Raw genomic sequence first — 72,089 nt, forward strand, 5'->3', positions numbered from 1 at the left:
GTCGTCATCTCTCTGGTGACTGGTAAGCACTAAGCACTTCTCACTCAATACTTACCGCTGATGTGCATGTTCAGATTTTTTTTAATTTAATTTTTATGATTTATGTTTTATGTTAAAATAGTTAAGATAAAACTAAAATTAATTTTGATTTCAAAAAATTAATTTCTCGCTCTGGTGACTGGTAGATTCCTGCATTGTGTAGCTCTTTTTCTTGTAAAATTCAGTCCATGGAAAATTCAGGGAAGAATATGTTTGTTGGCTCAATTTGTCAGACTTTGTTAGGCTAAAGCTTGTAAAATTGAAGTTGTTTTGGCTTCTTTGATGATTGGTTATATGGAGAAGAAGAAGTGATTTATTCTGATTTTGCAATTGTCATTGAGTAGTGAATGGACTCTTCAAGATTAGAGTGACTTGGTTTATGAAAGGGAATATGATCAAGGTGTTATAATTATGAAGAGAATCAAAGACTGTTCTGTTAAGAACAAAGGCCAGAGTAATAAGTTTAGTGTTAATTATGTTATGAACTTTGTTTATCTATTTTGGTATGTTGCAGTTTTTGGTTGAATAAATTTGGCTGAATTTTGCCTAAAACTTGTGTGATTTTTGTGCAATTTTACTACACTAATTAAACAGCAGAAGTGTAGAACTGATCAACAAATTTTGCTGATAATTCCATTCCATGCATCTTGTAAATTTCTTCCTGTCCATGTTATAAAAACAAAATTCAGTATTTCAGTTATATCTATCTAAAGAAATAAAAGGGTATTGGCAATTCTTTCTTGGTCATTATGATTCACTTTCCTAATCTCTTAATTATAAAAGTTGAGTGATGAATTATCAAATCATATTCACGTAGTTTACTGCTACTGCTACTGTTACCAAATGAATTTTGAATTTAATAAAAGTAATCTCTAAATTATAAATCTAAATAAGCAATTGGACTTCAGTTCTAAGCTTTCCTCGTCGAGTTCCTTATTTTCCTTGTCAAGTCTAGTAAGTTCTTCATGGAGTAATTGGACTTCAGTTCTAAGCTTTGCCACGGATCCTTCGAGCTCTTGGAATGCTTCCTAATAAAATTAACAGTTTTGTTTATAAATTGAAATTCAAGTTTTGGAGATATATATCAATCAAGATAATGTACATTTTTATATTGTATTATGTACCTGTTCATAATTTCTCTTCCTCTAAGCACATTTTCTGCTGGCCTCTCTTACATAGTACCAATTAATTTGCTAATTGTTACATCTTTTGATTTTCAGGTTTAAATTTTGATTTGCAAACTTTTAATGATGATAAAGATGTTGAAAGTGATCAAGAATAAGGGTTAAGATTCTTTTATATCTAATATTGTAATTTCTTTATTATGGTGTTAAGTTTGTAGTGATCTAACACTTTTTTTTTAATTTCAAGTTATTTGAACTAATGACATTGTATGAATTTCATGTTTGTATTTTAATTTATTTATGAATTTTAAATTTTTTGTCTTAATTTAGATATGAATATGTTAAAATTAAAATATTTAATTTTTATAGGGGCGGGTAGGAGTGGGGCGGGTACCCGCAGGGACGGGTTCGGGTACTGCAATTTACTACCCGCGGGTTGTGACGGGGCGGGTAGTATCTGAGTTACGGGACGGTGGGACGGGGTCGGGTCGGGTAAAAACCCGCCCCTACCCGCCCCACTGCCACCCCTATTGATTATTCACCTCTCTAATTGTTGTATTCTTTCCCATACTACTTTCACATGCTAAATGTACAAATGTTTTTAGTAATTAAATCTAAGTAAGTTTGCTCACTTATTAATTGACCTAACAAAAACTATCTACACCACTCTTCGGCTCGATCGTGAAAATCATGTATTTCTCTTCTTCTTTTGTTAACAATGTTGCTGCTTCTAATCTCTTTCATTAAATATATTTTATTATTAATATAAAATAATTTCTATATTTTTTCTATTTCTCTTAAAAAATAGAGGATTTCATAAAAAAAAAAATTAAGTTGAATTGTATTTAAATATAACAAAGAAAAAGAAAAGAAAAAAAAATAGAAATTTTGATTAAAAAATACAAAAAATATTTACAACTGTACAAATTTTTTATGAATGATAAAAGATAATACCACGGAAATTTTAGTTAAGAATAAAATACCAAAATTTTAATTGAATAATACATTTTATATTCAATTGCGTAATTTTTTAGTTGAATAAGACAAAAGAAAAATCGATAAATTTTAGTTTAAAAACAAATATTTTAGTAAAAAAACACAGACATTTATTTTAGTTGAATAATAAATATTATAACTTGAATAACATCGGATTTCTTTGTTTATTATTAATAAATTTCTGTATTTTATTATTATGTTTCTTTTCAAAAGATTGTACTTATCAGCATAAATTTTTTGTATTTATCGTCAATATTTTTTTTCTTTTTTTCCCTTTATTTCTCTTTAAAAAATTATGTTTTTCTTAAAAAAATTTAAGCATTTATCGTCCTAAAATTTTGTATTTCTTTTCAATAAATTTTTATTCAAAAAATTGTATTTACCTTAACAAAATACATATATTTATCACTACAAAATTTTTTTGTTTACTTTTTCTTCCTATATATTTCTATTTAAAAAATTATATTTACCTTAAAAAGAACTTATCTATCATCATAAAATTTTTGTGTTTATATATCATCAATAAATTTATGTTTTTCTTTTTATTTCTCTTTAAAAGGTTATGTCGTGTTTACCTTTAAAAAAGTCCTATATTATTATCATCCATTTTTTGTTTTTTTTTTTTCTCAATGCTTTAAAAAATTTTATGACTTTCCTATTTATAATCATAAGATTTTTATATTTATCGTTAATAAATATTTTTTATTTTTTATTTATTTCTTTTTTTTTTAAAAACTCGTGTTTTTCTTAAAAAAAGCTTAGGTAACAATATATATAATCTATTGGTTATATAAAATACTTTTATATTAATAGTGTACAAATCAATCTCTATGATAATATGATTGTCGATAATACAAAGAATTTGCGCCTAGATCAGAATTTTTAACTAAACATTTTTTCCCCGATAAACTAAACTTATTTAACTTTTATATCTTATTATAACTATATATATTCCGTTTAAATGTGTGAATCCTCAAACCAATTCAACTTTATGTTAATCCATAGTGAGTCTAAATTTATAAAAAGGTGGGCATATACCTGCTACATTTTTAATGAAATCCTTCATGATAACTAATCACATGATGTTGTTTAATTGTGATGATAATTTATAATATCAATAATTAAGAGAATAGATGTTAGTCAAAGATTATGCCGTACACATTCAAAGGTCTCAACACAACATAAAAGGTTTTTTTTTTTTTTTTTTTTTCATGTGTGCTTAAGGCTAACTAAATTGTACATATATAAAGCTGAAAAAGGCTAGGGTATGCAATTTGAACATTTCCAGTATCAATAATAAAAGTGCTTAGATATAACCTAAGCTTTTTAGCTATAATTGAAAAAGCGAAGCTGTGCTAAAGCCTTTTAAATTTGAAATATATATGACACTTAATAAATCATCTTAATTCTTTGGTTATAGATACATGAATACATAAATTTATTATATCTTAATATAAATTGTGTATAAGCGCATATACTATTTGTTCCTTCATAATAAGCCGAGTTTGAGGTATAACTCGTCTTATTTGGGGATTGATTTTTTCTTTGCATGAAATGAAAGAGGTATACGTCGACTTCAAGAGAAACAATAGCAGCAGACACTTACAAAGACACTCTGACATTCAAGTTAGTAAGAATAGAAAATAAATATAATATTACTCAGAGTGAGTAGGGTACTTTTTACGTAGTTAAGATTTTAATTTGTATTTATAGAGTTGTTATACTATAGGCAGTTACTCGGTAGACTTAGTATTACAGAACTGTTGAGAATGTTAATCTGATTTTGTGGTAACTGCTTTTGAACGATATTTGATCTTATACCAAAAAATCCGTTAAAAGGGAAAAACATGTACCTTTGATTTAGTACGTTTTATTTATTTTATTCAAATTTTGATTTATAGGTATAACTGGGTCGGGTTATAACTAACGGATCACAGTCTCCAAATTTGACTTGTGATATTTTTTAATAAGACAAGTTGAATTTTCTACCTATAAATTAAAATCGTAGTAATAGTTGTTGTAACATTCTCACTATCAGAATGTTACGCTTCCGGCTGCGCCACTTTAATAGTTCGGATATTACGACGACTCAAAAATATATTTAATACTAGGATAGGAGCCTGGCTAAAACTTAAAAACTGTATAACCCTTCAAAAGACTTTTAATTGAAAACATAAATACATACTCAAACCATATACAGCACATAACAAGAATATGTATAAATATTTATATATAATATTGACTTACAATAATTTCATAAAACAAATCATATCCCTCTTATAAAAGTGTAAAGATAAAGACAAGGAAAAATATATCTAAAACAATACAATACATCATATAAACGGAAACGAAAATAAACTCTTCGAGACTTATTCGTCTGTATCCTGAAAAGGAAACACCTGTAGGGGAGTGAGAACATCGTCCTCGTTGGTTCTCACTATAGGGTTAAGGAAATGCTATAATAAGATATGTAAAATAAAACTATTTTCAGAGTACAGTGATCGTTGTTCGCCTTATGTATCTTTCTTAAAAACCAAAGGTTTACATCAAAAATAAAAAAATTCCGAAATCCAATTTAAAAGAGAAATCTGTTTATTCTTCAAAATCCAAAACCCTTTGTATTAAATAAGAAAAAACTAAAGACACAAACCAATCACGGCCTCCGTCCCATCACATAATTAATCACGGCCTCAGGCCTAAACAACTCAATCAACATCCAATTCACCACAATCCAATCGATTCCAGTTACAAACACAAGTAGAAAGATTCAAACACAAACAAGGCAGTTACATCAAGTATAGCAATTAGCAGTTAAACATAATTATTCACATAGGCAAACCAATTACAATATGTACACCCAAACAATGCCACATAGATGCATATGATGAATGTCTATCCTATTTTGGCTCGTGATATCACTTGTCGGTTCAAAACGCCAACCCGCCACATCCCCGAGATGTCGCCCTTCTGCCACGATCAAGGTTATAGTGCCATGCTCACAATTTCTAGTGCCCAACACTTTATCTTGCGCCTCGTGAATTATAGTGCCCGACACACTCTTTCGGGTTATAGTGTCCGAGTTCACTCTGGCAGCAGCAAGGTTATGTGAGCGGGAGACTGTCACAGTCCTTACATCTTAATGTAGGCGGGAGATTGTCTCGGCCCCTACGCCGGCACCGCTACCTCCGACAAGCGGGAGACTGCCACAACCCTTGCCAAAGGCGCATAGCGACTTTCCAAATCAATGCATGTCACGTGAGTAGGAGACTGCCACAGCCCTCACATCCAAACGTAGGTGGGAGACTGCCACAGCCCCTACGACGGTGGACAATGCATTTCACAACCACATACTCAAACTCATAATCAATTTCCAATTTCTCAAATAAATTTCTCTTTAAAATCAAAACCCATTCTTTTTGGTAACATTCTCTGAAAACGACAACATCTTCAAAATCATATCAATTATAAATCTCTTCCAAAAGTCATCGAAAATCATTCATTCTAAATCAGGATTTGGTAATAAAATCCCACACCAGAGTCTCAAAACTTTAGGGGAGAACAACCTATCTCAATTCCTTAAATTCATTGAAAACCTTTTAAACCTTAGCTTCTTGATTTGAATAAATAAAATAGAATTTAAACCAAAACTAAGTCACGTATCCAAATATTACGAATCAATTTTAACACCAACTTACTTAAACCAAAACCAAATCATTTAAACCGAAAACAAATGTCAAGTTCATTCTTAAATCTGAAGCATTTCCAAAGGCTCGGAAATTGTTTTAGTTTTGCTAAATCAAAGTTTTTGAGAATACATCAAACTTTTCCTAAAACATCGTCAAGTGAAATTAGTCAATCGAAATTCAAGTTTCTTTTAAATCCACTAAAACTCCTTCAAATCTGCTTACCTAATCAAATTCTAAAACATAAGTATTTTCCACTTCAAATTGACTTTAAGACATAATTCTTTTCTAAAATAAATTACATTCGAAATATAATAATTTTCTTAATAAAATAAGTTCAAACATAATCTATTTATCAGTAATTCAATTCAAAGCATAATTCAGTATTTTTCAAAATAACGTTTCAAACAAAGTCTCGGATTTTATAGAAATTTTGACAGCATCTCCCCTAAAATTTAGACTTTGCCACCCTTTTCGGGTCCCAACCAAACCATTTCCAAATCAAATCAATCCAAAATCAAATTGTCTTCAACAAATCAAACTCATTTCCAAAACTTAAAAAAAAAAGATTTAGCAATCGTCCGTTCAACAAATCCAAACAATAATTCAATCAACCAAACAGTCATAATCATCCAAAAACAGCCAGACAATACATAAGACTTGTACAATCACTAAAAAGTGTATTTCTCACATCAATATCTATTTATAACAATTCCAAATTATAAAATAAACTTTTTAGAAAAATCCCCTACCTAAATTGTCAAAACTCGAAAACTCTAAAACGCGTCACAACTCATTTTTCCTCGGCCCGCAACTGCGGCAACCGCAATCTAAGCTCCAAACCACTTTCCCAACAACCACAACGACTCTAATTACAACGTATAATAACCAGGACTCGACTTGAAATAACAAAACAAAGTAGCTGCGACTCCGAATCGACCCGGCAGTAGCTCTGACAATAACCCCCAAGTGACAGCCGCGAGTAAAAACCCTGGTAACGGCGGCGACAGAGTTCCCGGCGACAGCAACGAGGATTCGGACAGCAGAGGCGGCGTGAAGCTCTGGGGGTTCAGCAACAGCGGCAGTGGCTTCCCGTCTTCTCTTCTGTTTGCGTTCCCTCTCCCTCAGACCAGATTGGCGGCTAACCACCATCAATGGCAATGGAGCACGTGATGGCGGCGGCTGGGCTCGATAACGACGGCGGCGGCGAAGGGGATCGGCGACGACGAAGACGGCACGGACAGCAGCAGCGGCGTGATGCTCTTTGCGATGCCTTCCTCCCTCGCGCGTTTCTGCTTTGGCAGTGGGCTGAATGGCGACGACGCGGGATCCATAGGACGGAGACGCCTCCTTCTCCTCGCGCGGTTCTGGAGGCAGCTCGTGGACGGACCGAACGGTGGCGGCGCAAGGACGGCGGCACGACTCCCTCTCCTCGCGGCTCTGGCGGCGGCAGTGTAACACCCTAACTTTTAGCACCTCATGATCGCACTAAAAGTCCGAGCGCTACTTACCTATATTCCTTTAATTATATACTATGTTAATTTAATATTGAGTTTTCGTGAATACGAATTAAAACTTTAGTTAAGAAATCGGAAAGTTTTCACTTTAATTACTTATTTATATATATATATATATATATATATAGAGACTTATTTCTAGATACTCAAATACAAGTCCTACCCCTCTAAAAATAAAAGACAATAATGGCGAGGGGAAAGCCTAAATCTAAACCAACTACAGAAAATACGGATACATATTTACATTCGCGGCTCCGCGCCAAGGATTTATGAACCTGTTGCTGAAAGAAAAATCTGTAGGGGGTGAGAACGTCATCCTCGCATGTTCTTAGTAGGGAAGTGAATGTTGTAAAAAATACAGAATAAACTACAAATAGTTAATTCATGTCCCAAGACAGTCCTCTCTATTGAACCCTTAAAGTTTTTCCTAAGACTTACTTAAAACCGTTTAAATGTCTTTCTTTAAATTACTTTACTTAAATAAAGTCTCAGACACATTAATAGTGCATCAGCCACAAATTGCATTCCTCAATTCATTACTAAGTTCGCAATATCAACAAAATATCCAATTAAGCACACAAGCAAGTCATCAAGGCAAACAACACAATCACAGAAAAATTAAATAAACAACCACAATCAAATGCAAATACGCAAACAATATGATGCATATCTGTCCTAAGCAGGTCATGAGCTCACGCGTCAGTTGTCTACCCGCAACCCGACGTTACTCGAGGCGAACCCCGAATATGGTTTCTTTACCGTGTTAGTTAGGCACAATTATCATCATGGGTATGCCCGTTAGGATATCTTGGCATCACGGTAGAAACAGGCTATTAATTAGGCAAACATTCCCTCATTAGCAACCTTAGACTATCCGTTAAGTGGGCACTTTCGCATTAGCAATTTGGCACAAAAGCCCATTCAACATACCATATGCTATCAGTTAGGCGGGAACTTCCACATTAGCAGTTTGGTACAAGACCCATTCGACATACACTTTTCATGATTCATTATCCGTTCCAATTATCATTTTCATACATGGCTTCTTATTTTCTTTCTCTTTATTATACCTCCACATCACCAATTACATACACATACCTCTGCATCACCTACATTATTAAATGTATCTCCGCATCACCGCTTAATTACACATACTTCTGCATCACCAAATAATCAATCACTCTTTCCTCCACGTCACCTCATAGGTATACTTTCGGACTCAGCATTAAAACCTTTAATTTCCAAATACCCAAATTTCTTTAACGTTTAATTAAAGAAAAAATCATTTTCTTAATAAATGATCTCAAAACAAAAACGCTTTTCTCCGTAATTCAGAATCATAGCATAATTTATTATTTTCTTAACAAGTCGAAACAAATAATATAGTTTTTAAATTCAACTTTCTTTTAAATAACGCTTTAAACAAGTCTCAGAGTTTTATAAAATTTCTACAGCATTTCCTCTAAAATTCGGGCTTTACCACCCTTCAAGAGTCCCTACCAAACCATCTTTAATTCTCAAAAATCCTTCTTGATAATTTAAACGAATCAAATTCAATACTTTAAATCCATTTTCAATTCTCAAAGATCACTTTCCATTTTAATAAAATTCAGCTCCTTTTTAGTTCTTTTGCTATTGAATCAACCCAATAATTACTAATACATCAAACCAATATTTTCTCAAACTCTTTTCAACGGTTTCAAACCCAAGTCACTCCTTAGTATAAATTTATAATTCAAACTTTGAATACAAAACCCTTTTCTCAATATACGTAAATATGCAACCAGATCTTTTTCAACATAGAATCATTTTCTTAAAATAGGTTTATAAATCGGATTTCCAATAAAAAGATTATTTCTTAATATAAATATATATAAAAATCAAGTTTTCAAAATAAAGAAACTTTTTCGTTTGTTTTTACAAGAATACAGGCAGAACCTCTCCTCAAAACTCGATTTTACCATCCTTATGGGCTCCCTCACTTTCATAACTTCTCGACAGTTTACCAGCCTTCCATCAGCACTTTTCAAACACAAGGTTCTCAATAATCGACATATGATTTCAATCCTAGTAAAATCATTTAATAGTAACACCAAAATCAATTACCATTCACTTTTTCAACCAAAAATTCAATCACAATCACAGCCAATCATCCATAGCAAAGAAATCCAAACTCAATAACATTATAATTACTAACATATTTGCAATTATTTACTATATTTTTGGGTATTCTTAAATTAAAACGGTTAATTTTAAAATAAAACCCCCTACCTGCGTATGGAATCAAAATCAACGAAAGCTCTAGAAAAGTTTTCTGACCGAGCTGCTGAAGAGGAAAGCGTCAGAAATCATCTGTGCCTCTTAGAACTCTAATTGGCCAAACTGAAAGAGAAGAGGAACTACGTCACTGTTAGCTTCCATAAAAAAAAAGTAACACTAACTTGTAGAGGAGGATACGAACACTTTTATCGGATTAAATTTTTTATTAGAGTTATAAATCGCAAGAAATCGAAGCCAGAAGTCTTAATAAAGGTCACGGTTTCCTCAAAAAAAGCTTCGGTCTCTCTCTTTTTCTAAGGCTGGTGAATGAAATGAAAGACAAGGTAAAGATGATGATTAGTGGTGATTAAAGAAAGGGCCGTGTGTCTTAGTTCATTAATGAAGGGCTATGTGTCACAACAAGCTCCCTCTCTTTTTCTTTCTCCAAAGTAATTCGGTCATGCATGAAGATCAAAATAAAATTGATAAATGTTAATGCATGATCAAGGATCATTGGTCATTAAATGAGGAAAGGCATGCATGTGTCATGATTTTATATATAAACTTATGCATAAAAGCCACGTTTTAAAATTTTCTTTCTTTATTCAAGGCTTCGGCCAAATATTCTTTTTGTTTCTTACCAAAACTAAATAATAATAATAATAATAATAATAATAATAATAATAATAATAATAATAATAATAATATAATTTTTTTATCTTTTTTTTTGAATTTTTTATTATTTAATTTTTCAAAATCTCGGGGTGTTATAAGCAGCAGCGCGGCTATCTCTCTCTTCTCCTTCCTCAGTTCTCGCTCTCCCTTATCTGTGCTATACGACGGCGCGGCGGCAGTGACGCCCGCCGGCGCTGTGCTCATTCTCCCCTCCCCTTCTTTCCACAGATCCCTCTCCTTTCTTCCCTTTCTGTTTCTTTTTCTTTCTTATTGCAGTCGTTGCTGCTGCTTAGTGTGTCGTGTGTGTTGAGTGAGGAAGAGTGTGAGTGGAAAAATTAGGGTTAGGGTTTATTTTGGGTGAAAATAGGTATAAGGGTGTTTTGTAATTTTAAATAAAATAGAGATAATATAGTAATTGGAAATAATTTTTAATCCAAGAATAATTATGTATAAAAATACTATTTGTTCATCAATTTTACAAATTATTTTCAATTAAAAGCTTAAATCTAAGAATTAGAGATAATATAATTAATTTTCTTTATTTCCTAAAACATAAGTATTAAATGATAAAATATTAATTATTTAATCCAAATCATATAAAATTCTTATTATTTCATAACTACCAACTTTATAATTTAAAAATAAAAAATAATTCAATAATTATAAAATTGGATAAAAATCTTAATTTATCAAAATTTGCTTTAAATATTCTTTAATAAAATAATTTCTGAAATTAAAGTTACAAATAATAAATAATTGAAATTTGAAATTAGTTTATAATAAACCTTTTCAAAAGTTCTGGGTCTTACAATTGTAGCTTCTAAGCTCAACTTGTTGGATTGAAAAGAAAGAAATAAGAAAAATATTGGTAGTGAAAAAGTTATATTGAAAGATTGTGATGTGAATGATCAAATAGATGAAATTGATAAACAAATAAATAAGTAAATAAATAAATAAATCAAGATAGATAAAAAAAAAATTAGAAATTGAGAGAATTATGTCTATTTATAAATTGGTTATGCAATGAATGATAGCTCCAAACTTAGTTGAGTTATATGTCAATACTTATTTAAAAAATAATTGAATGGCAAGAGTTATTTGATCAATAATACAATTGTATGGAAAATATTTTTTTTCTTGAGAATAACTTTTTATGGCATCTATATAGCATTTGTTTGATGCAATGCAAACTGAAAAGTTTGAAAATATGTATTCGTTGACGGAATTAATTGTATGACGCGAGGATATAATGATAACTTATTTTGAAAAATTTTCTAATTCATAATAATTTATTGATAAATTTCTTGCTCAAAACAATTAATTATTGAATATTGAGTGAATAATAAAGATGTTACAACATAAATAACATATGTTAAAAGTAAACATGTATAAATTATTATAAAATAAATAAATAAAAAGGATGAGCCAATTACCCATATATCAAATAACGATAATTACTAACTGAATTTATTCTCAGATTGATAAAAAAATCAATTTCTTTGGATTGATTAATAGCCAATTTTATTCTCAGATTAATTGATTGATTGATTTTGATATATGAAATAATAGATACATAAATAATATGAAGCAATTCAAGTATATAAAGAAGTATATACTTCATAAGAAGTTATAATGTATTGAAATTTGACATAAAAGATTTATATAAGCAAACTAGATTATGCATATATATGATTTTATCGAGGTAGAAATGACTTAATAATTTAATTTGTTGAGGTCATTTGCCTTTTGTTACATTTTGTCGTTGAGCTAATAAGTTGACCGGACCTCGACTTATATTCATATGTTATAACTCGACCTGAGTTGGTGGAGGAGGATGTGGAGTTTGCTCATTAGACATTATCGAGATCCTAGAAAAAAGAGGAATAATAAGTGGAAAAAAATGTGGATTAATGTTAAGGTCGGTCATCCGTTGATTTTCAGTCCGAAGGGACTCATTAATAGCTAATAGCTCGATTTCGGTGTGAGAAGGATTATTTTGCTTTTCTACCATTGATTATGTCCTGGAAAAAGGAGGTAAAAATAAGGTAAAAGAAATGTTGATGGGATTAGTCTAAAATTTTGATTCAACGGTGGGCGCCAAATGTTCCTGCGTAATAAGCCGAGTTTGAGGTATAGTTCGTTTTATTTAGGGATTGAACTCTTCTTTATTTGAAGTGGAAGAGGTATATGTTAGTTTCAAAAGAAATGGCGACGTCGAACATCTGTAAAGGCACTTCGATGTTCAACTTAATAAGAGTAGAAAATAAGTATGATGTTACTCAAAGTGAGTAGCGTATTTTTTACATAATTAAAATTTTATATTTATAAAATTGTTGTATTATAAACAATTATTCAATAAATCTAGTATTACAAAACTGTTAAAGATGTTAATCTAATTTTGTGGTAATTATTTTTAAATGATATTTGATCTTATTCTTATACTAACAAATCTGTTAAAAAAATATGTACCTTTAATTTAGTATGTTTTATTTTTTTATTTAAGTTTTGATTTATAAATATGATTAGTTTGAATTATAACTAATGAAACACTATTGGTTCATTGGTTGTGCTGAGTCAGTAACAAATGGAGGCACAGCACTTAATAGTATCATCCATAGTTATCAAATTCGGCTTGACCCGGCCGGTTCAACCAAAAATCCGGTTACTCGGTCACCTGGTCGAGCCGAGCCACTCGTCGAACTGGACAAGCAATAGATCCGGTAAAAACCGGTTTGACCCGACCAGTTTTCATTAAAACCGATGACCCGGTCGGTTAATTTAACCTGGTCCGAGTCATTTTTTTTTGTTTAAAATGCCTGAAACGGGGCGTCGTGTCACTCCTCCTGTCCTCCACCCCCTGTTGATTTGCATGAAATGAAAGCATGAACCCTAATGGCTAATGTCCCTAATCTGAATGGAATTGGAACCCCTTAACCCCCAGCCAGCCTTGTGTCTCTTCTCTCTCGAGCTCAACAGTCCATCACTCACGGCGGCTCACGGTGGCTCACGGCGTCACCTTCACTTCGTCACTCACTCGTCGCTCCCCTCACCTCGTCGGTCGTCACACTCAGTCTCTCACGGCCTTACCTCATCGCGCTCTCGGTCTCTCACCTCGTCCCCTCACCTCGGTCGTCGTCGCGGTCCCGTGCACATGCGCTCGCTTCGTCGTCTTCTTGCTTCTCAAGGTCTCTGTCTTGCACCTGGTCTCGATCTCTCCCTTCTCTGCGCTCTTCGTCGTCGGTAGCAGAGGCAACAGATCCCGGTGGGCTGATCTTTATTGTCGTCTTCTTGCTTCGAGCCTTGCCGTCAGCTTCTCCCTAGCCATCAGCTTCTCCTTCGCCATCAACTTCCTTCGTGCAACCCGATTTGGTGAGTTTTCCCTGATCTTTCTGCTTCAATTTTGGTGCTGCATCAATGCACTTTGATTTTGTTGCTGAAAGTAATTTGTTGTTGAAAGTTGAATGTGTTGCTGAAATTTGTTACTGATTATCATGAACCTTGAATTTGTTGTTGACATGCCAAAATAATCACTTAGCTTAAGTTTGTTCATCGCCGAAAATCATTACTGAGTTTATTGAACCTTGAATTTGGTGCTGTTTTGCAGAATAATCACTTAGTTAAGTTTTGCTTCATCTCTCTGCCCAGGTGAGTTTCAGCTTTGGCCTTGTTATTTGATGCTGAATATATCATGAATGTGGTTGTTGCTGAAAGTAAAATTTGTTGCTGGATAACTGAGTTGAGTTGAATTTGTCACTGAACCTTGTTGTTGTGATGCTTAAAAAATGCTAAATCTTTTGTTGGTGTATGTTAAGGGATAAGAGATAAGAGAGTTGGTCACTAACAAAATTAGTTTGGTATAGTTAGTTAGGGTTTGTTATTCTGATCTCTAATCTTTCTCTCTTTTCCAATTCTGTTATAAATGAAGCTCTTGCATCCCTCTAAGAGGTATGTAGAATTGATTCATTGATGAAAGAATAAGATGAAGTTAATTTAGTTTGCTAGTTTGTTGTAGCTCTCTCTTTAAACTCTTCTTTCTTTGTTTCTGATGTAATGCAGTGTTTCTTATGGAAGATATAGATGCAAATCAAAATGAGAAAAATGTTGATCAAGCTCCAAATTTGTCTATGAAGATATAGATGTCGATTTTAAGATTACTTGGACTTGATTTATCGATTGTGTTATCTTTTGCTTTTTCTTATTTATTTAAATGGTGAAAGTATTTTGTACTAGAAACTAATTTATCATCTCTTTTTGCATCATTAGTTATGTCTAAAAATTAATATTTGATTATTATTATGTTTGTAAAGACTTGCATTTTAAGTTTTAAGAATTAATTTTAATTTTATTTATATAATTTGTATTTTTTTTAAATTATGACCGGGTCAACCGGATGAATCAATGATCCATCAGTTGAATCAATTACCCAATCATATAACTAAATTGATTGCCAATTCAATTCTGATAACTATGGTATCATCTTTTAGTTGTGCTGAGTCAGTAACAAATGGAGACACAGCACAATACAATAGTATCATCTTTGTCCATCTATTATTATATATATAAAAACCGTGGTGCGTGGGGACAATGGAAGTTATAATCAAAATGTGAGTTACGTGAATAGATTGTATTCTTCTACTTATTAAGCAGTGTACTGAATTCATAGAGTCGTTAGAATATAAATTTATTTTAATATATTTTTAGTGTAAAATAATTATATATATTTTTTATTATATAATTTTATATTAATAAAAATAATTATTTTTTATATTAATTATGTAAATAATTATTCAAATGAATTAATATAATTATATAATTATATAAAATATTTTAAATTTTTAGTATATTAAAATTAAATTTTTAAATATTAATCTAAAAAAAAGTAATGAAAAACTAGTGCCGTTTATAACAGTATTATGTGGCCCTTTTGGTTACTGACATTCAAGTAGCGTTGAATTTGCAGTGTAAACAAAGACTTTATGACTATCGCAGCTTGCGCTGTCTGCATGCATAGCCCACAGTGATACCTAAACATTAAATTGACAATAATCGTGGAATAAGACTAGTACATTTAAAAAAATTGCGAAGTATTTATCTAAAAAAAATATGTCATAAAGTTATTTAATTAATAATTTAAATTGATAAATAAAAATACATAATATTATATGACATGCATCCATGTAGACGAAGCTACATGTGCATTGACTTGACGAAATTGAATGAAAGACTCGAAAAGATGAGACATATATATCACATATCCAACGCTGACTAGTATTCTTCTTCCAAGTTCGATAATTTTTTCTACCTAAAAACAAACTTGTTTATATTACCGTTATTATTATCACTCCTAGAGATGGCAGAAAAAGTATTAAAAGTTAGAGTACACTACAACAAAAGCAGAAGATAGCGGCAGATTATTAGTGTCTGTTTTGATAGCTGCTACAATTTTCTAATTTAACGGTAATTCTGCCTGCAGTTTTAAGAAAAGCAGCTGTATGATTTAATTTGCAGCAATTTTGAAAAATCCGCCGTTAACCTAACTCTTTTAATCCATTAAGGTTCGGCTTCAACTTGCCCTCTTTCTGTTTCATTCTATTTTTCACTCTCCATGTATCTACTCATTTCTCGACTTTTCTCGCCATCATCCCTGGTCGTTATCTACTTCAACCTTCGTCCCGAACTTTTATGGGTGCTGCTTCTGCCGATGTCAAGCTCTTCTGTTTCGTCTCTTCCTCCGGATTTGCTCGCCATCACGTTCTACGTGTGCGTTGTTCGAATCTGCTGTAGTTGCATGAGCGTCCTGCTTCTGTCTATGTCGCCGCCAGCTTTTCACCGTCACCATCCATCACTGGTTCTGCTCTTTCTTCCTTTCTTTGTTTTTTGGGTATTCGCTTTCTTACTTTGTCTTCTTTTTTTTCTTAGGTCATTGATTTCATTTTTTTCATTGATGGAACAGCAAAACGAGGTGAATTCTTGAAATTTGTCTAATTATACTAGCTAATTGTGTTTGTTGCAAGTCTAATTTTTATTTTACCTAATTGATTTTTGTCTAATTTTACTATGAAATCCATTGCTCCTTGAGCCCCCTAAATCTTGTTAACCCTAACCCTTACTCCATGAGCATCGATTGGCGCTGCTTCTGCTGGTCCTGACCCCGAAGCAATGCTCCCCTGCTTTCTTTCTTCTGCCAAATATGCTCTATCCGTGGTTCGAATTTGCTGCAGTTGCACGAGTTTATATTATCATGGTAATCGTATATTATCAATTGCAATTAAGTCTCTACCTTTTATGGAATACTTTGAGGTACAACACTCTTATGGCCATTTGATTTTGTTTCAGAAGTAAGAACTAACTCAACTAAGTATAAATTTTGTTACTGTTTACTTAGAATGTAATCAATCTTTATGGTTTTGGAATTTGGTTGTTCATTAAGTGTGATATTTCTGACATAGGAGTACAAAAAATATACACCCTAAGATATGGACTATATGAATGAGAATGACTATCTAGTATCTAGTATCTATTAACCTTTGCATTACTATTTGCATCTATATTTTGGTTGCTATTTGACAATAATTGTACACAAGAAAAGGGTGTTTCATATGTTAACTTTGACAATGACGGTAGATAACTAGATATAATGTATTTGTTATTACTTATTAACATATTCCAGAGTTAGTCAGGTTCCATTTGCTAGTGTAGTGTTGCTTGGTCAAAAGAAGTTGTTTCAGATGTTAGGTTGGTAAGAGTTATGCTTTTTAAATGTGAGCATAGTTGTTTTCTTTGTTACATTTAGGAGCCATGTCTGAAGTGTCTAGTAGGAGCAATAGTAAATAGGTAAGACGTGATGATCCATTGTAGTGGCATATCTAAGCCATTGAATTGGATGATAACTTATTGCATTCAAACTTATAACATTTCATAAAATTTGCAGACATGGATTGAAGAATTGATTAACTATTTTTTTCAGTTGACAATTCTTGTTGTCATTTAAATTAATCAATTTTCTGTCCTAAAGTCATGTGGTCTAGTCCTCTCTGCTCCTCGTAAGTCGTATTGTGGATCTCAGTATGTTTTCTTACTATTTGTGTATCCTTAATTTTGATGATCATGCAGTATATGAGTAAGGATTTTATTAGTTTCTCACATCTTGTTTGCACTACAAGATTTTTGTTTATTTGTGGAGGTTTTTTTTCTTATTTGTGGGGGTTTCCAAAACCCCCAAAATTTGAGGTGCCACGAGGTCTTTTGTGGGGGGTTTTTAAAAACCTCCACAATCTATTCAGTGGGGGGTTTTTAGTGTGTTTAGTGGATGTTTTATATTGAACTTTTGTGACAGTTTTAAATCACTTTTGTGGCAGTTTAAAACCCCCACAAATTGACTTTTCAATTTAACACAAATTAACTATTTTGTGAGGTTTTCAAACCTCCATAAACCTTGTAGTTATTTATTTTTAATTTCAAATCATTCATTAATCTCAATTTAAAATCCTAAACATTCATTAATCTCATCTCATTTACATATTCTCAAATTAAAAATTTATTTTTTAATATTAAAATTTAAAAACTAAATCTTTTATAACACAATTCCTCAATATAAGACATAATTCTAAATAGGGTAAAGTATATTTTTTGTCCCTGAAGTTTTACAAAAGTTTCAAAAATACCCCTAAGTTTTATTTTGTTTCAATTTTGTCCCAAAAGTTTTCGATTTGCATCAAATATACCCCTAACGGCTAATTTTTCAAAAAATTTAAGATCAATTCAACAACAATTTCATAAGAACAACCCTCAATACAAGCAAATCAAGCATAATTTTCATGCATTATTGTTAGATTGGTCTTAAATTTTTTTGAAAATTTAGCCGTCGAGGGTATATTTGATGCAAATCGAAAACTTTTGGGACAAAATTGAAACAAAATAAAACTTAGAGATATTTTTGAAACTTTTATTAAACTTTAGGGACAAAAAGTATACTTTACCCTTCTAAATATCCATAACCTTCATTAGCTTCTCCGCCACAACCTTCATTAGCTACTCTTCATATTCAGCAGAGATGCAAATATCCATAACGCAAAAAAGACTGAGCTTTATATGTGTGTATAGGGTATAAATAAAGAAATGCCATATCATTTTTTATAAGTGCAACACAGCATGCTACAGACAAACATTCTAAGAATAGAAAGAATAAAATAAAAGATATACAAAGGAAATGTCTTCTTTCATGAATCAACTTGTATCTTTTATAAGCTGCAACATCAAATTATCCATTCGAGATGCACAAAATTCAAGAAGAAATAAAAGTCTGAAAGGGAACAAATGAAATGATACAAACATGCAAGCATATAGTTTTAATTCAGCATATAGTTTTAATTCAGTAGAATAAGTAAACATATAAACTCTGAATGAAAGTAAACAATAAAGCTAATTTTAGAAAAAAAACAAAAGATTCTATACTTTACAAAGAGCTCTGTATTCCTTCTCAAGGTACTTGATACATGACTTCAAGCAGTATAAATAGCAAGCCCTTACACAGTTCTTTGTCTCTTTATTATAGTGTCCTCTGACAAGTTCATCTCCTCCAATGCCGACGTTACTACCTCTAAAATTGGTCACAATATTCCATCCATAATCTTGTAACGGCCAACCTCGAAAAGAAAGTCCAAGCAGGGTTTGAGCCTCACAATACCCTGAAAGAAATAGTTCAGTGACATCAAAAGGACCAGTTTGAACATAGATGAGCTTCATATCTACCAGTCCACCTATGCCTAAATAATTTAACAAAGATTTATTAATAAGAAAGCAATTCTATATGCAAATTATTGAACCTATTATTGTTCAAACACTAGTCTTTCTAACAGCAACAAAAGCACCAACCTTGTAACACCTCTATATTGAGATGTTCTCTAGCCAAAGGTATCAATGGATTTTCTATGAGTAATTTGCTTCTGGTTCTGCTCCACCATTTCGTCATGCACCCTCTTCTTTGTAGTGCTCATGACAGCATGTGATGCTTGTTGTGAGGATGTGACACAACTTGATTGGGAGCTTGGACTCATGGATAACCTCAGTGATTGTAAAGGGTATTAAGGCAAAAGCTGGACATTATGCCCAAATGACCTGAGAATTGAAAAAGAGAGATTATCTTTACAAGAGAAAAGATTAAAATGAAACTACGATAAGAAAGAGATCGATCAGGTAACTGAATAGGAGAAGAGAGATAGTGTTACCTCATATATCTATGTACAGACATAGTTCTGATGGTCTGCAGTGGCACTATTTCCTTTCTATACACACAGAAAACCACACAGAAAATCTACCAAAACCACACAGAAAAAAATCACCAATCAAACACTATTTTCTTTCTATACATACAAATGCATGCATAATAAATAAAAAGCTTAAAATGTTACCTTTGGTAAAATTTTATACAAATTTTCATTCAAACATATCTCTTGCCAAGTTAGTAGCTACATTATCTTCAATAGCATCGCTATCTAATAAATTGGTAGCTAATTGGATGTACTCATTATTGGGGTCAAATAATTGTTCAAGTTCTTGCTCTTGATATCGCTCATTTTCGTACACTACATCTTCATTTCCTTGACCCATGTCATATATATCCCTTGGCTTGACATGCACAGCAATACTCTACCCTTTATTTACCATATCATCAACATAATACACCATTTGTGCTTGAGATGCTTCAATATAAGGTTCATGTTCTTCACGCTCACCCGTGTGAATTAATCTATCGAAATTGACGTAATTGAAATTCCAATCGTCTTTTTTATAACCTCTGTCTCTAGTAGTGTCAGCCCATTTGCATTTAAAAAGAACAACAGCAAATTGTCCATGGTAGTTAAGCTCAATTATATCTTCTAACTTGCCATAATATGGCAAATTTGCTTGTCTCATATTTCTATCAGCAATACTTGCAATGCAGGGTGTGTTAGAGACTAAGAATACTCCACTATTTTGTGTCTTAAGGCCAAATTCTCTAGTCAAAGTTCGAAATCTATACCCATTGATGTCATAAACAGAAAATCTCCTTGCATTCATCATTGGGCCTCGTGCAAGAAACTTTATATCAGTTGACATTTCGTATGGATTATCTGGATTCACACTCTACGAAGTAAAACAAAAAGTATTAGTCAAGATTATTTAGTTGACTAATCTACAATGTATACTTTATAAAGTATGAATTTTCACTTACCAATGCTTGAAACCAATCAACAAAGTCTTTATTAACTTTCTTTTCTATCTCTGCAGGTGAGAGTCTTCTTCCTTTTGAAGTTCTCCTAATGTGGTCTCTAAAGGCGTTGATATATGGTTTCACATCTTCGCGATTGAAAACCACATAACGATGAGCTTGCAACTTCTCTATTTTAGTTAAATTGAAGTTTGAATGACCTCCATGTGGAGTACCTAACTTGGGCAAGACTGAAGACATTTCATAAGGGGGATCATAACAAAGACGACTAGGCCTGTTAAATCTAGTCTCCATGTCATCAATATACCGAGAACAAAAAGTAAGAGACTCTTCAGCTAAATAACCCTCAGCAATAGAACCTTCTGGATGTGTTTTATTTCGTACAAAGGACTTCAAGTGTCCCAATTCCCTACATAGATGAATTGTTAGTGTACTACAATTTCATCAAATGATTTTTATTTTAAAAAAGGAAAAGCATTATTGTACCTTTCGATGGGATACATGTATCGATAATGGACTGGCCCCCCAAGTTTTGCTTCCTCAACAAGATGGACTGTTAGATGCACCATAACGGTGAAGAATGATGGAGGAAATAACATTTCCAAATGGCAAAGAGTAATCACAATGCGATCTTGGAGCTTATCAAGTTCTGTACGACTTAGACTCTTACCACAAAGAATTCTAAAAAATGAGCAGAACTCAATCAAAACTGAGGTAACTTGGTTTGGTAGCACATTACAGATTGCTAGTGGAAGCAATTGCTCAATCAAAATATGACAGTCATGACTTTTAAGTCCAATGATTTTTTGTTGTGCCTCATCAATACATCGAGATATATTACTTGAGTAACCATCAGGCACCCTAACATTCTTCAAAGTTACAAGAAAGACCTTTTTAGCATCTCGTGTTAGTGAATACAAAGCAAGGTGATATTTTCCATTATCATCTGGCCAAAGATCACGCCTTATCCCCATGTCTTGTAGATCTTTTCGGACATTGAGATTATCTTTTGCTTTAGATTTCTCATTGAGCAAAGTATACAAAATATTATCGCATACATTTTTCTCAATGTGCATAAAGTCAAGGTTATGACGCAACAAGTTGGTTTTCCAATATGGAAGTTCAAAAAAGATGCTTCTCTTTCTCCACTGCATAGTTGCTTGCCTACCTCTTTTTCCTTTCTTGTTCAACTTTTCTTTCTTCCCGAATGTAACATCAAGATTTTCTACTTGTGCCAGAATTTCAGATCCTGATAATTTAGCCGGGAGATCACGTTCTTCTGTGTGTCCATCAAAACGAACTCTACTTAACCTGAATCGATGTTGTCTACCAAGAAAACGTCGATGACCTATATAACACCATTTTTTGCTATGATTAAGATAACAAGGTTTTGCATCAAAATTACAAGTTGGGCAAGCCAAACCAGTATATGTGTTCCATCCGGAGAGCATGCTTAGGCCAGGAAAATCACTAACTGTCCATATAAGAGCTGCATGAATCTTAAACATTTTATGTTCTGATGCATCATAAATTTCCATACCCTCATCCCATAATTCTTTTAACTCTCTGACAAGTGGTTTAAGATATATGTCTATATTATTTCCGAGACTATGCTTGCCAGGTATAACCATTGACAGGATAAAGGAAGTATGTTTCATACACATCCAAGGAGGAAGATTATATGGAATTAGAAATATAGGCCAAATGCTATGAGTAGAACTCATTGATCTATAAGGATTGAAACCATCACTAACAAGTCCTAAGCGAACATTTCTAGGTTGTAATCCAAACTCTCTGTGTGTCAAATCAAAAGTCTTCCATGCCTCACCATCCCTTGGATGCACCATTTTGTCATTTTCTCCCTTCCCTGTTGCATGCCATAACATATGCTCTGCAGTTTTACGACACATGAACAATCTTTGCAACCTTGGTTTCAACGGAAAGTATCTCAAAACCTTGGCAGCTTGCTTTTTCTTCTTCTTCTTCTTAGAATTCCACCTAGAAGCACCACAATGACTGCATGTTTGTTGGATGTTGTTTGGGTCTTCATCCTCGAACAACATACAATCATTGGGGCAAGCATCTATCTTAACATAGTCAAGACTTAGTTTTCGAATTAGTTTCTTTGCCTGATCAAAAGTCGTAGGCAAATTCACACAACTAAAAGCATCCTTCACCAACTCAAGTATCATGGTAATGGCCTTGTCACTTAGTCCACACAAGACTTTAATATGATACAATTTGACTATGAATTCTAGCTTTGTGAAGTCGCTTCCTTCCTGTAGCTTTTGATTGCCTTCCTTGATAAACTCATCAAAGTCTCTACGATTTTCTCTTGGCTCATCGTTTACAAAATCTTCCGTGCCTGAATCCTCACCGCTCTCCTGATCCATATGTATCCCGAAAGCATCATTTACCATGTTATCTAGGGGATGTTCAGTTGCCAATGTCTCGCGCATGACATGTGCACTTGTTGAGAATTCGGTTACTTCTTTCTCGCCATGAAAGTTCCATACAACATAATTCTTAGGGAATGGTTTGTAAAGTAAATGATCTCTAACATCTTTTCGAGCATGCCATTTGTGAAACCCACAACTTGGACACGGACATATTATCTTACTATTCTCAATTGCTCCATGTTGAAATGCAAAATCCAAGAAGTTTTTTAGACCGACTATATATTCATTTGAGTTTCGTGGCTTAGCAATCCAAGATTTATCCATTGTTTCTAGTTAAACTTCAAGTAGAAAAAAAATAATTACTAGACATGTGTACTACCAAAAAATATATATGGGTATGGTGGTGGTGACGATGACGATAATAAAAAAAATGAAGAAAAAGAAAAAAAAAGAAGGAGAAGGAGGAAGAAAAAGAAAAAAAAAAGACGACGAAGTCCTGCAACGTAAACTAAAGGACTTAAATAAACTTAAATATAAAATTATTTGAATGTAACAGAACTCTATTTAATATTTGTTATAAACACTAGCTAGTGTTTTTTCGCCTTATGTCCCAAAACATTTATAAGTGACTTAATATTATTATCACTTTTAATTTTGTCAAAAATACTAATAGAGAATGTATATCTTCTCAGATTGTATTTCTTCTGCGATTTAATTGAAAAAGCATAGTCTTAATTACTCTTACATACATAGCTATGAAAACTTGATGATGATGATGCAAAATAGAAAAGAAAACCATAATATTCTAAATATTTGTGACAATTTCTTTTTATTTTCTATTTATAATTTATTATTTTAAACCTTTTTAAAATTTTTTAACAATATCAATATCGTAGAAATTTAGAACACACAATATTTGCTTAACTCACCACTTTCATTAGTAAGATTTTTATTGAGTCAACGACAATATTAAATAACTTTTAAAGCACTTAAAAAAACAAAACTTTTGGAGATTAATAATTTGATCGGAATAAATATTAAATTATTTTTAATAAATAAATTTTATTAATTTATATATATAAACTTTAAAATATATAAATATAATCTGTATAAATTTATGTATATAAATTATATATTTTTATGTATAAAATTTTTATAAATATAAATATAAATTATTATTATTTAAATATTAAGTAAAAATGATAATATTTTCTAGTTATATAGCATATTATTATAAAAAAAATAATTAGCTTCCTTTGTTTTTCCGTTAAAACCACGTGTAAAAAAAATTCTAACAATTTTTAGGAAGAAAAATTCCTATGCATCCCATCCAGCCATTCGCCGCCTCCATCCCACGCGCCACGCGGGGTCGCTATTTTCTGGTGGGACCCACTTTCTTAGATGTGTATGGCATCTTACTTTCTTGTTTTCTTGTCTCTATTCTATGGGAAATCAAAATTAAAAATAAACTAATAAATAATCAAAGACTTTAATGGTAAAGTCCATTACATCTGAATTTAAATACTTTAAAATAAAAAATTAATAAAATAATAAAATTAATTATTTTTAAATTAAAATAATTAAAATAATTATTTTAATTTAAAAATAATTAATTTTATTATTTTATCACTTTAACACTTTCTTCGATTTTAACAAATTTTAAACCTTGGCTTTTTATGATCCAAAGAACACGTTGGTTGGTGGTGACATTTTCACCAAAGAAAAAACAAAACTTTGTGTCTCATCTAAAACCCAATGCTTATGTAATTGGTGGTGACATCATGGTGCATACGCTCTAATATTTGTGGAAAATATTGTCCCCATCTTTCAACTGTTCAAAGAATTTATTCTTTCTTATATACTATTGTTTATATATATTCCAACTCTCTTAGAATTTTTTTCTAACACATGGAGTTGAATTGAACAATTTTACTACTTGTTAGAATTAAGAGAGAAGATTCTACATACTTTGCCATTAGCTTTCATTGTATTTGGTCCAGAACAATTATTATAGACACTATTGAAGAGTAGCCACGTATATAAAGGAATTGAATTTCTATCATCTTACTCTTCAACTACGTACCCAATTCTTTATATATTTATTATTATTATATCACCTTTTTTGTGGAACATACACAATTACTATTAGAATATATGTTCTTATTATATGATTCATATATAGATAGATCAATTCATCACTGAGTTGTGAGTAATTGAAGGCTGTTCAACTTCAACTTCAACCTACTATATCACAATAATGGATGAAAAGGTAAAACATCTGGGTTCCTTAATTTGGTTTTGCTTCTTATTCATCTTCTTTTTCTTTTTTCTTACAATAATAACAATAAAATTTTATCCCACTATATAGAATCGGCTATATGAATCAAACGATACCATTACGTATATCATGTATCATCAAAATCCTTGGATAATGTAACGGATTATAAGCAAAAGTTTGTTGAGATTATATAGTCCACTATTCCCAATGTACTTTAAACAACATATACAGTTTCTGTTAAGATTATTGTTCTTGTTTTGCTTTTCTGGGTTAATTAATTATGCAGAAGCAAATAATATTAATAATAAACATTAAAACATGAAACTCCTATATATGAATATCATTAAGAAATATGAAAATATACGCAATTAATTAACCATGTTCAATTCATTTAATTTCATTTAGGTGGAAGCTCTTCAAGTGGAATTGCAACGTGTGAAAGAGGAGAATAGTGCTCTAAGATTGATGTTTGAGGTTCTAAGCAACAAATTCAAAAGCCTTCAATCCCAAATTCAAGATATAAACAAGGAATCGGAGCAAATAATAGGCTTCAATAATTCAATGCCTATTGTTGACTCAACAAATTGCAAGAGACCAAGACTACTAGAGTTTCCGACAGCTAAAAGGCCATTGCAAATCTTTGTCAGAATCAACCCCAAGGATGATACTTTGGTTAGTAATTTAGTATACATGCCCCGGTTGTTATTGTTGTTGTTATTGTTGTTGTTGTTAAGTTTAATTTTGATGTAAAATGTTTTACACAATGTACAACAATCACATTCATACTTTTGATGATGTAATATTATGTGATTGGATACACGTATAAAATTGTTTTACTCTAAAAATACATCAAAATTAAATTCATATTAGTTCATTTACTATATCCTACAATTCTACAAAGAAACCTACCTTGCTGACACTTACAAAAATTGATATATTTAGACATATTTTATATTTAGATACATTATTTTTTTGATATACTAATCATTAAAGTAACCGTTATTTGGTGGGTGCAGAGCATTGTTATATCAAATTATTCATTAAAACTCAAGTTTTTACCCTAAAGTTTCACAAGGTTTATTAATAAATTTGGAATTCCCTTTGGTGATATTAGATGATAAGAGATGGATACCAATGGAGGAAGTATGGACAGAAGGTTACCAAAGACAATGTTTCACCAAGAGCCTACTTCAGGTGTTCCATGGCCCCTAGTTGCCCAGCCAAGAAGAAGGTATATAATATAGAAAAGTTTTTAAATGTACTCGAAATACCAATGTTATGATAATCTTAACCGATTTTAGTTAATATATATTATATATATTTTTTATAATTAAGATCAAGGACTAAAATTATTAGAATACCAGTATAGCTGATACACTTGAAATTCTTCTTATAATATAATACATTCAATATCTTACTTGCTAAATTTTATTCAATACTTATTATAATATAAACTTGTTTTTTATACTCTAGTAAGATTATTATACCATCGATCTATGTAGCCAACTCTACTAAGTCAACTTTTTTCTTTTGTTGAAATAATGTTTGGTTGTCTAATTGATTGTTAAACAATTCCCACTAAAATTGGCATATGGTTACTCAAATTAGAGAAGTATAATCAAACAAGAATGAAGATTTAGCTTCTGCAAACAATTATGAAGTGTAATTAATATGGATTTTTTCCCCTCAATTAAATTCAAGAAATTAAGCTTGTGTGGAAATTATTAAATTTTTTTCACCAAATGAAATTATTGTGTTGATGAGTGATTTAGATACAAATTTTTGGTCTCATAGACTCTAACCTTGTTGCACTTATTATTACTCATTTATATGGTAGGTGCAAAAATGCATACATGACAAGTCTATATTAGTTGCAACTTATGATGGAGAGCACAACCATGCTGCAATTCAAGATTCTTCAATGCCTTCTTCATCCACTCCCAAAGGCTCAGTGGTTAATAAAAATAACAATAATAATAGTAAAAATAATAATGATTTACCTCTTCCAATCTTAGAAAATTATAAAAAATGGTCTCATCAAACAGATTCAATAAGACTATGTTGTGATGATGTTACTATGCAAAAAAGTAACACCAAAATTGAAGAATATGCAAATTCCTTAATCAAAGATCCTGAGTTCACTGCAGCATTGGCTGAAGCAGTTGCACGCACCATCACTGGTCAGAGTAAGGAACAAGACCTAAACCTCAATTTGGGGTTCCAGCAGGGTGATGAAAACTGAGATCAATTAATGCAATTGTATAGAGATTTTTTAAGGACTTCAATAGTAGCATAGTTTGTCAAATTAGGATGAATTATTAGTTTAGTTTGGTAAATTGCTGTATTTAAAACAATGTAAGTTTAATTAGTTTTAGCTCATGCAAAAATTATGTGATTGGTGTTAACTTCTCTACTTAGTGATTTTGTTCAATTATGTGACAGAAATTGAATACAAAGAGTGTAATAAAATAAATCAAATGTTAAATCAAAACTTCAAGAAAAATGGATAAGTACAATGAATAACTTTCATTCTAACCAATACCTTAATATTTACATAGCATTTATCTTCATCAGTGCACATAATTAAATAAAGTTGGAAACTCTCAGTATAGCTGCCTCTAAGTGCTCTAATATTAAAATAACAACTCAAATACTACCCTATCTTATCTGAGGGGAAAAATATATATATTAACTGCATCACATTTACATGGCTACTGCTCAGTAGACAGAAAATTCAAGACTAACATGGTAAAACTAAATCAAAATACCTTTTACACCAAAATAGTTCCTCATGCTGAGCACCACAAATCTGATTTTCTGCAAGAATTGAGAATGAAATTAAGTTTACATGATAAAAGATAAAAAGACTATTTTGCATAAAAATCTCAACATAGAGGAGGTTTGTGGAGAACTTACTGCTTAAAATTATCCTAAGCTTGAGACTTTTTTCTGCAAGCTTCACAATTCTTGCATTATATAATTCAAGTATCATATCATAACTTATGGAAGTGTATACTTCATCCATCCACCCAACCAAATTGAAGCTCTAAGGCTGTGTAATGGCTATTTAGAAGCTCTGAGGCCTTAAAAAAAATGCATCTGTTCAATTGATATCCGCACTTTTGATGGCCGGCTGCATCACATTTTCTGACTCCTTATGAGTTATCTTCACCTTCTCGTTTTCTGCTTCCTTCTCCGCTTTCTTCTTATCGGATTCCATCTGCTTACAGTTTTCTTCATGCGCTTTGACAAACATCCTCACAAAGTTGAGAAGAGTAGATACAACTACAGCAAAATACAAAAAATTAAACCATTAGTAATAAGTACTCCATCATAGTTGCACTGAGTTCTTCCTAGTATCAAACCATTTCCATAACTAAGTTATGATGGAGTCCCCGAGATGAAGAGGAACAAAAAATGATAACATAGACTGAATGATGGTAACTGGTTACCTTGTTCAAATGGGACACGTGCTGGATCTTCTCCGAAGTACAGAGCCAATGCATCTGCATTTCTACCCTGGTACATCCAGATTCAACGTTTCAAACACATTCCTAAATCATCAAACTTAGAGTTCACAGTTTAAACTAAACTTAAGAGAGTAGAACTAGATCCATACCACATTAGCATAAAGTTGAGCCAAAGCCCTCACTTCAGCTTCACCATTAGAAAGAAATTCCTTTAGTATCTGAACATAACCAAATGGAACAAACAATAAAATAAGCTAAATATTTTATCATAATTAGAATGTATGCAAAAACAGATCTGTGTTTAAGACCAGTTTCAGATCCCCTTACAAGGGTATCATCACTCATGATCCCATATAATGGTGTGTGTGCGAGTGTGAGTGCCTGCATGCCTGTGTGCATATATATGCATATATACCTGGCAGAAGTTTACTGACACCGGCCCATCATTCTCTGATGCTGTCAATTCCTGAACTACTTTCTCCAGTCCTTTACTAATAGCTTGCATTTCCTCTGCCAAATATTTCAATTGTATCTGTATGGTATACTTGGTTAATAAACAGCCTATACCAATTTTCAAAAGAGTAAAATGAAACCACTTCTTATGATGATTATGACGGTACAATAAACGAAGAATGGTACCTTCGTTGAAGCCTCCAAATTCACTAGGTCTTGGGGGAATTCTAAAAGCTCTGGAAGCTTTTTAGAAATCACCTACAATTTCTCAACCATCAAAATAATTATTATCTCTATTATTCATTAAGACATAACAATTCACTAATATAATATATTTGCATGGTCCAACAAGAGCCGCAAGCAAGAGTGTTGTATACTGGAAGAACAAATTTGCTGTCGAATATCATAGAACACCAATGAAATAGTGTTCATTTTCTTGAGCATCAAATCAGTTCTGAAGGTTAGTACGCAAAGCAACATGAAATTTCAATAACTCAATAAACATCACCATTATGCTAAACTATACTACTAATAGATATCTTTTTCCTCAGGTTCATGCTTAGTTCTTTACTTTATGGATGAGAATGTGAGGGAAAAAGAGTTAAGTAGCCAGCTTCAATGATTCTCAAATAGTTAATGACCTTCAACTTTGTTGATGCATTCCACCAACCAATTAATGTGGAATAAAACACCAATGAATGTGTTTTACAAAAGGACAAGAAAATCTTACCTATGGTTGTACACGAGACATAAGATTTGCAAGGAACAACAGGTTCCTGTAAGAAATTCAAGGTGAATAAACGTACCTTACAAAGATAATGCATAAGAGTCATCTTGTTGTTCCTGGCACGTGTATCAGTGAGTTTAAGGAGACTATCCAATCGAAATCCAAGTGCAGAACCTGCATTAATCTTATAAATTAACAAGTAAGAAAGCAATCAACACTGTGATGGCACTGTTCTCCTTTAAAATTTTAATAATGGATGAACAAAACTAAGGAAATAGCCAAAAAGTCCAAGTTTGCTTGTTTGGCTTTCAAAAACATATACCATTTTTATTTTCGATATTTTCTATTTTTAGAATTCTGTGAAGTTTTCAGTCTTTTTTTCTTTTACAGAAACCATTGAGAATGGAAACAAAAAACATTTTCACAAACCAAACAAGCTAGTTTTTAATTTTTTTCTTGGTTATATTCCCTTTGACACAATTTAGGCTGGTGAAGGCCAAAACTTTAGCTCACCTCTTGCAGTTCCGTGGTTCAAAGCATTGCCAAGAGAAAGAATGGTCTGCATGATTCTTTTCAACTTGACTGAACTCCTGATCTGAGACACACAACAACAGAAGCTGAATAGTGGTGGCTATGGAATTAGACTATCTATTTATCTATCTATCTGTATTTATAAGAGAGCGTGTCATCATGTTAGTGGAATCATATGTACACAATTCTATGACAAAATATTCATAACTCGAATTTCATAAATAATAGTATATTGTAAATCTAATGCTGAGATACTATCAACGAAAAATATTTTATAAAAAGGTTTAATTGTGTGTAAATGAATTAGTAAAAGTATTCGAGTTTTATACTGTTGCAAAAATTATGCAAATAATATCATATATAAATGTCTGTAAATTTTATTGCATTAATAGTATATTCAAATTGAAATCATATACTAGACCATTCTGTTAAAATTATTTCAATTTAGTATTTTTGCCAAATGTGTGCTTTTTTTAACCTTGCACGGGTAAACATATCATTTTAAGAGACAAGTATACATGAGTAACCTCTTCAGATGCACTGTTCACAATATTCAAGTCTCTCTTGAGTTCTGAAACCTACAAGAATATGATACAGATGCCAAGAATTATAAAACAGAATAATTTATAATATATATATATTCTGGAAAAAAAAAAAAGATTGCATGATTTTCTTCTAACCTGAGAGTTGAATTGAATCTTAAAAGAGAAAACTCTTAGCTTGTTTTCCACTCTAGGTACTTTCATTAATTCCAAGAAGAACTATCATAAGATTCAAAAGCAAATTAGAGCAAATCAGGAAAAATTGAAAGGGGAAAAAACAAAAAAAAAAAAAAACTATACTAAAGAAATGTGGAAAGTATTATCAAGAGACTAGGCTCAAGTTTACTATATAAGAAAGCTTCATCTCTAATGCAAATAAAATCTCAAATTAATTTAATGGGTCTAGTTTACATAATTCACAGCACTACTTTTTAATTTTTTTTATTATACCATCAGTGCTAATAATCTTACCATAAGAAATTCCCTAGTTAAAGATAAGTAAAAGAAAAGAGTAGTTAGAAATAAGTAAAATCCACTTACCTGTTCACACCTTCCTAAGTGCTCCTTATCTCCAGTATAGTTCTGCATATAAAGTATGGCTACAGCTCAGTTAAACCAAGATTGTTGCAAACCAATGTTTTCTTAGCCTATGATATGAAGTTCGAGTCGAAGAAGAGAACAAAGTGTTTGATACCTTGAGCAGCTCCATCTCTTCCTTGGTTGGGCAGAACTTGATGAGGTTTTCAACCTGATCAATATCTAATGCTGATTCATCCAATGCTAGCACAGAGCTCTGAGACATTGGTGTAAATAATGTGAAAAGACAACTTTATAAAACTTATGATTTCAATTTAAACTCAAATGTTCATGACCATACCAATGTGGTACCAAAAGAGATATATTCATAAGTGGACAACTAGGCTTAGGTTAATTCTAAGACAAATATATATTCAGATCATTTGTTTTTATAGTTGAGTCTATGATGGCTATTATTACGGTGACTATACAACTTTCTTAAAAAAGTGTTGCTAAAATTAAGATCATATTTTTTTTACATTCTTGCAACACTTTTTACTTGTTATTATCAAATTAAAAATTGTTTTCAAATATTAAAAAAGTATTACTTTAATTTTAGCAGTACTTTTTAAGTGTTGCCACCATAATGAATTTCCATAAGTTGATAAGCATTTACTACTTAGGAATTTGAAAAAGTGTCAGAATGAACTTTCCCTAGGATCTATCATTAAATGTAAAATGCTCATAGCATCTTCATGCAAAAAAGATTACGCAAGGAATATCTCACCATTAGATCAGCCAAAGGTATTTTGACTTTTGAAAGCATGATCTCACAGTTATATGCACGCCTGAGTTCAATCTGCATGATAGCATGGATCCTTTATTAAGATCTCAAATTCTATAAAACAAAAGATTGACAATAATTTAACTGAAGAACTCAGGCCTTAATGAAAGGCATGACACAAGATTCAAGAGATAAATGAAAACTCCATAGGCGGAATACAATATATATCTTTAGTTATAAGAAAAATTAAAATAATTGTTTGGTGGTCAAAATAATTAAAGTGGAAAAGCAGTAGACAAGTTACTTAGAAGTGACAAACTTTTAATAAATTAATTTTCATAATTAAAATTAAAGTCGTAACTTTTATGAGTTTATTTAATGAACATCAGAATGGATAGATAATTATTTCTGGACCTATTGAAACAAGAGAAATGAGAATAAAGTTTTTTGAAGAGGTACTTATGCACACTTTGTATTCGGTAAATAAAAAGGTCGTGCATGTGCTTTTAGTTTTGAAAAGCTAAGGATGTTTTTTAAAGCACATATGTAGATATGTTTCAAAGTTAGCTCGTACTTCTAAAATTAAAGAGTCTAATATAACTTTATATATTAATAAATATCTATATTTATTCTTATTTCTTATTATATTTATGTCTATTAAAGTCAATTTAAATGTTAAAAGTAATTTTACCAAACATAATTTTTGTAGTTTATGTTTATTGTCATTTTTATTTTGATTTACCAAACATAGCTGTTGCAACTTTTGGGAAGCTCTATTTGAAAACCAAACTTTAAGCTACTTTTGAAAAATCAAAGCTTTACCAAACCAAACCTAAATAACTAGCCAGAACAGTACTGCCAAAAGCAAAAAACATACCAGTTGGACTTTATCCACTTTCTGTCCAGAACGGAGAGTTGATTTTCCTTCATTTGCATCAGAATTTGGAGCAGTTGCAGAGAAAAGAGACTCCAGTTCTGACATGTCAAACTCTGGAGTCCTAGCACCAAAAAGATTTTAAAAGAAAAATGATAAATAAATAATAATGAGAAAATCACATGATCTGAGTCACTCTCTTATAACACCAAAGAGAAGGCTTAACACACGGGTCATACCTTGAAGCTTCATCAAGTTTTTGTGTCTCAGCCCATAAACTTCCTTGCATGACCCTTGTTAACTTTAACCAATGGTAAGGTTTCAGATTGCTCTTTTTAGTACAGATACCTTTGGAATTTGCTCGCAACAGGCCACGTCCTTTCCCAGGCGGCCCAGGGGCTGCAGGCGGTCCAGGAACCCCAGGCGGTCCGGGAACTGGAGGCGGTCCAGGAATTGGAGCCACATTAGCATTAGCTTGTGATGACAAAGAGCCAGATCTTGTCAATCCATTTGGAAGTGGAGGTGGGGGTACAGGTGGAACATTTGCAGATGCAGAAGCTGAGGGAGGAGGTGGAGGTGGAGCCAGTGATGTAGGAGGACTAGGTGTGGTGACCGAAGGAACAGGAGGAGGAGGTGGGGCAGGGGGATGAGACATTGCAGAAGGAGGAAGTCCAGACATAGGAGGAGGAGGAGGAGGTATTGAAGATGATGATGTCTGTCCAGTTGACAGCGGAGGTGGGGGAGGTCGAATAGGCATAGCAGCAGCCTTGTTCATACTCAAGGGGCCATCAGCTGAAGATAATGAGGACTGTCTAATTAAAGATGGAGGTGGAGGAGGAGGAGGAGGAGGAGGCAGAGGAGACGGACTTTTAAATGAATCTTTGACAATGGAAGATGATGTTTTGGGAAGGGAAGGGGTTGCATGAGGAGGAGGAGGGGGAGGGGAAGGATGGAGGTTATGGATATCAGTAGTTTGTATTGATTTTGCAAAAGGCTCACTTTGAGGCGGTGATGAAGGTGTAGATGGAGAACGGGAAGGAGAAACCACAGGAGCATTGAGCCCAAAAGTCTTCTCTATGGTCGCAACAGCATCCACCGAAGGTTTTACTGGTGATGTATGCAAAATATGTTCAGGACTATGCTCTGCCGATTTCGACACCTTTGAGTCCGGGGGAGACATACTACCGGACAGAGGAGATTTCACTGCATGTGTGACTTCTTCTTTCATATCCTTTGGTGCATCATCCTGCAACACAGACATTATTCCAAGAGCTGATGATGAACTCGGAAATCTTGTGATAGCTGAAGGTGAACCTGGTGCTGGAGCTGGTCGAATTGCTTGATGCACCTGTGGAGATATGATTTTAGGAAACTGTAAAGGAACCTGCAATTCATTAGATTCAGTCATTTTTTTACTTGAGGTTGCATCGACAGGTGGCTCAAGTGAGGGACTATGTTGTTTCCTCTGATCTGTAAATGGGAGACTCTTAGTAACGGTTTCTGATAACGTCATTGACTCTTGGGCCTTGATTGAATTTACATCCTGGGATGGTTCAATCAAGGGAATAGACTGTTCCTCCTGAGCCATAGATGTCGAACTCTTTACATCACTTTTAATTGATGACTTTGATTCTAATGATTTAGTATCCTTCTTCTTTTCCATTGACTTAGCATCAGTAGATGGTTCAATCAACGGAATAGATTGTTTCTCCTGAGCCATAGATGTCGAGCTCTTGGTCTCACTTTTGAGTGACGCCGTCGACACTGATGATTCCGTATCCTTTACCATGGACTCTAATGGTTTAATCTTTTCCATAGAATTAGCATTGATAGATGGTTCAATCAATGGAATAGACTGTTTCTCCTGAGCCGATGTCAATATCTTGGCCTCATTTTTAAGCAATGCCTTCGATTCTAATGATTCAGTATTCTTCATCATTGACTCTAGTGGTTCAATCTTCTTTTCCATTGAATTAGCATCCATACACGGTTCAATTGAGGGAATAGACTGTTTCCCCTGAGCAATTGAAGCAGAAAACTTACTGCCAATGCGTGGTTCAGGTAAAGGACTATCTTGTTTCCTCTGAACTATGGATGTGAGACTCTTGGAATCAATATCTGACAACACCTTTGCTTCCAATTCCCTAACCTCCTCCTTGTTTGAGTTTGCAACCACGGATTTGGTTACATGAGTAGACTGTTTCTCCTGAGCTATACATAGAGGATCCTTGGTATCGTTTTCCGATAATGCGTTTGTTTCTAATGATTCAACCTGTGCAATAGCAGAACTGGAATCTCTTGAGGGAGTGAGATGTGTCCTCGGACCCACTGAAGTGTGAGTCTTAATGTCACTTGCCAGAACAGTGTGTGGTTCTGCCAGTGAATCTATCTTCTTTTGCATAGGAGCATTGATGGATGATTCAATTGATGAAGTAGGAATTGTCCCCTGAACTGCCGAAGTGGGTCTCTTCAAATCACTTTCTGGCATCTTCTGTGGTTCAAGTTTAGATCTTCTATCATTTTCCAACAATGCCGGTGACTTTAATGATTCAGTATCCTTTTTGCTTGATTCCAACAGTGCTGAATTTGCATCAGTTGGCGTGGGAATAGATTGTATGCTTTGAGCCAAAGATATAGGATGCATGGTGTCATTTTCCAACTTTGCATTGGATTTTGCAACCGTAGATGGTCCGGTTAAGGGAGTTGATTGTTTCCCTTGAATCATAGATGTAGGAAACTCGGCGTTATTTTCCATTGATTCCTTTGATTTTACTGACTTCATTTCCTTCCAAGTAGAATCTGAATGTGCTGAGACTCCAATTGTGGGAACAGGTTGGTACCCCTGACCCATATGAGTAGGAGTCTTGATGTTATGTTCTTGCGACGCCATTGATTCAAATGCTTCTACCTTCTTTTCTACAGAAGCATCTCCAGATTTGAGTGAGGACATAGCAAGTTTCCCCTCAAATGTGGAGTCAGGACTCTTCACATCGACTTGTATCTTAGAATCAAATTTAAATCCTCTAGGCGATGAATCCTTTCGCAAATGGCTCATTTTGGGAGAAGCTGCACCATCCAATTTTTCCAAAAAGATATTTGATCCTGTGATTTGTTGTAGCACAGCTGCTACCTCAATATTTGTGTCGAGCCAGTCAACATGGCTGAAAATTTTTTTAGCCTTAGCAAATGCTTCAATCGGTAGGCCATCCTTCTCCTCAAGATAAGGCAGATCAATTGAAATAACAGAAGATTTTGTTTCCATATCCGAGAAAAGAATCTGCAAAGCAATATACAACATGCTCAGTAAAGATTTTAAGTTAATTTTGTCATTAATTGTTACTTAATAAAATAGAAGCAAAGAAAGATATAACTACCTCTACTCTAAAATCTTTTGGGAAGTCATCTTTAGTATCCCATAATATGTCAAGGTCATCACGGTTAAGCATCAAAATATTTGACCTTATGAATCCTGTATTAAAACATCACACGAAACATCATTTTTTCACGATCCAAATCATTTTCTAGAGTAATACACTCAAGAACGACATCCCCTTGAACATGACAATGTATGTCAATCTTAACCAGTTCTGTATCAGCCTGCAACAAATACCAAACAAAAAATAAACAAAATAATGTAGAATAAGAGTAAAATAAAACATAATAGATCTTTGTTTAAGAACTCTACCTAAACATGATCAAATAAAGAACATGAGGGAAAAATATGCTGCTATTTTAATCTGAGTTCAACAGTGCCAATGGATCATATCCTATTGTGTATAAAGAGAAGAAGAAACAAATTTTTAACTGATAGAATTTTATGTTGACTCCAACCAGTTTTATATAAGCAAATCATAAGAATGAGACCCAATCAATAAAAGCAAATATTTGTTAAAATTCTGAGAGTTTTTTGTCTTTAAATCGAATGGTGAAACAGCATAAGTGCGTATCAATGCAAAACAATTAGCACACTCTTAGGTATCCCCCTTTAAAGCACTACATGTTTTCTAACATTCTGTTCATATTAAAGATAGTCCATTTCCTCAGATCCAAACAAAGATACCAGATGTAACCGTCATGGGGAATATAAAACATTATTATAAATAATAAAAGGAATGAATATAGTTTAATTTAACTTGAGTTCATAATTTTGGGGTTGGAAAACTGCCTAGTTGTAGGAAAATAAAAAAGGAAATGATAAGGGAGATTAGGCCTATGTATTTATATATTGTCACCCTGTTTGTATGCAAGTATAAACTATTTCAATATAAGAAGCCCACAGCATCACATATGGTTTAGAATATTATACAGATTCTGGAATAAACATCTCAATACAAAATGCAAGAACAATACAAAGGGAGACAGTTTAATTGTCTTGAATCATAATTCATAAATCAGCATCAATTGTGGGAAAAAAATTGAATAGAGGCAGGTGTCACCTGCTTGTAATGCCGAACAAATTTGCTCCTTTTTGGAGTCGAAAAAAGAACTTTGGGAGTCCGATCAGCTGCCATAAAAGGGTCCTGTCCATATATCCGAAATATAGGACGGCAACCACCCTCTCCATCCATATTAGGAATGATTCTTATAATTACACAGTCCAATGTAACTGCTCTATCTAGAGGAGGCCATTCTGAACCAACATTTCTTCTTGATATATATTGAAGATACCTCAGTTGTGAAGGCAATGGATTCAATGGTGACATCAATTGCAAAAGTTCCCTCGGAGCTTGCTTGTATATCATTTCTAATGTTTTCAGCTCTCCTGTAAATTGCTTTCTATAAATCAAGAAAGCGGCTAGCATAAATGCTAAAACGGGCCATCCACCTCGTTCACAATGCATTAAGACAATATTTTGTAGCCCAAGCTGAAGCCAGTTTTCACATGATCTCAGGAAATGGTGGATCATCTCCATGGTGAGTATTGGGCAACCTTCATACTGTCGAGGATAGTCCATCACAGTCATATCATAATCGTTCAAAATGTAAGAAATCTGGCTTTGATTTTCTCCCTCCCGCATGTTGAACACCATATATGAAGCTTCAGGGAAGTGATCACAAAGTTGCTCAATTGTCCCCCTTATATGCATTTTATGTTCATCTTCATCCATAAGATCAGTCGTAAAGCAATAATCAAAGACTGCATACACAGCAAAAGAATAAAATAAATAATCACAAAGAGATATATGTGATATATAGATCCTTTTAAGATAATGAAATGAATAAATGACACATTACAACTACAACAACAACCAAGTCATGTCCCATTAGGTGGGGTTGGCAACTATTATGGATCAAAGGATGCTATACTGTACCATTGTACAATAGAAAAGTAAAATCTATCTTTCTCAAAATGATTTTGGCTATAGCTTTCTAGGTTGCTTTCTACCTCCAGCTATCAAGATATCCTCAATCAGATATGCTCTTCTTATTGGGGTTTCAATAGTTCATAACCAAACCACCTAAGACAAAATTCTGCCACTTTTTTTTCTAAAATAGGTGCTACTCCCATTCTCATTCTCATTCTCATTCTGATGCATTATTTCCTAAGTTTACCTTAGTTGTCTACTTATCAAGCATATTCACGTATCTGCAATGTTGAACTTATTTATTGTTGGTTTTTCTACTGCCCAAAAGTATATGACAAACAACACATCTCTTATAGCTGTGTAGTAAAATTCTTCCTTATGATCGACTAATTAAAAAAAAATGCCCACATTCTGAGAGACATATCAAAATGCATCTCCTTACCACATTCACCATTCACTAAAAATAATCAAAGGACAATATATTGTAAATTAAGAATACTGATTGCACAAAGAAAATTTATACCTGTCCACATAGGTGGGAAATATCAGCGTTTCATATCAACTACCATTCAATACAGGATAAACAATATCATTGAACAGCTGGAATCACTTCAATGATCGCATATTTGTATAATAAAAATGTAAGAAATTCATGCAATTCCTACTGTTGACTCCAAAATCAACAAAATAAACTATACATACCACAATATTCCCCCAGCCAAAAATAGCACAAAGATGAAACTCAACAGTATATTGTTTCACTTCCACAAGAGCCAATGAGCCAAAGCAGAGAGAACTTACCATAAACCCTCTCACTGATTTCTAGAAGCCCATCTGGGGGCTTCTTATAGAAGAACTTGCGGAACATTGCCATTGTTGCCTACAAGATCCAAAAGGGTATCTTCTCACCCCTAACTTGTAGGACCACCCCTATAAGTGCCACATATCAAACCACATTGCATCACACACACCCCACCAAATAAAATCAATAGCAATCATTATCGTATTGGTATTGGCATTGTAACAAGTATGTTGTGTGCATTCAGGAACAAACAATAGGGCATGGATTTTGCTGGGTCTTGAAGGAACACTTTCATCAGGGTATTGTCCTTGTCCTCTCACATGCAACTTTATCTCTTATCTGATGGAAAGAGAAAGAGAGAAAACTTAGCTTTCAATCAAGAAAGAGAAAGTGGGTATGGGGCAATCTTAATGCAAAGTTGAATCTTATTCATGGGGTATGAAGAAAAGAGTTGGAATAAGAACAGATATGGTAGCTGTGTCGTTGTGGTTAGATTAGAATAAGAATGAAGAACATTTTGGATCCGAGGTTTCTCTCTCTAACGCAATCTCTGTCTGTGTGTGTGTCCGAATCTTAATGTATTTGTTTATGCGAAAAAAGAATAAACAAAGAAATGGTGCGGTGATGATGTTGATGTTTTTGTTCATATTCCGCTTAAGGAAGGTTAAGGACCAAAAAAGGGAAGATAAGATCCGTACTAGGTTCTGGTCCGTGTGGGATTTTTCCCACTTCACATCACATCACACCTACTAACTAACTAAACTAAGGTTGCAAAAAATAATAAAAAAAATTAATTTTAATATACTTAAAATGTAAAATAATTTTATACGTATATTTAATTACGTAATATTATACAGATAAAAATAATTATCTTTTATATTAATTATATAAATAATTATTTAAAAGAACAAATGTAATTATACGATTGAATAAAATATTTTATATTATCAGAACATTAAAATTAAATTTTAATAAAAATAACACCAAACATTTTCAAAAGTTCAAACCAAATTATTTTTATATAAATTTAATAATTAAAAATTATTAAATAATAATTTATTTAAATTTATTAAATTATTTAAAGATTTTCAAATATAATTTTATATAAAAATAATTGTATATGAATTTTTATTATTTAATAATATAGACTAATTATTTATTGTATTAGTCACCCAAAAAATTATTGGAATTTTTTTTCTAGCCATTGTCCTTATATTTGAATTTTATTTGTGAAAAAAAAAATAGAAAGGGAGAGGCAGAAATAGTAAGGTAGTGATGAGTATTTTTATTTTTATTTGAGAAAATTATACTCTCTCTTCTGCGAGATGTTAAAATGACACTCTCATTCCTTCTATTTTATAAATGTACATTCTCTTCCCTTCTAACTTTTAAAAAACCTCCTCTTTAATCCATTTTAAACTTTTTGTGTTAACTAATGTTAACTTTATCCATTTTTTAAGAAAAAATAAATTATTTTTGAAAAAAATACCCATTAATAAAAATTTTATTTTTTATCATTAAATTTTGTTTACCAACATATTCTTTAATAAATTATTCTTTTATTGATTAAATTATATTTTTTAAAAAATTTAATAGTTATATAATTTTTTTCTAAAATACCCTTCAATAATTTTTTAATTATGAAATTATAATTTTACCAAAATTTTTGTTAACAATTTTTTTATATTTTCCTATTAATTTTTCGATATCTATATATATTATTTTAACATTAAATAAAAAAATTTAGTAAGATTATTTTTCAATATCAATATATATTAATTATTATATATATTAACAGTCGTAAGATTTTTTTATTTAATGTTAAAATAATATATATTAATATAAAAAAATTAATAGTAAAATATAAAAATAATTGTTAACAAAAATTTTGGTAAAATTATAATTTAATAATTAAAAAATTATTGAAGGGTAGGTATCTTAGAAAAAATAATTTAATTATTAATTTTTTAAAAAATATTTTAATAAAAATATAATTTAATCAATAAAAAAATAATTTATTAGAAGGGTATTTTAGTAAGCAAAATTTAATGATAAAAAATAAAATTTTTGTTAATGGATATTTTTTAAAAAATAATTTATTTTTCTTAAAAAATGGATAAAGTTAATATTAGTTAATACAAAAAATTTAAAATAGATTAAAGAGAAGGTTTTTTAAAGTTAGAAGGGAGGAGAATGTACATTTATAAAATAGAAGGGAGGGGGTGTCATTTTAGCATCTCGCAGGAAAGGGAAGTGGAATTTTCTCTTTTTATTTTTATTTTTAGACAGTACACAAAGAAAATAAGAATTAAATGCTATTTAAGTATTCTTTTGATGGTTTTTTTTTTTTGGAGTTAAACTCAAAATGATCCCTGAGATTGGCGTCGTGCACTAAAATCGTCCCTGAGATTTTAATTGCACCAATTACGTCCCTGAGATTGAAAAAAGTGCACCATATTAGTCCCTGACCTATTTTCCATTAACGACGTGATGACATGGTATGATGACGTGGACTGTAAGTGACACATGTCACTTCATGATTTGGCCACATGTAATGGTATGATGATGTGGTGACCAGTGACACGTGGCATGCTTATGTGGATGGTTGTGCCACGTGTCACAATGTTATTTGGCCACGTGTCGTAATAGTATTCGTCCACGTGTCATCCATTATGTCATTGTTGTATATGTACCAAATTAGCCCCTCACTTTGCATTAAGTGACTCATTTTAGTCCTTGAAATTGAATGTCGTGCACCAAACTAGTCCCTTCACCAGTTTTTCTCTTTTTTTTTTCTATAAATTCAAAATTCTCAATATTTTTTAATGCATTAATTTCAATTCTATTTTTTCACATGTTCTTCAAATAAAAGTGTTTTTATAAAATATTTTTTCTCTTGCGAATACCTTAACCGCGACTTAGAGTTGACGTGAAGGTTTTTCAAGCAACTTCACTACCATCTCCGACCTCTTTCAATACTTGTATAAAATATTTTTTTCTTGCAGATACCCCTAATAACCACCGTCTTGGAGTTGACGTGAAGGCATTTCAAGCTTCCCTCATTACCATCATCTCCGACCTCTTTTGTCTAGACTGCAGAGGTCAAAGATGGTAGGGAGGGTGCTTGAAATGCCTTCAATCTAACTCATTTACACATTAACGAAAACATGTATTTCATAAGAAAAAATGTTTATTTTAATTATTAATTTATTGTTAAAAATACATATTTTTTTATAAAAAAAATGTGTCTAATCAATTATATAATTATTTTTTTATAATAACATACTTATATATTACAAATTCTATCAATGTTAAATTATTAAAAAAAATTATATAATTAAAACTAAAAAGTAAAATCTTAAAAATTTTTATGAAAACATTTGTATTTAAATGATATATGAAAAAAATAGAATTGAAATTAGTGTATCAAAGATATTAAAATTTTAAATTTAAAAAAAATGAGAAAAAATTAGTGAAGGGACTAGTTTGGTGCATGACATTCAATTTCAGGGACTAAAATGAGTCATTTAATGCAAAGTGAGGGACTAATTTGGTGCATATACAACGATGACATAATGGATGACACGTGGACGAATACTGTTGTGACACGTGGCACAAACGGACACATGGCCAAATAACATTGTGACACGTGTCACTTACAGTCCACGTCATCACGCCGTTAATAGAAAATAGATCAGGGACTAATATGGTGTATTTTTTTCAATCTTAAAGACGTAATTAGTACAATTGAAATTTTAGAGACGATTTTAGTACATGACATCAATCTCAAAGACCATCTTGGGGTTTAACTCTTTTTTTGGTGACAAAAGTTGATGGGTTTTATAGTAAGATATGATTTTAAAGTTTTTAATGATATTAAATGCATAAAAAGGGAGTTACTTTTTCTATAATTAATGTTTTGTTTTCACTTTATATCAACTTAAATAAATTTATTTATATGGTCTGAATTTGACACATGTGTTTTTTTTATAACTGCATTTTAATCAAAGACATTATTGCGCTAAAGCTAGGTCGTTGCCCGGAAGCAACGCGCCGTGTGGCTCGAGTACGGTGTCGAAGCAAGAGCCGCTGCATCGGTGCCCGGATGTAGTGTTAAATGAGCAAGGGTTCTCGCGTTTTCGTGAACGGACGAGGGTAAATAAGCTAGTTCACAAAGGAAAAGGTAAAGGTCGAAGCGACAGAAGGTTGAGATTTGGGACATGGAACATAGGCACTCTAACAGAAAAGTCCATGGAGGTGGTGGACACCATGACAAGGAGGAAGATTAACATTATGTGCCTACAAGAAACGAAATGGGTTGGTGCAAAGGCTAGGGAGTTGGATACTTCTGGTTTCAAACTTTGGTATACAGGAAAGGTGAAGAATAGGAATGGGGTTGGAATAATTGTGGATAAGCAGTGGAAGAAAGACGTAGTGGATGTCAAGAGGGTGGGAGATCGGATCATCTCTATCAAACTTGTGGTGGAGGGAGGTGCTTTCCATGTGATTAGCGCCTATGCACCGCAAGTGGGTTCGGACGAACAACACAAGATAAGGTTTTGGGAGGATCTAGAGAGTTTGGTTCAAGGCATACCTTTGGGAGATAAGATTTTCTTAGGAGGAGATTTAAATGGCCATGTTGGGAGAGAAGTGACTGGATATGGGAGTATTCACGGAGGCCATGGTTTCGGGGTGATCAATGCCGAGGGTAAAACTATTTTGGACTTTTCCTCAACTTTTGATCTTCTCATCGCAAATACATGTTTTAAAAAGAGAGACGAACATCTTATAACCTATAAGAGTGGCATGACAAGCTCTCAAATCGACTTCTTCTTGTTGAGGAGAGTCGACCGGAAATTTTGCATTAACTGTAAAATTATCCCGGGAGAGAGTTTGACAACACAACATAGGGTGCTCGTCATGGATTTTCGCGTTGAGCAAAAGTTGAGGAAAAGACATCATACGAAGAACCCAAGGACGAGGTGGTGGCGGATGAAAGGGGAGGAACAAAGAAGCTTCCTAAGACGGGTAGGAGAAGAGGCAAAGTGGGATGGGAATGGAAGCGCGGAAGAAATGTGGAGGGAGATGGCAGAAGTTATTAGAAGAACAGCAAAAGAAAGTTTTGGTGAATCTAAAGGAATAGGACCAAGAGACAAGGAGTCCTGGTGGTGGAATGCGAGTATACAAAAAAAGATAAAGATAAAAAGGGAATGCTTTAAAGAGTGGTCTTTATGCCGCAATGCAGATAACTGGGAAAAATATAAGGCGGCTAAGAAAGAGACAAAAGTGGCTGTAAGTGAAGCAAGAACAAGAGCATATGAGGGTCTCTACCAGTCTTTGGGCACGAAAGAAGGAGAAAAAGGTATATATAGAATCGCAAAGAGTCGGGAAAGAAGAACGAGAGATTTGGATCAGGTTAAGTGCATAAAGGATAAGGATGGAGAGGTGTTGGCTCAAGAGGAGAAGATTAATGAAAGGTGGAAGAGCTACTTCTACGAGTTATTTAATGAGGGACAGAAGACTCTTCCGATCCTTGGTCGATTATGCACAAGGGAAGAAGATCAAAACTTTAACTACTATCGAAGGATTCGAGACTTCGAGGTAAAAGAGGCTCTAAAGCAGATGAAAAATGGCAGGGCAGTAGGACCTGATAATATCCCGATTGAGGTTTGGAAGGTTCTTGGAGGAAAAGGCATCAACTGGTTAACCAAGCTTTTTAATGAGATTTTAAGGTCAAAGAAGATGCCTGATGAGTGGAGAAAGAGCACCTTGGTACCTATCTACAAGAATAAGGGGGATATACAAAGTTGCGGAAACTATAGAGGGATTAAGCTTATGAGTCATACTATGAAGTTATGGGAAAGGGTGATAGAACGGAGGTTGAGAAAAGAGACACAAGTAACAGAGAACCAATTTGGATTTATGCCAGGCAGATCTACCACTGAAGCGATATACCTATTAAGAAGGATGATGGAGATGTATCGTAGTAATAAAAGGGATCTACACATGGTGTTTATTGATTTGGAAAAAGCGTATGATAGGGTACCAAGGGAGGTCTTATGGAAGGTTTTAGAAAAGAGGAGAGTAAGGATCGCATATATTCGGGCAATTAAAGACATGTATGATGGGGCCACAACTAGTGTGAAGACTCAAGGTGGTGTGACAGAGGAATTCCCTATTGGTATAGGATTACACCAGGGATCATCCTTAAGTCCATACCTTTTCACATTAGTCTTGGAAGTACTCACAGAGCACATCCAAGAGCCTGTGCCATGGTGCATGCTTTTTGCCGATGATATCGTCCTTATGGGAGAGTCAAGGGAAGACCTAAATAAGAAGTTGGAGTTATGGAGAGAAGCTCTAGAAGTGTATGGTCTGCGCATAAGCCGTAGCAAGACGGAATATATGGAATGTAAGTTCAGTCTGAGAAGGGAAAACTCCAATATAGAGGTGAAGATTGGAGAAAACATCCTGCGAAAAGTTAAAAGTTTTAAGTATCTTGGGTGCATCATACAGGATAATGGAGAGATTGAACAGGATGTAAATCATAGGATCCAAGCAGGTTGGTCAAAATGGCGGAGTGCATCTGGTTTTATATGCGACAAAAAAGTGCCTTTAAAACTTAAAGGTAAATTCTATCGCACCGCTATAAGACCGGCTATGCTGTATGGTACGGAGTGTTGGGCGGCTAAAGGGGAGCACGAACATAAGTTGAGTGTGGCAGAGATGAAGATGTTGAGATGGATGAGTGGTCATACGCGATTGGATAAAATAAGGAATGAAGATATAAGGGAGAGAGTTGGAGTAGCACCCATTGTGGAAAAGATGGTTGAATCGCGTCTCAGGTGGTTTGGACATGTGGGAAGAAGACCGATAGAACATCCAGTCAGGAGGGTGGATGAGATGGAAGATGGACAAAGGGCGAAAGGCAGAGGAAGACCTAAGAAGACCATCCATGAGGTGGTCAAACGAGATCTACATGTAAACGGTCTCTCTGTAGACATGATACATGACAGAGCACAATGGCGTTGTTTGATTCATGTAGCCAACCCCACTTAGTGGGACAAGGCTTTGTTGTTGTTGTTTTGTTTGTTTGCATTTTAATAAAAAAAATTAACACATTTAGATACACTCTCCAATACAATTATATATTGATATATCTAATTTTGTTCTTAGCCTATACTTTTTAAATAATTTAAAAATAATATATATTATTAATACACAAAATTATCTAACATGATTTATATAATTAAAAAAATATTAAAAATATTTAAAAAATTAGTTTGCGCATTAATATCATCAATAAAATATTAATATACGATTATAGTTTATCCAAAAAATTCTTTATATATATATATATATATATATATATATATATATATATATGTGTGTGTGTGTTATTGTATGTATTGTATTATGAGTGTATTGTATTATGTTGTACCTTATGGTTTTATTATTGACGGTAAAAATAATGATAAAATTTCTTATTCATCCATCAAAATATTTCTACCAAAAAAAAAATTTTGTATCTCTATAAGACATATTTATTTATCTTTTCAATTCAGATATAGGAGTATTTATGGGATGGGTGAAATTGGGTATGATGTGACACAGATTCGACTCGAAATAGATACTAGACCTATTTGTTAGACCCGAATCCGATTCTAAATCCGATGAAACTTATACATTTTCGGGCCACGATTATATCGGGTGAAAACCGGGCCGTTAACATTATATTACCTTGATACCTTCTTATAAGTTAGCATGTGAAAATATCCAAATTTTTAAGACTCCAACCATTATTTGACATGGTAAAATTTACTTAGAAAAATATAACAAGAACCAACCCTTCTCTAAAATTAAAACATAACCATAATCAATAGTAATATTGTCTAATAACACTAAATATTTAAATCAATACAAATAACACAATATTATGCATTTTAAATATAAAACATTAACTTATAGTCTTATAATGACCAATAACACAAAATATTAAAGTTTACAATACTTAAATTCCACATAAGAATAGTCATCATTCATCTCTAATAACACAAAATATTAATTGTGTATGATGACCGGACCACTGGGCCGAGTTCGGGTGACCCGAGTTATGGCCCGGATCTGACAAAAAATAATGACCGGATCTATTTTTAAGACCCTTACCCGATTATAGACCCGATAAAATCACACCAAATTAATCCCTAAAATATTCGAGATCAGATCAGATCTTCGGATCAGACCAGACAATGTACACCCCTACTCAGATGGAATTTTACGTTAAAATCTTTTAAATAATATAATTCAACCCTAACTACCAAGGAAAAATAATACAAAGGGGGCCAAGTTAAATTGTAAAGAAAACACTTAAATTGCAAATGAAGTCAACATGATAATTAAAAAAGTTATAATTGTCAGACATTTTAAAATGAGATCAGATATTATTATATAAGTATTTCTTATTCTATAAATAATTCAGGAAAATTGAGAAAGTAAAGAACAACAACCTAGTAAGTAGTCTATATGGGTGTGAACTACAAGAACTTATTAGTTGTTAAATTATTTTGACTAGAAAGACATGGAACATTTGGAGTGCATGAAGAGCATATCCCTTGTACATTTTTGCAGGATGCACGTGTCTTCTCCCCATTGGTCGATGTTATATCAATTCCTTCCAAGTTAATATTGGTGCATCCAATGGCATCACAATTAAGTTGAACCGGATCTTCAGAAGTTGAGGTCCCTCTCACTTTGAGAAATGTAACATCACTCACTTTTACTGCTTTATCATCCTTCACTTTTTTCACTTTTATATCATCCGTTTTATATTGTTGGTCAATAATTACAGGGATATCCACTGCATCCATTATAATATTATCAAATATAATATTTTTAGCATATCCAGATCCTCCCTGATTAGGAAAAAAAAAGGGAAACAAATTATATTGATATTTCATAAGTTAGAAAATTTCTTGCATCTTCTTACATGATACTTAATTACATATAATTTAAAGAAATTCTTTTCAAATTAATTAATTTGCTTATATATAGACAACTAATTAAAGTGGATACTTATGTAGTTATGTTATTACCTTCCATGTCTTAATTCTTGCCCCATTTGTAGTTCTACTGAAGTTGCAATTTTGTACACGTATCTCTTGTGCTGTTTCATAGGCTCCATTTTTTCCAAGGCTTCCAATACTAAAATCATAAAAGTTTTTTTTTTAATATATGTAACTATAAGATGTTTTTATTATATGAAAAATAATATACATAATTATTATCTTAAACATTTTAATAAAAAATATTAATTTATCTAACTATTTTTAATTATCATCTTTATATAAAAATATCCTTATATAAATAGAAGACAATTAGTTTAGATAAACATATACCTGATTCCATGGCCAGGTCCACAATAAATAGAAGACACATTAATGAAAGAGGAACCACCATTAATCGCAATGCAGTCATCACCTACATAACAAATAAAATTACACATAAAATTGATTATGTGTTTAACTCCATAATAAGCATATGGGTATAATAAATATTTATTTTTAGAATAATAATAAAGAAAAAGAATATAAAACAAAAGATGTTATTCAAAGATTATTATTATCTTTGAAAATAAAATGTTTTTAAAAAATATTAAAATAGTGTAAATGCATTTTCAATAATGCCTATTTGATTTCTTCATTAAATAGAAATGAAAATTCCGTGAATTAATGTTTAAAAAAAGAAAAAAAAAGGTATAAGTATTTTGTGTGTTACCCGTTGTTATAGTAGATCCTGTAATAAGAATATTGGAGGAGGCCGAAATATCAATTCCATCAGTGTTAGGGCTTTCCTTTGGTGCACTAATTCGAAGATTAGAAATTTGTGAGTGATTACATTGGTTTATACTTATGTGACTTCTTGGACTATTCATGTGATTCAATGAATTAAGATCTAAGTTTTCACACCCATGAAAACGCAAAGCCTGCAAAATTTAATTTCCAACAAAATGTACTCAATTAATATGTGATTTGAAACAATAAAGTTATCTAAATTGAATTGGCTAATAATAATAAGGGTTATTATTCTCACTTGAAAATAAAATTAAAATAAGATGAAAACTAAAGTGAAGTCGGCTTCATGTAAAGTTGATATCGGAGAGTTATTATATAAAAATTCAGTCAAATTATCTAACGGCTCTCAAATACCAACTTCACGTCAAGTCTACTGCACCTGAGTTGCACCTTAAAATAAATGTTGATTAAATGAATCACGTACCGTTGGTCGGTTACATTTTTCACAACCCCACCATGAAGCACCTTGGCCATCAAATTGTCCACCTCCATTGATAACAAGACCCCTTATGTTTGAGAACGTGATCCATGCATCTTTCTCATCATCATCACTTGACCATTTCCATCCTTCAAGTTTTTTGGGGGCAATCACAGTTCCTTCAAGCTATATATATCACATCAAATTTTTTAAGGAAAAGTATAGGTAGACAATGAAAATACTAAACAATGTGAACAATAGATATATCGGATGTTCATTTCACTAGGTGTACGGATAGTTATTTTAATATTAAGATTTAAGTGGGTAATTTAGAAGTGTAGTGTATTTTTATTTGATTGGTGGTTGTTCATATTGTTTAAAAAAGTCATTATTTACCTAACACGCACTCTCCTTTTTTTAAAAATAAAAAATAAAAAGACAACTTATTGTAATTATTAATTAGTGGGATTGAGGATGCAGTGTAAAAGATCAATTTGGAAAATTTAATTACCTTAATGTTAATTTTGGTAGGTTTGCAAGGACCCTGAAATGAAATGGGTTGCAACATGAAGGTTTTTCCTTTTGGTATGACAAGTGTTGGCGCATTTTGACTTGCATCACACACCGATTTCCATGCTTTCAAAAAAGCCTTGTAAATCACACAATCATAAAATCAATTAATTAATTAAATATAAAAACTGTTACATTATATTAGACAACGTTATACATTACTTTTGAATCATCAATTTGACTATTCCCATGGGCACCATAGTCAACAACATTGAAGCTGTTAAAACTTGCATGAGATGATGATGAAGATATTCGAGCACACAAGCAACAAGGTAAAACAACAATGGACACTATAAAAATGGCGAAAATTTGTGATTTCATCATATTTGAGATGTATAAAAGAATATCATGAATCGTAGTATTCTAGTTTAATACATACGATAAACTACAACTAAAGACTATGAGAGATAAAACCTAGTCTTTGTGATGTGAAAAGTAGAAAAAACATGACAATTTATACAATTTAAAATTTAATAACTTACGTTGGAAATTAAATTGTTAGATTAATTATAATTAGTGGCAAAACATATGTTACAACCAAGAGACTAAATAAACATTAGGAACTATATATATGTCAGCTATTTACTAGAATCTCAACTTAAGTTACATATATAATATAATATAATACTTGCAGCATTAATTATATTAGTGGATATTAAGTACTGTTATAAGATATATACTAGTGATATTAATTAATTGTTAGAAAAAGAAGAGAGAGTAATAGAAAAAATGTTTGTACGTATTTAAGTTGTGTAAAATGATATAATATAAAAAAGATTTATAGGTGCTAAGAGAATTGAAATAATAATAAAGTCATAATAAAGTCGTAATATCCTATAATAAAATCGTAATATCGATCTTATAATAAATATTCAAATATTCTATAATAAATATTTAAATATATTAAATAATACTAATTTAATCTAATTAATCATAATTATACTCAAACATTAATAACTAGTGGAAATTGAAGCTGCATGTAACATCTTTCAACTTTTTTTTTATTGTTTTTAACTCTCAATTTTTAAGGGGAGAAAAATCATAAGTTTACATGGACAACACAGCACCATAAAACAGAAACACAATACATAGAGTCAACAAAAAAAAAAATCTATTTTCAATGTTATATAATATGAGAAATATTAGCGAACTAACAGAATTTATTGTTTTTAATCAATAATTATATTAATATTTAAAAGTATAAATTAAAATATATTGTTAAAATTTTAGACTAAAAATAATAATAATAAATAATAAATTTTATTAATCTTTTAGTATGTTTTATATAATATATTGGATATATTAGATTCTCACTTTTTATTCAAATGTATTTTTTCTTCTTTAAAAAAAAGCACACACACAAAAAAATTCAATATCCTCCTTAATTAGTCAAATAGAATTTTATTATTTATTTAACTTAATGTATCTAAAAAATTATTATGGCAATACTTTTAATTGAATATTTAAACCTACAATAAAATTTTAATTATTAGTTGCAAATTTACCCATTTTTATTACTAAATCATTCCATTCTCCAAAAATTTCACATCAACTAAATCATCGATCATATTAATATTATTCAATTTCATTATGTAATTTAAATTAGATATTAAAATGGAAGATTGATCTCTCTCTTTTGACAAATTAAACCCTAACCTTAATTCATATCTCTTAATTACCTTTCTTGGATATATGCGTCTAATTTTGGATGCTTATTATTTGGCCATCAAATGGTGGGGAGTTATAGATCATTATTGTTCCTCCTTTCTCATTTTCCATTTCCATCACTACACTGAATAACTGTGTATTAATAAGCGCACAAAAACTTCTTATTTGACTACTAATAACCTTTATTAATGCCGTAATGGTGTGAGTGTTCACATAACTCAAGCACCATATATAATAGAATTAACCGGGGAAAAAAGCATCAATGTATTAAGAAATTCAATTATCCTTAAAATTTTATATATTTAAGGTGAGTGTGACGAGTTCTTCTAACTAAGAAGTTTAAATAATGTTTAATCACATTAAGAAAAAAGTCGATAATACTTTACATGATATAAAGAAATAGTGATGGCTATAACATACACACGCACCTTCAATATAATTCTCATCCATTAGACAATAAAACAATTAAAACCATCATCACTTCTTCCAAAGCTAGCATAATATGTGTTAATTATTTTACTTCTGATTAGATTATGCCATTTTGAGTGTCATGCATGATCATAATAATGCTTTAAGAACAATTGTTTTTCTAAAAAATGAATAGATTATTAATTATATAAGAAAATGAGATTTTTCAATGCATTGAATTCTTTGAAAACTGAAAGAATATATTATTTCATGCATGAAACCTTCTTTTTTTTTTTTACCTGACTAATGCTAATAGGTTATAACTAGTCTGATAATTAATAAATTAAAGACCAAACTTACACAACTATATATAACTCCTCTCTCTAAAATATTACTAGTTTTGTATAACAACATCAATATAGCACTAACTACATCATTATCGTTCATAAACTCTTTGAGGGTGGTTAGATATCTATATTATTTTGAAGTTACACTACAAGAAAATCGGCAGATAGCAGCGGATATTTAGCAGCGATTTTTTTCTACCGCTGCTAAATATGATCTGCCAGCGATTCTTGTAGTGATATCAGGAGACGCTACCAAATGATTTCATTTTGCAGCGGGTTTTTGATAACCGCTGCGAAATGTACCCGTTTTCCAGCGGTTTTAGGAGACGCTATCAAATAATCTAATTTTACAGCGATTTTTCTGTAACCGCTGCAAAATGTACCGTTGTAGAATGCATTGATATACGTTTTGCAGCGATTTTTTTCTAACCGCTGGAATATTATTTTTAACTTGAATTTCTTTTTTGTTGGTATAAAAAATTAATAGACATACATTCTCACTTTGTACTATGCTTAAAGAGAGTAGCTACGTTAAACATAAAACTTTCGATCTTTGTTGACTTTCAAAGAAGAATTTTAAATTTTTAAGATAAAATAAATAACTACTACAAAAAAATAAAGTATTTATAATAAAAATTTTGTTTCAAATTAAAAATTCTTACAAAAAATTGATTTTTTGTAATAATAATTGGTAATTGTTACAAAATAATAATGTTTAGTAACAAGAATATAAGTTGTTACGAAATATGCTAATATTTTGTAATAATTTAATTATTTTTGTTACAAATTATGTTGGTTTTGTAATGAATCGTTGTTTTGTTACAAATTTTATTATATTTTGTAACAAAAGATGAAGTAGTTGCAAAAATTTAAAATATTTTATAACAAAATATCTTTTTGCTTCAAAAAATCAAATTATTTTGTAACAAAAAATTAATGTCACAAAATTCAATATTTTTTGTAACAAGTTATTTATTTATCACAAAATACAAATATTTTTTGTAACTAAAAAATTTATTTTAAAATGTTAAAATTTTTAAGAGTAAAAAAAATTATTTATATAATTTTTTTAAAATAATTTTATTTTGTTTTAAATATTTTTTTAAAATATTATTTATATTCATTAATTATTTTTTATAAAAAAATTTATATAACCATGTCTTTTATAATTTTTGTCACAGTAAACAACAACATATATATATATATATATATTTCAGTATCTATATTTTAATGGACATATATATCAAAAAAAAAGTATAGGGTACTAATAGATTATCTACTAACTTATTGTCAATAATAATTAATTATTATATTTTAAACACATGTATGAAGAGACACATTCAGAAAATAAACTTATAAAAATACTTTTATTAGACACAATTATAAAAAAAGCATTTTTATTAGACACATCTACAAAAACACTTCCATTAAACACAGTTATAAACAAGAGTTGACAAAAATGTTGTTGGTAACTTAATAGAATTGATACCAAAAACAAATGCTGCCTTATATATGTAGGTCCAAAGATAAAAAGGAAAGAGACACGGGATGTTTATGATTCTAAGAGCCTACTAACACATCAAGCAATCAATTAAACAAGTTTAAAAGTTTAAGTCAAAAGTTATTGTTAGCGGTCATTAACGGTAAAATTCTAATAAGTTCAAGGAAACACATTCCAAATGGCTACCACAATAACAACTAAGCTACATTCTTCCCTTCAATGTCTTCGTCTCCAACAACAAACCTGTTCAGAGAGTTAAAAGTAGGAAAGTTCAATGGATAGGTTCAGGAAGTTTGAGACAGTATAATATAAGCAAAGAAGATAGAGAAAGGCTCATGCTCACATGTGGAGTTGGGTATAGCGACCAAGTTTTAACTCACCGTTGGATTCAACCTTGGCAGAAAAAATACCATAAGTTTGGAGCTTTACTCTTGCATAATGAATAAAGTTAGGATGATTATAGTCATTGTCATCGTGTTCCATGAGGATATAGATCAGACTTTCTTTCCGGGTGCAATGACAACAGAAAACATGTAACCAGGGGGAGTAAAATTCCATAATGGTCCCTCAGATTGAGTCCGTGCACCAATGTTACTCCTGACTTTTGAGTTGCTCTAATTGCACCCTTCAGATTGAGCTCCATGCGAAATTCTGGTCCTTCCACCCAATTCCGGCGTGACTCAGCAGCCGGAGCGCTAAGCTAGCTGATGTGGAGTATCATCAAAGAATCTCCGAATTCCCTGAATTAGTCCCTGGTACCAATTATAAACCCTAAGTTGTTCTTCCCTCATCCTGTGTAAATTGGTTCGTCGTCCAGCTCAAGCTCTTCTTCCCTCTTCCTCTTATTCTTCTTTTTCGTCCTCTCCCGCCATGAGTGACAGTCACGCTTCTCGGAGGTCAAATCGCTCATCTGCGACCGAAAACTGGAGAGGGAACAATGTGCGTAGCCAGCGTTCAGTAGTTCCAGAGTGGTGTGGTTGTGGGTGCAGGCCTGTCTTTCGGTGGTCAGGGACGGAGAGTCATCCTAATAAGCCGTTCTTCGGGTGAAATTACTATCCAAATTATAATGTGAGTGCAATTACTGGCTGAAATTTCTAGTGTTGGTTAGTTGAGGTAGTTGTTTGATAACGATGATACATATTTGCAGACTAGTGGAAAGAATTGGTGTGAGTTATTTGTCTGGACAGATTCGGTACAGGATGAGGTGCCACTGAAGTCTGATGAAGAAGATGAGCATGGTGGGATGAAAATGAACATTGCATGGAAGGTGGGAAAACTGGAAGCAGATGTGAAAAATGTAAAGCTGATGGTCCAAGTGCTTGATTTAGGGGTATTCGTGTTATTTGTGTTTGTGTTGATGTTATTGTTGAAGGTTTGATTAGGGTGAGAACTGAAACACAGAACCAGTGTAATCCAGTTTATGAACAATGTAATTGACATCAGATTATTTTTGATATATTGAATGACTATTTGGTTTTGTTTTTGTAAACATAATTGAACACCCAATTATGTTATGGATAAGCAATAGTAGAAAAAGCTTACATAAGGCACAATTCATAACTGAATGACAATAAAAATAGTTCATATAAAATTCTGCAATAATGCATTGATGACAATAACAAGCCAAAAAATACTGAGCATTGTTTCAGCTAGATTCCAGCAACTTACTTAGTATTTAAAAGTTGCAGAGGTGTCTATAAATCACCATGACCAAACAAAAAAGACTAAGATAATTATTTCACAAAATATTACAATCTTTCATAATTTCAACCTAAAGCTAGGATCATAATCACTTCTTTTTTGGCGGTTTGAACCCTGGGGTGGGCACAAACTTAAGGAAGTTGGCGAGCCTTGTTATAGTTGCCTCACTAGCTCCCTCCATTGGATTGAATGATGCAGAGCCAGTTGGAGTAGGTGACCTTCTTCTAAGTGGCAGTTTCCCAGGTCTTGTAGGTGTGTTCCTGTTTTGTTCATGCTCCTGCAATGCAGACAATACATTACATAAGGCCTATAAAATAAGACAAATAATAAAAACACATTACATGAAGCATTATTAAACACAATACCTTTTGGGAATTTTCAGCTTCAGAGTATGAGGGCTGAGACAAATCAATCTCAGCCTGCTGGACATCCACTTCCATAAGATTGGCAGGAGCAGGGGCAGATGCAGTAGCAGTAGCAGACGCTGTTGCAGTTCCAGAGCTTGTAGCAGTAGCAGAGGCAGTTGCAGCTTGAGGTGCATTGGAAGTAGTTGTTGTAGCTGACGTAGAGGCAGTTGCAGTGACATTCTGAGCAGCAGCCTTAGGGTCTTTAGCAACGGCCTCCGCAACATTCTTCTTCTCAGCCTCTGCAGCTTCAGCAGCCTTCTTCTTCTCACACCCTCTTTTTGTATGACCTTTCTGCAAGCAATACTTGCAAGTGAATGGTCGTAGCTGTCTCTTCAGAGTGGTGGTTGGCTTTGATTTCTTGCTAGACTGACCTCCCTTATCCGCATCCTTCCTTCTCTTGGTTTGGAGCTGTCCAGGTTTCTTCTTAACCAAAGGTGCCAATGGTCTGTTGGCCTCAGATCTTTCCCATAATTGTTGGTCAGGTAAAGGATTTATGTGGTGGGAGTAAGTGGCTTTGTAGGACTCCATTGTGAGGAGCTTGTGGCAGAAATCCTCTGGCCACTTGTTCACCCTAGCAATAGTAGCACATGCATGCACACATGGGATTCCTGTAACACCATAATCAGCAATAACAATTAGGTGCATAGTTAATTAGACTCACTAGGCAGAGTACTTAAATAATTAAGTAACAGTTAAATACATTACCTGTTAGCATCCAAAAATGACAAGTACATAGCCTTTTCCCCAAATCCACTACATGGTGTGTAGGGTGTCCATGTACCTTGAACATCTCGTATCCGGTGTCTCCAGCCCAGATTGGTTGCCATTGCCTATATTCCTTCCTCAGCTTCTCCAGTCTGCTCTTGATCACTGGGGGAAGTATCCCCACATGATTATCCAACTTCACTTTATTTTTGGCCATCGTTCTCATTACGAACATCCTAACCTCTTCCAGCAGTGTGATTATAGGCTTCCTCCTAGCTTCCTTAATCTTTGCGTTGAATACTTTGCACGCATTGTTACATATTGAGTCTAACTTTGGCTTGTGACTGAACTGAGATCTTGTCCAAAAATGTGTTGCCCAAAAATTTTTTAGGTATGCCCATGCCTCCGGATTAAGCCGCTTCAACTTTTTCCTATGTTCCCTGAATTCCTCAAAGGTTGTGGCTCGTGCACAATCCCACAGCAAGCTTCTTAGCTCCAGATCTTTCCATTGCTTGTTGAAATTCTTCCACAAATGCCATACACAGAAACGGTGATGCACATTGGGCATCACCTCCTGTACATCGTTTATGAGTCCCTGCAACACAGAGTGGATGCAAATAATAATTAACTCAGATACAGCAGAGAGAAGTTTGTAGAATACACAGTTATATGCTCACCAAATTAGACCCTGACTTTTTTAATTTTCATCATAATAGTCCCTGACTTTTAATATTTTCACCATAATAGTCCCTGAGTTTCTATTAAACGCACCATAATTGTCCCTAACTTTTGCTATTGTGCATCTAAAGTAGTCCTACTCACATATCAGCAAGCCTCTTGCATGATCCAGTATATTATAACACAATGAAGCAACCAAACAGGAAACTAAATCAGAAGGGATTAGCAGCCATGTACCTTTTGCATATCAGATATAAAACACCAACCATGTGTCTTGTAATCTTCCAAATCTGCATGCAATAGTTTCAGGAACCATTTCCAGTTGGCAGTGTTTTCAACTTCCACAATTGCCCATGCAATGACATATATGTGGTGGTTTGCATCCTACCCAATAGCTGATAGAATCTGCCCTCCAAAGACAGTTTTCAGGAAAGCACCATCAAGTCCAATGAGTGGACGACATCCTGCCTTAAATCCATTCTTGCAACCACTTAAACACACATAAATTTTCTCAAATATGACATCACCGTTTGGATGTGGGATGGTGCAAATTTGGACAGTTGAACCCGGGTTGGTCTTCAGCAGTGTCTCCCCATAGTCCCTCACCATTGCATATTGTTCCTTTTCATCACCATATACAAGATTTCTAGCATCAGACAGTGCCCTTGAGATCGAGTTCCTATTCAATGACAGATCATACTTGGTCTTGAAGAAGGTGTTTGCATCACAATGCCTGAAGTTGGGATACTTTCTGACTTTCTTCACCAGCTTACTAGCAACCCTGTTACGATTGGCTGCTCTGTTCTTATCCTCCCTTGCACGGTTATGATCATCTCTGAAAGTCTTCACTTGCCAGCAAGTATCGTCTCGATCCTTGGAAGCAAAGATAACCCAACTGCATTCCTTCACCTTGCAAACTGCCCTAAGCCTCTTCCTATCATTTTTATTGAATCGAATACGCCTTCCCTCCTGGATGGTGTTCTCCCTAACAGCCTCTTTAAATCCCACTTCGTATTAAACTTCATTCCAACCTCTAAGTGAAGCTCCCCGAACCTAGCCCCCTCTCTAAAAACTGGAAATACCTCATCAGACTCGGTCTCCTCTTCTAATTCGTCTTCAAAGTTGGGTGGAGTTTTCATCTCCAATGAATGCCAAGAGTTGGCACCATCAGAATTGGTCCCAGGATCGTATGCATCATAATCATCATTCTTATCAGTTCCAACTTTCCCAAAATCCACTTCAACATTAGAATTACCCTCCACATAAGCATCGTCATCAACACAAATCTTCTCCTTCATCTTATTCGTTCCCTTACCCTTATCCTATGAATCACTCTTATTACTTGTTTTCTTCTTACCCTTTACCTTACGTGAAGGAACAGGGTCTGCAGCACATGAATTAGATGAGCTGTCTTTCCTTACTGGTTTATAGGGCTCATCTTCTGAACTATCATCAGAATTAGGGGACTCCTCATCAGAGGACATCAACATCATTGGGATCTTGCTACCCTGCCCCCTTTTCTGAGCATTTGTGCCTCCTATCCCAGTGGCAGACCTCATGCAATACCTCCTATGAACTTTTGTTTGACTTGGTTTTGGGGTGTTCTTGGCCTTCTTTTTAAGTTTTTGTTCAATTGGCACCTTAGCAGATCCTTTTACCCCTTCCTACCTAGGTCGACTCACATTAGCAGCAGGATTCTTTTCATGATTTGGCCTAGCACCATCGTGTGGGGCAGCTGCAACATTTTTCTTAGCTTGCGTCCCAAGGTCCCTTACTTGATCATCAATGTATACCATAACCTCCTTCCCTTCTATCAGTTCAGGTGACGAAACCTCATGTTCAATGTAGATATCAACAAGACCCGCATTTTGTGAACCCATCTCACACATCTCTCTTAGGTCTGCATCACTATTTAACTTCCTCAATCCCTCCCCTATGCTCTTTCCAGGTACAAGCCACCAGACTTCCTTCATTCTGTCATAACCTAGCTCCTTATAATAGTTTCTCAGGTAAAATATATCCAGCCTATCCACCTCAACATCACCAAGGCAGTTTCTGTTGTTTGGATAGTAACCAATCTTTCCATCCACACCCTTTTCAAAACTTCCTCCATGATGAAACATAATGTCTAGTACTTCATCCATCTGCGAGATAAGTAAACAAACAAATTAAACACATGTAACACTAACTTTTGACCATAACTAGAGAACCTTATCATTAGAGGAAAAAAACAGAGCAACCCTTCTTTGATACATAAAAAATACAGAGCAACCCGAACCCCATCCTAACAGCGTAACCACAAAAAACCTAACAACATAGAAAGCTAAACAAAACACCAAATGAAGATGAACTCTCCTTCAATCAACACACCACGTGAAGAGCCATCAGTGAACACCCAAAAGAAAAAAATTTAAACTTCAACTACACATTGTATTACTAACCTTGTTGTAGCTGATGATGACGATACCCTCTGCTTTAACAACTTCGTACCTGCGGCGTCCTTCCTTCTCCTGGCAATGAACTCAGTTAAGCACTAACCAGAACGTGCCCTAATGTCACAGCATTCTCTGGACGACAGAGAGAAGAAATGTCTGAAGAGAAGTAGGAGAAACACTAACGACTGATCAACCCTCTCCCCAAGCAACCTTTCAATTCTCCTCCAAGCCAAAATGACGTCGTCCTGATTCATTAACACCATCCAGGCAAAACGGCATCGTTTAAGGCTGCCTACGTGGACCATAAGCAGCCAACTCAGCGCTCCGGCTGCTGAGTCACGCCGGAATTAGGTGGAAGGACCAAGATTTCGCACGGAGCTCAATCTGAAGGGTGCAATTAGAGCAATTCGAAAGTCAGGGATAACATTGGTGCACAGACTCAATCTGAGGGACCATTATGGGAATTTACTCCAACCAGGGGTGGAGCTTAGTTTAGATAAGGAGCCATAGCCCCCCCTCCCCCAAATTTTTTATAAAAAAAATTAGTAGTATTTTTTAAAAGATAAAAAATAGTTTAATTGACTTAAATATTTTACTATGACTTAAAGTACCCAATAAGTTCAATAAGTAACACTCCCTCTATTTTTAAGTTCAAATATAAAAAATTAGATATTTTTTATTTATTTAATTTAATATTATTTTATATTTTACTATTTATTTAATTTAATTTTTTATATGATAAAAAATAATAGAATATTCAATATGTATTAATATTATTGTATTTGTATAAATTGATAAAAAAATTCAATAAATATTATAAATTTTAATATTTATCCGTCTAACTTCTTCTTTACATGTTTTACAGGATATATATTCAAATTTTATATAAAATAATAATAAAAAATTGAAGAATTGATGCATTTTTTAAGAGGAAGGCTAATATTTAAGAAAGAGAACATATAGCTTTTACAATATCAACACCTGTAGATAGTTCTTTTACTTTAATAAATCACGAAAAAAGTGAGATACAACCTTTAAAAGTTCAAAAAGTTACATCTGATGAGTTTGACCTTAATTTTTTGGAACAGGACATTGGAAAACAACTTTAAATTTGGCAATATCACCTAAACCAGAGAGATGAGATTAGACGAGCTTATCTTAAATGGGATCCATATCAAAAGCATCTTGACAATTATCTTCTATCTAACCTCCAAAATTTTATTTCAAGTTTCGCCACTGCATGCAACACCAGCCAAGTATCATCAAGACCAAGACGATCTTCTTAGATAAGTCGTACACGTACCAAGTAGTGGCCAAATCAATAATGAGTAGATAATCAGTGGATCCCAATGGAAGGAGTTTCCTAGGACAGTGCACATCATCACGAATTGGTGGAAACCAGCACTCAATGGGTTTTTGGATGTTTGCTTCAACATCATATGACATGAGTGATTGTTGCCTATCACCAACAAAATACAAGAAAAGGAGGGTCTTGTAATTCTTAGTGCTAGTGTCCTTCCACAAAAAATAACACTGAAGACCCATATAACCTTGAAAAAAGTCTTTATAAGGCACTTCCCTTCTATCCCAGTAATATAATTTTGGGTCGTAGATCTCAATCCAATCACCCCCAAAGTCAAAGATTAACAACTTGCCGTTGTATGGGACTACTAAAGTTCCCCTCTTGAATGTGTTACCACATATACTCGAAATCCAAGTAGAGCCATCATTCTTGAGGCACCACAAATTTTTGGGATAATAAACGTCCGAGCTTACCTGATATCTTTTTGGAAGAATCCCCCTCACCTAACCACCTGCAAAGTACAAGACACCACCAACGGAATAGAATCCTAAAGTTAATAGTTACTTAATTTTGTTTTCGAAAGAGAAATGCTATTTGTACACCAAAATCAATCACTAAAATCAGCCATCAATGTATTTTTGTATTAATATATATGTAGTTTAATTTATTTTCATAGTGTATTTATATTCCAGCATGTATTTTATACTGGTGGCTGATTTTGGTGTATACGTAGCATAACCCTTCTCGAAATTACACTCTGGGACTCATAGTAGTCCCTCATGCAATTTCCGTCTATCACTAGTTATCAAAAAGTTGAGGTGGACTAATTCCTGTCACGTTGGCACGCCAACAGTTACTGATGTGGCAAACAAAACTTTTTTGTTTACAATGTGGTCCTTTCCCCTTTTAAAACCCTAATTCATAATTTTTGTTTCCTGAATTATCTTTCTCATCCTCTTCTCCTTTAACTCCATTTTCTACTCTCACTCTTCTAAATCCAATTATCAATGCAACAATATAAAATACCAATAATTATTTATCAACAAAAACATAGTAAATTATAGTATAAACTTTCCAACTGGTACCTTCAACTAGTACAATACCAAAGATAAGAGGAAAAAAAACATCATTTCATAACTAAGACAAAATGGAATCCAATAAATTTTGTATAATTCTGCAGATTACCAATCAATTTATCACACACAATGTTCCAACTTCCTTAAACATTTTCAATCCATCTCCAACGACGACGATTCAACTCACCACCACCACCACCACATGGCTGACAACAATGATAACGTTGATGAAGTCCCAACCATCCTTCCCCCTTCACTCGTAACCAAGGCCAACTTCTCCCGCCGGAGTTCCACCCGCTACAACTCCCCGTTTGAGGTCACATTCACCGCCGCGCAACCCCACGGAGCCAACCCCTGCCAGCAGCGTGCTACTCCGGCCTCAGCTTTTGCGACGGAGCTCCTCTGGCATGGTGTTGGATCCGTTCCGAAAGGGGCACGTGGTGACGTTCTGGGACAACTTCGATGACAAGGAGCAGGACGACGAGGACGGGTCACGTGGAGTTAAGTTTCAAAGTGGTCCTTGAAATTGCACTCCGAGACCCAAACTTGTCCTTCAAGTAATTTTCGCCCACTTGGCACCACCAGAAAGCTTATCTGGACTCTATCTTGACACATTGGCAAACCCTAAAATGACATAGTATTGTATTGGCGTTCGAACGTTGTGAAACGATGTCGTTTCACACTATATTATAACCCCTATCTCAAAGTTAATCAACACTTCTATGTCCCTCTCATAACACATCCAGAGGTGTTTCTTCTTCCTTTTATTCCTCGACAACGATGACGTGATTGGTGCCACTACAGCTGCTGCCTCCGAAAACAACTGCAGTCCAACGTCAGCTTCAATGCTTCATCATCGTCGTTATTCAGAGAGTGTGTTCTGAAGACTATTTTCTCCATTAGAGGTAAGGAAAAAAGAAAAGAGGACGTAGAAATAAGAGATGCTCTGTTTTACCTTAATGTTGTTAATATAATTTTTTCAATAGTTAAATAGAGTTATTTATGGTTGATTGTGTGGGTATGCATGATGATGGTTTGCTTTTTTTGCTAGAGTTTCATCGGAACTAGTTTTATGAACGACCATTTTAACTGTGAAATTGCAAGCCTGACTTAAAATTATTTGGAGCATACCATAACATATGTAATGAAGTTGAATTGATGCTATTGATAGCAGCATTCTAAATTTGTTGATGATCACATTGTCCTTCAAACAAATATGTCGCTTATTTTTAAATCCCGCTTAATAGATACTAATATTGCTTCTATAATCATTTGACTGTCAACTATCCATGTGTGTATAGTATTTTAGGATAATAGCCTGTCATGATTGATAATGATTTACATATACTAATTCCTGTAAATGCCACCCTACAATGTTAAGGGATATTGATTGATAATGATTTACATATACTAATTTCTGGAAATGCCACCCTACAATGTTAAGGGATATTGATGGAGTAAGGTGCATAAGGCTCTGAGGGAGAAGTATGGAGATGAAGGATATAAGGAAGGTAATGTTATTGGTTTCTATATCATTATTTTTGGATTTGGGATCTGATTGTGTAAAATATGGTTAGTACTGCTGCATTTTTGTTTCATTATACATTATAGATATAATCACATGCCTTTTTGAATTTCGCAGACTGAATATCTGCTTATTGAAAATTAGGTGTGCTTAATTTACCTACTTAAAGAATTTATTGTACAAATAAATAAATCAATGACAAATTTGAATTTAGAAGATGCAGTTCGCTTCTTTTTGTTGAGAAAGATAATAGGTTGGAGAACTTGTCATCAAGGGGATGTTGAAGTACTGGCCAGTAACGAATTATAAAAAAAAAGTTCTTTTTCTTGGAGCTCTGTCTTGTTGGTTACTGTAGTAACAAATCAGATTTTGTAAGTGTCATTGCTTGTGCTGTTATAAATGAAATTTCCCTGCCTATAATATAAATTTAGTATTTCCTTTGCTGTAAGTTGTATTCTAAGTGGTCGCATGTTTATAAAAGTCACCTAATTCTAAATATCATATTGTATGCAGGAAGTGAGATATTTTTCTTCAAAATTGGCGTGTACCAAAGTGTAGTTTTCAAGGATCTTTTTGGCGGTCGATACTACCTTACTGCTTCAATGTATACTCTCCCCAATGAACCAAACTGTACGGTCAAGTTCAACTTTGGCCCTGACTTTGAATTCTTTCCCTTGAGGATTTCCAAGATCGGCTAATTCCGAAGCCAATGATCGAAGTTTCCAACCATAGTTTTGATAATCAAGGCTACTGAGAAGAAACCATGAAATGGTTGATGCTCTTTAAATGAAACTTAAATTCTTTTCTGTTTCAAGCTTGATAAATTCTTATGTTGCACGCGCACTTCTTTGATTATGTTATTAAAGGGCTGATAAATTCTTATGTAATTGCTTAATTGGTGTTAGCATTTAAATGATATTTTATTCATGGGATGTTGCTTATACTTATGTTACATTCTTAGGTGGTTGTTGCATGCTAAAAAATATGGTTTGGCTTCGAATGGAGAAGAGAAGAGAAGAGAAATTTGAGGATTAGGGTTTTTAAATTTGTTTCAGGGACCAACTTGCCACAAAAAAATTTACTAATTCACGTCAGCTAGCCATTGTCTAATCAGCGTGTCAGAGACGAGTCCACATTAGTTTTCCAATGGCGTCTATTGACGGAAAATGCTTGAAGGATGACTCTGAGTCCCAGAATGTAATTTCAGGGATGAATATGAGTAATTATTAACTTTAAAGACTACTTTAAGTCTCGAGTGTAACTTTAGGAAGCACTTTAAGACTAACTCGACATAATAACCTATGCATGTTTTTCTTTTTTTATGTATTTATTATATGCATATATAACAGGGAAAAAAATTTAATACACTACAACATTTATTAAGTTATAAATTGTTTCAACATTTATTTTTTATCTAAATATTAGGGGAATGTTTTTTTTTTTATGTAGACCATTTCTAAAGGATTTGAATTCTCTAAAGTTTGAATTTCACTTTAGAGAATAAAATGTGATCTTTCACTATTTATTTCATATGTGGGACCAAGAGAAAATATGAGAAAGAAATTATTCAAAGGTGAAAAGTCATACTTTACCTTCTAAAATGAAAATTTAAAATTTAGAGGATCCAAATTCATTTATAAATGGATTACAGTATATTGTTTCATGGGTTTTAATCTGTTCATGTATTAATGAATATAAAAATTTACGTATGTGTATCTATATATAGATATATTAATAATTAATTTCAGATGTATATATATGTTATTTAATATATATTATTTTACTTTTTCTTTAATTACTGGCATTTTTTTCGAACATCTTTTAATGGTGTTGGATTTGGTGATGTCTTTATTGATTCACTCCTTTTTTTTATATTCTATTTATTGCGTTCATTAATTACTATTTTTTTAGTAATGCTATGAAGACAAAAAAAATAATTCGAACTTATTTTATTTAATATTTATTAATTGTGGTAATAATTAATAAATTAATAATTAATAAATATTAAATAAGACAAATTATGACTGTTTTTAGTTGATTTTCTTTAGTTACCAAATATTTTCATTATTCTTTATGCATATTGCCGGTTGCTTTAGTTACTCCGTATCTCATTTAATTATCTTTTTTCTCTTATCAAACTAAACTTCGATTGTTGGATTCACGATGCTATAAATCTTCTGCAACGCCATCTTCTTTTTGTTACACTTTTTCCACAGCTTCCCCACTCTTTTTTTTTTGAAAACAAAGAGTTCAACACAGTACAGTGAAGCAGACAAATAGAAAACAAATTAATTAAAATAACAGAAACACAAGATATTAAAAGAACTCCCTTATTATCTCTGGTATGACTATCAACAACTAAAGGGATCCACACCTTTTCACTCTCTTTTTTCACAATTTGTAGCTTCTACACTTTTTCCAATCTGAGCTGAAGTCATTCTTTACCCTTCTAAGCAAATTTTTCTTCACCTTCCTCGACCATGGGTAATTTACTTTTTATGCTCGGTCACGTTTTTTGTTATGTTTGCATTCTTTTTTAAATGATATTACGTATTAATGTTTGCATACGTATATTTAACTATTTTTTTTTCTTTTGATAATGTATAGCAGTTAGGAGTAGCAAATGGGACAAAATTCGTATAACCTACTAAAAAAGGTGGGTTAGACTGAAAATTTAAAATCATCAAACTTAAAAAGTCCGTCTAACCTGTACCGCTTAAGCCCTGAGTTTTGGCCGGACGGAACAGACTTCTCCGGCAGATCGGTCGTTTTTTTGTCAGGACCGTTTTTTTACAAATTTCTATATTATTGATCTACAAAAGGATGAAGATGATAATTGAAGATATTCTAAGTTATATTTTTTTATTATGTTTATCTTTGATTGATTATAAACTCGAAGATGTTTAATTATATATTTTGGACAATATTTATTTTGTTTTGGACAATGTTTATTTTATTATTTTGTTTCAAAAACTTGGTTTATGATTATGTTTATTACATATTTATAATTATAACAACTTTAATGTTCGTGAATTTAGAATTATAATTTTTTTATATCTTTAAAAATTATAAATTTATTAAAATAGTTGTGAAATTATATATATTATTTAACATTTAATGATTTATAAAAAAAAAAAGATTTGGCGAGCTTGGCCCGCCAGTCTGCCATTAAGTGAGATGAAGAAAGAATTCATGACTGTATCACTAAGCAGAACAGGACAGTCCACCAGATTATGAATTTTTGGTGAGGCGGGGTGGGACGAGCTTCTCCATTTATCACCCCTAATATAAAGAGATTCAAGAGAAAGAAAATCTCTCAACCCCTTATCTAATATACAAAATTATGCTTTTTTTTCTTGGCGACTTTTTTTTTCTTTTCATCAAAATACATTAAGAGAAAAAAGAGAATTAAACATAAATTTTTTTTATCTTTGTTGACTTCCAAAATTTTTTTAAAATTTTTAAGATACAACAAATAAAAGAAAAACTTATGCAAAAAATTCACACAAATTTACCTAAAAAACTTTTTTTTTTTATAAAAAAACACGTTAAAAATATATCCATTCAATTCATTGTGTTCTTTCTTCTATCATGTTTCTTGTCTTTTAACTAAATCTTTACTTAAAACTATATAAATAGCTAATGTACGTTCAAATTATATATATATATTATACTATAAATATAAAAATAATTATTTTTATTAACGTGATGATTTATAATTAAATATATATAAAAAAATTTTTATCGATAATTTGGAAAAAATTAAATCTGCAAAAAAAATTGTTGAGAAAAATAACCTCATTGTGATGTGATATTTTTGAATATTTTTTGCTCAAATAAAATTGTTTCCGATAAAGAAACAATACTTATGGTCCCAAAAAAAACGGTTAGTTAAATGTGCAAATAACATGCTAATATGACAGACCAATCCAATCTTATAGAAAAAGTTGATAAACTATGCATATATATAGCTAATATTATAATGAGTACGCAATTTTCGCACGCCGAATGAATCATGCTACCCCAATTCACACATTTCCCTAACTAACTTAAATGAGAAATTCCTATCGCATTGATACCTTTGTAAGTCAACTATACTATTGATTATGCGAACCAATTGAGACATGATAAGATGCTTTGCATAAGTTGACAAAATTATAGAGTCACGCATAAGAAAACGAAAAGCAGTATGATTATTGTGTTTAATTTTAATGTATAATGTAAAAAGTTTTATATAATTGTATATTTTTTAATAATTATTCATCAAATATATAAAAAAATAATTATTTTTATTAATATAATGATATATAATTAAATATATGTATAAAATTATTTAATTATAATTATTTTTGAATAATTATTCATCGGATGTATAATTGTATATTATTAGTAAAGCTATGATTAAGAATAGAAGAAAATTATATATTTTTAAAAAAAAATTTAAGAATTTAACTTTGATGTCTTGATCATGTAAAATATTTTATATAATTGTTTAATTACATACATACATACATACATATAATTATTTACGTAATCAACATAAAACATAATTATTTTTATAATGTTATATCATATAATTAAATACACATATAAAATTACTTTATATTAAGAGTTCATTTTTTTTGAAATTATGATAGATCAATGATATTCTAAGTTAATGCATGTGATCTATTGCGTATTTATCAATTATTTGATTTAATTAAATTTTATCACTATAATAAATTATCAATATAGCGACCGATTCTGGTAGTCACTACTCGTTAAAAACTTGGTCGCTAAATTTAAAACAGTGACCGATGTTGGTCGCTAATAATTAGCAATTAATTTAGTGATCAATTTTCAATCAATACTACCAAATTCTCACTAAACAAAATCGGTTGCTAACCAAGTCAGTCGCTAAATGGTGACCAATTTTTCTGTCGCTAAATCGGTCGTTGAGAAAATTAGTTACTGAATTTTTCTTGACGACCAATTCTTAGTGACCGATTTTTTAGTGTCTAAATCAATCGCTAATCCTAATTTTTTAATTACAATAATAATTCAACAAAATATATAAATAAACAAAGATTGATCCATTTTTCATATAAATATCAAATAACATTCATGATATCTACATAACTATAAAGAAGAGAAATATTTACATAATCACTTAACGTGGTTAACACTTTCCTAAACAAAAAACAAATATGACATTATTCAAATAATAATACTACAACTATTGAACCAAGAAAGCAAAAGAATTCAATAAATTAATAGTCATTCTTCTTTATTAGCTTCTTTAACAAAATAATAACACTACAACCTCTTTTAACTTCTTTCCGGTTTCACATTCAACTTCGCATCTCTTTTTTTCACTTCTTCTCCAATCTTTCTTGCATACCCTTCATTATCATTTAAATTTTTTGCAACAAACAATAATAATGGTGGTGCTGTTCAGCATATCTACATGAACAAAAATCCAAAATTAACATGAAGGCACAAATTGATAAACACTGGTATATAGGTGAAGAATGAAATTCATGGTTTGGCATAGAATGATAGGTAATTAATATAATATTTTCTTTCATAAATAGGATAGGTGTAAGAGATCCAATTGACATAATCGTATGCGCAAGGTTCATCATAAGGAAAGTCAAAGTATTTAAAAAGTTCATCTCAAAAGAACAATAATATGAATATCACAAAAGTATAAACTACATTAATTAGTTTAGCTTACTTGCCAACGCATTCATTTTCTAAGGAAGCACATCCTTGCTATGTTCCAGAGATGTCCAATTAAGAGCTTCAGCTTTTGATTAATCATATGAATACATGATTAATCATATTCCACTAAAGATGGACAAAGAATCATATGAGCACATGATTAATGATAACTGTGCCAAATATATTCAGCTCGTAGCTAACATATTCATATTTCACAATGAAATAAAGTAACATTTCCTCAGAGAACAAATATGAAAAGATGGATTGCACCATTAAACGCGTTAAATATATACAACACTTGATCTACTCCAAAAGCAGCACCAACCACATATCTATCATCTTCTATTGGAAGGATATTTACAAATTTTATTAATTAATAATATTAATATTAATAAATGATTACTAACTATTTAGTATCATTTGGTTGAAGGGACACAACCTTTTAAAAATTGTGTATGTTCAAAACATTGTGTCTATTGGCTAAAGGGATATAACTCTTTAAGAGTTATGTATGTTCAAAACATTGTATTTATTGGCAATAGAAAAGACACAACCATTTGTATACATAATTAATTATAATTGCTACGTGCAATATGTATAAATAAGTCCTTATCCACTATTTCAGATTAGTAGTACTAAGTGTACAATTTACTCAACCATTAAGAGATTTTCTTTGTTCAAGAGAGTTGAGAATTTCTTACTATTACTAATTAAGAAATTCTTAGGTTTCATTGTATCCTGGGAGAGTATTGTCATCAACCCTATAGTAACTAAGTGTGGGGACAAATATCTTTCTAAAGAAAGCGATCTAATCGTGCCTTGAAACCACTACACAAATATAAGATTTTGTCATCTTACCATCTTCATATACCCAACAATTTTAGAGAGATATTACTTGAAGATGGCACAAGATCAAAACACCACGTTCAAGGTCATGAATCAATAGTTTGTCAAGTTAGATCGCTTAGATGGAACGAACTTCAATCGTTGGAAGGACAAAATGATGTTTCTTCTTTCAGTTCTCAATCTTGCATATGTGATCGACCCAAAGACTACACCAATTGCCAATGTTGCTAAAAAATTCCACACTAGAAAAGGAAGAAGAGATTGTTCAATTGAAGAAGAAATGTGATGAAGATACTTTTGCATGTTGAGGTCATATGTTAATTCAATCACTATTGGAGATTTGAAAATCTTTGGAAGAAAAGTACAATACTAAACGACAAGGAACAGATAAGTTTATTATGATAAAATATTTCGAATTTATTATGAATGATACTATGCCTGTTATGGATCAAATTCATGAATTACAAATCCTTGTAAGTAGACTTCGTCATCTATAAGTGGTGATCCCTGAATCACTGCAAGGTGAAGAATATTTTTTTTCTTTTAATGAATTTGATCACTTTTATAAATTACATAGTATTGTGCATCAATCTTCCGCTCCATATACTCTGCAACAAAATGGTTTGGTGGAAAGGAAAAATCCTACCTTAGTGGATATGGTTAATTCAATGTTACTAAATGCAAAATTGCCTTACAATTTGTGAGGTGAAGCATTATTGACATCATGTCATATCCATAATAGGATACCATCAAGACATAGAAAGGTTTCTCCTTATGAAATTTGAAAAGGAAGGAAACCTAATTTAAATTATCTTAAAGTGTGGGGGTGTTTAGCCTTTTATCGAGTTCTTGATCAAAAGAGAACCAAATTGGGGCCAAGAGCCATAAAAGGTACTTTTAAAGGATATGCTCAAAATTTTAAAGCATATAGAATATTAGACTTAGTGTCTAATATAGTTGTTGAATCAAGAGAAGTAGAATTTATTGAAAATAAATTTATCAATGATTCAACTTCTAATTCAGAGTATCCCAAAATGATACTAATATTTCACAAGAAATAAATAATCAAAATAATAAACGTCTAAGTGACAAAGAGTTGATTAAACCAAGAAAGAGCTTGAGAGTAAGAAAAGAAAAGGACTTGGGTCCAGATTTTATTTCTTCTCAAGCTATCACCTTTTTGGTAGAAGGAACTAGGAATTCTGTAACAAACAAGATTCCTATTGTTATGAACATAGATGGTGATCCTCAAACATTCAAAGAGGCTATGACTTCAAGGGATTCTGCTTTTTGGAAAGAAGCAATAAATGATGAAATGGACTCAATATTATCTAACAATACTTGGGTCTTGGTTGATTTGCCTCCAGGATCAAAGCCTATAGGATGTAAGTGGGTATTTAGAAGAAAGTATAACACTGATGGTTCATTACAAACCTTTAAAGTAAGGTTAGTGGCTAAGGGTTTAGACAACAAGAAGGTCTAGACTATTTTGATACCTACGCACCTGTGGTAAGAATGACTTCTATTAGGGCTCTTATAGCATTAGCATCCATACATAAGCTTCATATACATCAAATGGATGTTAAAACGGCTTTTTTAAATGGAGATCTTAATGAAGAAATTTATATGGAGCAACCAGAAAGGTATGTGCTACCCGGAAATGAAAAGAAAGTTTTCAAATTAATTAAGTCTTTGTATAGGCTAAAACAAGTGCCTAAATAATGGCATGAGAAGTTTGATTCAGTGTTGTTATCAAATGGCT

The 72,089-nt window shown here is 32.5% G+C and overlaps 4 protein-coding genes and 1 long non-coding RNA gene across 5 annotated transcripts in view; 2 read left to right on the forward strand and 3 right to left on the reverse strand.

Moving 5' to 3' along the window:
- LOC112755785 (uncharacterized) overlaps positions 1 to 1,488 on the forward strand; it is a 1,915-nt gene extending 427 nt beyond the window's left edge. Inside the window, exons 1-2 of the long non-coding RNA XR_003179080.3 lie at positions 1 to 22; positions 1,260 to 1,488. The exon at positions 1 to 22 is cut by the window's left edge and continues 427 nt beyond it. This is a non-coding gene — a long non-coding RNA (uncharacterized lncRNA). The remainder of the gene's footprint in view (positions 23 to 1,259) is intronic.
- A 19,718-nt stretch (positions 1,489 to 21,206) lies between these two features.
- LOC112757838 (uncharacterized) lies at positions 21,207 to 23,226 on the reverse strand. The gene is made up of 2 exons (XM_072198359.1): positions 21,394 to 23,226; positions 21,207 to 21,248 (listed from the first exon to the last, which is right to left on the reverse strand). Exons 1-2 carry the CDS (start codon positions 23,224 to 23,226, stop codon positions 21,207 to 21,209), a joined length of 1,875 nt encoding a protein of 624 aa, XP_072054460.1.
- Positions 23,227 to 24,755: 1,529 nt separating this feature from the next.
- Positions 24,756 to 27,597, forward strand: LOC112755788 (probable WRKY transcription factor 40). Its single transcript, XM_025804081.2, has 4 exons — positions 24,756 to 25,171; positions 25,586 to 25,852; positions 26,295 to 26,411; positions 27,018 to 27,597. The coding sequence occupies exons 1-4, from the start codon at positions 25,160 to 25,162 to the stop codon at positions 27,420 to 27,422; spliced, it is 801 nt and encodes a 266-aa protein (XP_025659866.1). The 5' UTR covers positions 24,756 to 25,159; the 3' UTR covers positions 27,423 to 27,597.
- An 80-nt stretch (positions 27,598 to 27,677) lies between these two features.
- On the reverse strand, positions 27,678 to 39,398 carry LOC112755787 (formin-like protein 18). Its single transcript, XM_025804080.3, is given in 19 exon segments — positions 27,678 to 27,997; positions 28,097 to 28,465; positions 28,633 to 28,699; positions 28,800 to 28,868; positions 29,066 to 29,182; positions 29,290 to 29,361; positions 29,910 to 30,004; positions 30,344 to 30,425; positions 30,889 to 30,939; positions 31,042 to 31,122; positions 31,444 to 31,485; positions 31,598 to 31,696; positions 32,207 to 32,278; positions 33,081 to 33,201; positions 33,317 to 36,354; positions 36,452 to 36,556; positions 36,558 to 36,674; positions 37,514 to 38,214; positions 39,185 to 39,398. Coding segments are annotated over 18 exon segments (5,184 nt in total). The 5' UTR covers positions 39,258 to 39,398; the 3' UTR covers positions 27,678 to 27,997; positions 28,097 to 28,283.
- An 8,321-nt stretch (positions 39,399 to 47,719) lies between these two features.
- On the reverse strand, positions 47,720 to 50,345 carry LOC112757839 (probable polygalacturonase At3g15720). Its single transcript, XM_025806391.1, has 7 exons — positions 50,187 to 50,345; positions 49,966 to 50,103; positions 49,461 to 49,640; positions 48,960 to 49,167; positions 48,581 to 48,662; positions 48,278 to 48,386; positions 47,720 to 48,097 (listed from the first exon to the last, which is right to left on the reverse strand). The coding sequence occupies exons 1-7, from the start codon at positions 50,343 to 50,345 to the stop codon at positions 47,720 to 47,722; spliced, it is 1,254 nt and encodes a 417-aa protein (XP_025662176.1).
- Between the last annotated feature and the right edge of the window lie 21,744 nt (positions 50,346 to 72,089).

This window comes from Arachis hypogaea, chromosome 6 (assembly GCF_003086295.3).
Source record: "Arachis hypogaea cultivar Tifrunner chromosome 6, arahy.Tifrunner.gnm2.J5K5, whole genome shotgun sequence".
Classification (NCBI taxonomy): Eukaryota; Viridiplantae; Streptophyta; class Magnoliopsida; order Fabales; family Fabaceae; genus Arachis; species Arachis hypogaea.

Bases quoted from the DNA above. Each gene is read 5' to 3' on its own strand.
- LOC112755788 (XM_025804081.2), top strand. The intron at 25,853-26,294 runs GTTAGTAATTTA...TGGTGATATTAG, and splicing joins ACCCCAAGGATGATACTTTG to ATGATAAGAGATGGATACCA. The intron at 26,412-27,017 runs GTATATAATATA...TTTATATGGTAG, and splicing joins GTTGCCCAGCCAAGAAGAAG to GTGCAAAAATGCATACATGA.
- LOC112757838 (XM_072198359.1), bottom strand. From the start codon at position 23,226: ATGGATAAATCTTGGATTGCTAAGCCACGAAACTCAAATGAATATATA. The intron at 21,249-21,393 runs GTCTTTCTTGTA...TGCTTCCACTAG, and splicing joins TAACACGAGATGCTAAAAAG to CAATCTGTAATGTGCTACCA.
- LOC112757839 (XM_025806391.1), bottom strand. From the start codon at position 50,345: ATGAAATCACAAATTTTCGCCATTTTTATAGTGTCCATTGTTGTTTTA. The intron at 48,387-48,580 runs GTATATGTTTAT...TTATGATTTTAG, and splicing joins GGACCTGGCCATGGAATCAG to TATTGGAAGCCTTGGAAAAA. The intron at 48,098-48,277 runs GTAATAACATAA...TTTCCTAATCAG, and splicing joins CAAGAATTAAGACATGGAAG to GGAGGATCTGGATATGCTAA.